This window comes from Cyprinodon tularosa, unplaced genomic scaffold (genome assembly GCF_016077235.1).
Source record: "Cyprinodon tularosa strain WSP-4 unplaced genomic scaffold, ASM1607723v1 ctg552, whole genome shotgun sequence".
In the NCBI taxonomy this organism is placed as follows: Eukaryota; Metazoa; Chordata; class Actinopteri; order Cyprinodontiformes; family Cyprinodontidae; genus Cyprinodon; species Cyprinodon tularosa.
This window is the reverse complement of record NW_024039288.1, coordinates 817,655-886,690: the sequence shown is the minus strand read 5'-3', so window position 1 is coordinate 886,690 and position 69,036 is coordinate 817,655. Positions and strand designations below refer to the sequence as shown.

General features: G+C 52.2%; 6 protein-coding genes and 3 pseudogenes across 6 annotated transcripts; 3 read left to right on the top strand and 6 right to left on the bottom strand.

The window, feature by feature from the left end:
* Window positions 1-30,524: 30,524 nt before the first annotated feature.
* Window positions 30,525-31,210, top strand: LOC119796590 (histone H1-like). The gene has a single exon (XM_038305216.1). The coding sequence runs from the start codon at window positions 30,546-30,548 to the stop codon at window positions 31,155-31,157; it is 612 nt and encodes a 203-aa protein (XP_038161144.1). The 5' UTR covers window positions 30,525-30,545; the 3' UTR covers window positions 31,158-31,210.
* An 863-nt stretch (window positions 31,211-32,073) lies between these two features.
* On the top strand, window positions 32,074-37,574 carry LOC119796566 (annotated as a pseudogene).
* Window positions 34,144-34,553, top strand: LOC119796563 (histone H2A-like). Its single transcript, XM_038305170.1, has one exon. It carries the CDS (start codon window positions 34,158-34,160, stop codon window positions 34,539-34,541), a length of 384 nt encoding a protein of 127 aa, XP_038161098.1. The 5' UTR covers window positions 34,144-34,157; the 3' UTR covers window positions 34,542-34,553.
* A 4,515-nt stretch (window positions 37,575-42,089) lies between the features above and the next one.
* On the bottom strand, window positions 42,090-43,941 carry LOC119796560 (histone H2B 1/2-like). The gene is made up of 2 exons (XM_038305166.1): window positions 43,557-43,941; window positions 42,090-42,295 (listed from the first exon to the last, which is right to left on the bottom strand). The coding sequence occupies exons 1-2, from the start codon at window positions 43,925-43,927 to the stop codon at window positions 42,268-42,270; spliced, it is 399 nt and encodes a 132-aa protein (XP_038161094.1). The 5' UTR covers window positions 43,928-43,941; the 3' UTR covers window positions 42,090-42,267.
* A 1,394-nt stretch (window positions 43,942-45,335) lies between these two features.
* LOC119796569 lies at window positions 45,336-52,041 on the bottom strand (annotated as a pseudogene).
* Window positions 46,424-46,979, bottom strand: LOC119796562 (histone H2A-like). The gene has a single exon (XM_038305168.1). It carries the CDS (start codon window positions 46,963-46,965, stop codon window positions 46,582-46,584), a length of 384 nt encoding a protein of 127 aa, XP_038161096.1. The 5' UTR covers window positions 46,966-46,979; the 3' UTR covers window positions 46,424-46,581.
* Window positions 52,042-52,810: 769 nt separating the features above from the next.
* LOC119796564 (histone H1-like) lies at window positions 52,811-53,571 on the bottom strand. The gene has a single exon (XM_038305171.1). The coding sequence runs from the start codon at window positions 53,534-53,536 to the stop codon at window positions 52,928-52,930; it is 609 nt and encodes a 202-aa protein (XP_038161099.1). The 5' UTR covers window positions 53,537-53,571; the 3' UTR covers window positions 52,811-52,927.
* Window positions 53,572-57,014: 3,443 nt separating this feature from the next.
* Window positions 57,015-65,800, bottom strand: LOC119796565 (annotated as a pseudogene).
* On the bottom strand, window positions 59,592-60,375 carry LOC119796561 (histone H2A). Its single transcript, XM_038305167.1, has one exon. The coding sequence runs from the start codon at window positions 60,325-60,327 to the stop codon at window positions 59,941-59,943; it is 387 nt and encodes a 128-aa protein (XP_038161095.1). The 5' UTR covers window positions 60,328-60,375; the 3' UTR covers window positions 59,592-59,940.
* Window positions 65,801-69,036: the final 3,236 nt, after the last annotated feature.

Below are 69,036 nucleotides of genomic sequence, written 5' to 3'. Positions count from 1 at the left end.
GGGGGGGGGGGGGGGGGGGGGGGGGGGGGGGGGGGGGGGGGGGGGGGGGGCGGGGGGGGGGGGGGGGGGGGGGGGGGGGGGGGGGGGGGGGGGGCGGGGGGGGGGGGGGGGGGGGGGGGGGGGGGGGGGGGGGGGGGGGGGGGGGGGCGGGGGGGGGGGGGGGGGGGGGGGGGGGGGGGGCGGGGGGGGGGGGGGGGGGGGGGGGGGGGGGGGGGGGGGGGGGGGGGGGGGGCGGGGGGGGGGGGGGGGGGGGGGGGGGGGGGGGGGGGGGGGGGGGGGGGGGGGGGGGCGGGGGGGGGGGGGGGGGGGGGGGGGGGGGGGGGGGGGGCGGGGGGGGGGGGGGGGGGGGGGGGGGGGGGGGGGGGGGGGGGGGGGGGGGGGGGGGGGGGGGGGGGGGGGGGGGGGGGGGGGGGGGGGGGGGGGGGGGGGGGGGGGGGGGGGGGGGGGGCGGGGGGGGGGGGGGGGGGGGGGGGGGGGGGGGGGGGGGGGGGGGGGGGGGGGGGGGGGGGGGGGGGGGGGGGGGGGGGGGGGGGGGGGGGCGGGGGGGGGGGGGGGGGGGGGGGGGGGGGGGGGGGGGGGGGGGGGGGGGGGGGGGGGGGGGGGGGGGGGGGGGGGGGGGGGGGGGGGGGGGGGGGGGGGGGGGGGGGGGGGGGGGGGGGGGGGGGGGGGGGGGGGGGGGGGGGGGGGGGGGGGGGGGGGGGGGGGGGGGGGGGGGGGGGGGGGGGGGCGGGGGGGGGGGGGGGGGGGGGGGGGGGGGGGGGGGGGGGGGGGGGGGGGGGGGCGGGGGGGGGGGGGGGGGGGGGGGGGGGGGGGGGGGGGGGGGGGGGGGGGGGGGGGGGGGGGGGGGGGGGGGGGGGGGGGGGGGGGGGGGGGGGGGGGGGGGGGGGGGGGGGGGGGGGGGGGGGGGGGGGGGGGGGGGGGGGGGGGGGGGGGGGGGGGGGGGGGGGGGGGGGGGGGGGGGGGGGGGGGGGGGGGGGGGGGGGGGGGGGGGGGGGCGGGGGGGGGGGGGGGGGGGGGGGGGGGGGGGGGGGGGGGGGGGGGGGGGGGGGGGGGGGGGGGGGGGGGGGGGGGGGGGGGGGGGGGGGGGGGGGGGGGGGGCGGGGGGGGGGGGGGGGGGGGGGGGGGGGGGGGGGGGGGGGGGGGGGGGGGGGGGGGGGGGGGGGGGGGGGGGGGGGCGGGGGGGGGGGGGGGGGGGGGGGGGGGGGGGGGGGGGGGGGGGGGGGGGGGGGGGGGGGGGGGGGCGGGGGGGGGGGGGGGGGGGGGGGGGGGGGGGGGGGGGGGGGGGGGGGGGGGGGGGGGGGGGGGGGGGGGGGGGGGGGGGGGCGGGGGGGGGGGGGGGGGGGGGGGGGGGGGGGGGGGGGGGGGGGGGGGGGGGGGGGGGGGGGGGGGGGGGGGGGGGGGGGGGGGGGGGGGGGGGGGGGGGGGGGGGGGGGGGGGGGGGGGGGGGGGGGGGGGGGGGGGGGGGGGGGGGGGGGGGGGGGGGGGGGGGGGGGGGGGGGGGGGGGGGGGGGGGGGGGGGGGGGGGGGGGGGGGGGGGGGCGGGGGGGGGGGGGGGGGGGGGGGGGGGGGGGGGGGGGGGGGGGGGGGGGGGGGGGGGGGGGGGGGGGGGGGGGGGGGGGGGGGGGGGGGGGGGGGGGGGGGGGGGGGGGGGGGGGGGGGGGGGGGGGGGGGGGGGGGGGGGGGGGGGGGGGGGGGGGGGGGGGGGGGGGGGGGGGGGGGGGGGGGGGGGGGGGGGGGGGGGGGGGGGGGGGGGGGGGGGGGGGGGGGGGGGGGGGGGGGGGGGGGGGGGGGGGGGGGGGGGGGGGGGGGGGGGGCGGGGGGGGGGGGGGGGGGGGGGGGGGGGGGGGGGGGGGGGGGGGGGGGGGGGGGGGGGGGGGGGGGGGGGGGGGGGGGGGGGGGGGCGGGGGGGGGGGGGGGGGGGGGGGGGGGGGGGGGGGGGGGGGGGGGGGGGGGGGGGGGGGGGGGGGGGGGGGGGGGGGGGCGGGGGGGGGGGGGGGGGGGGGGGGGGGGGGGGGGGGGGGGGGGGGGGGGGGGGGGGGGGGGGGGGGGGGGGGGGGGGGGGGGGGGGGGGGGGGGGGGGGGGGGGGGGGGGGGGGGGGGGGGGGGGGGGGGGGGGGGGGGGGGGGGGGGGGGGGGGGGGGGGGGGGGGGGGGGGGGGGGGGGGGGGGGGGGGGGGGGGGGGGGGGGGGGGGGGGGGGGGGGGGGGGGGGGGGGGGGGGGGGGGGGGGGGGGGGGGGGGGGGGGGGGGGGGGGGGGGGGGGGGGGCGGGGGGGGGGGGGGGGGGGGGGGGGGGGGGGGGGGGGGGGGGGGGGGGGGGGGGGGGGGGGGGGGGGGGGGGGGGCGGGGGGGGGGGGGGGGGGGGGGGGGGGGGGGGGGGGGGGGGGGGGGGGGGGGGGGGGGGGGGGGGGGGGGGGGGGGGGGGGGGGGGGGGGGGGGGGGGGGGGGGGGGGGGGGGGGGGGGGGGGGGGGGGGGGGGGGGGGGGGGGGGGGGGGGGGGGGGGGGGGGGGGGGGGGGGGGGGGGGGGGGGGGGGGGGGGGGGGGGGGGGGGGGGGGGGGGGGGGGGGGGGGGGGGGGGGGGGGGGGGGGGGGGGGGGGGGGGGGGGGGGGGGGGGGGGGGGGGGGGGGGGGGGGGGGGGGGGGGGGGGGGGGGGGGGGGGGGGGGGGGGGGGGGGGGGGGGGGGGGGGGGGGGGGGGGGGGGGGGGGGGGGGGGGGGGGGGGGGGGGGGGGGGGGGGGGGGGGGGGGGGGGGGGCGGGGGGGGGGGGGGGGGGGGGGGGGGGGGGGGGGGGGGGGGGGGGGGGGGGGGGGGGGGGGGGGGGGGGGGGGGGGGGGGGGGGGGGGGGGGGGGGGGGGGGGGGGGGGGGGGGGGGGGGGGGGGGGGGGGGGGGGGGGGGGGGGGGGGGGGGGGGGGGGGGGGGGGGGGGCGGGGGGGGGGGGGGGGGGGGGGGGGGGGGGGGGGGGGGGGGGGGGGGGGGGGGGGGGGGCGGGGGGGGGGGGGGGGGCGGGGGGGGGGGGGGGGGGGGGGGGGGGGGGGGGGGGGGGGGGGGGGGGGGGGGGGGGGGGGGGGGGGGGGGGGGGGGGGGGGGGGGGGGGGGGGGGGGGGGGGGGGGGGGGGGGGGGGGGGGGGGGGGGGGGGGGGGGGGGGGGGGGGGGGGGGGGGGGGGGGGGGGGGGGGGGGGGGGGGGGGGGGGGGGGGGGGGGGGGGGGGGGGGGGGGGGCGGGGGGGGGGGGGGGGGGGGGGGGGGGGGGGGGGGGGGGGGGGGGGGGGGGGCGGGGGGGGGGGGGGGGGGGGGGGGGGGGGGGGGGGGGGGGGGGGGGGGGGCGGGGGGGGGGGGGGGGGGGGGGGGGGGGGGGGGGGGGGGGGGGGGGGGGGGGGGGGGGGGGGGGGGGGGGGGGGGGGGGGGGGGGGGGGGGGGGGGGGGGGGGGGGGGGGGGGGGGGGGGGGGGGGGGCGGGGGGGGGGGGGGGGGGGGGGGGGGGGGGGGGGGGGGGGGGGGGGGGGGGGGGGGGGGGGGGGGGGGGGGGGGGGGGGGGGGGGGGGGGGGGGGGGGGGGGGGGGGGGGGGGGGGGGGGGGGGGGGGGGGGGGGGGGGGGGGGGGGGGGGGGGGGGGGGGGGGGGCGGGGGGGGGGGGGGGGGGGGGGGGGGGGGGGGGGGGGGGCGGGGGGGGGGGGGGGGGGGGGGGGGGGGGGGGGGGGGGGGGGGGGGGGGGGGGGGGGCGGGGGGGGGGGGGGGGGGGGGGGGGGGGGGGGGGGGGGGGGGGGGGGGGCGGGGGGGGGGGGGGGGGGGGGGGGGGGGGGGGGGGGGGGGGGGGGGGGGGGGGGGGGGCGGGGGGGGGGGGGGGGGGGGGGGGGGGGGGGGGGGGGGGGGGGGGGGGGGGGGGGGGGGGGGGGGGGGGGGGGGGGGGGGGGGGGGGGGGGGGGGGGGGGGGGGGGGGGGGGGGGGGGGGGGGGGGGGCGGGGGGGGGGGGGGGGGGGGGGGGGGGGGGGGGGGGGGGGGGGGGGGGGGGGGGGGGGGGGGGGGGGGGGGGGGGGGGGGGGGGGGGGGGGGGGGGGGGGGGGGGGGGGGGGGGGGGGGGGGGGGGGGGGGGGGGGGGGGGGGGGGGGGGGGGGGGGGGGGGGGGGGGGGGGGGGGGGGGGGGGGGGGGGGGGGGGGGGGGGGGGGGGGGGGGGGGGGGGGGGGGGGGGGGGGGGGGGGGGGGGGGCGGGGGGGGGGGGGGGGGGGGGGGGGGGGGGGGGGGGGGGGGGGGGGGGGGGGGGGGGGGGGGGGGGGGGGGGGGGGGGGGGGGGGGGGGGGGGGGCGGGGGGGGGGGGGGGGGGGGGGGGGGGGGGGGGGGGGGGGGGGGGGGGGCGGGGGGGGGGGGGGGGGGGGGGGGGGGGCGGGGGGGGGGGGGGGGGGGGGGGGGGGGGGGGGGGGGGGGGGGGGGGGGGGGGGGGGGGGGGGGGGGGGGGGGGGGGGGGGGGGGGGGGGGGGGGGGGGGGGGGGGGGGGGGGGGGGGGGGGGGGGGGGGGGGGGGGGGGGGGGGGGGGGGGGGGGGGGGGGGGGGGGGGGGGGGGGGGGGGGGGGGGGGGGGGGGGGGGGGGGGGGGGGGGGGGGGGGGGGGGGGGGGGGGGGGGGGGGGGGGGGCGGGGGGGGGGGGGGGGGGGGGGGGGGGGGGGGGGGGGGGGGGGGGGGGGGGGGGGGGGGGGCGGGGGGGGGGGGGGGGGGGGGGGGGGGGGGGGGGGGGGGGGGGGGGGGGGGGGGGGGGGGGGGGCGGGGGGGGGGGGGGGGGGGGGGGGGGGGGGGGGGGGGGGGGGGGGGGGGGGGGGGGGGGGGGGGGGGCGGGGGGGGGGGGGGGGGGGGGGGGGGGGGGGGGGGGGGGGGGGGGGGGGGGGGGGGGGGGGGGGGGGGGGGGGGGGGGGGGGGGGGGGGGGGGGGGGGGGGGGGGGGGGGGGGGGGGGGGGGGGGGGGGGGGGGGGGGGGGGGGGGGGGGGGGGGGGGGGGGGGGGGGGGGGGGGGGGGGGGGGGGGGGGGGGGGGGGGGGGGGGGGGGGGGGGGGGGGGGGGGGGGGGGGGGGGGGGGGGGGGGGGGGGGGGGGGGGGGGGGGGGGGGGGGCGGGGGGGGGGGGGGGGGGGGGGGGGGGGGGGGCGGGGGGGGGGGGGGGGGGGGGGGGGGGGGGGGGGGGGGGGGGGGGGGGGGGGGGGGGGGGGGGGGGGGGGGGGGGGGGGGGGGGGGGGGGGGGGGGGGGGGGGGGGGGGGGGGGGGGGGGGGGGGGGGGGGGGGGGGGGCGGGGGGGGGGGGGGGGGGGGGGGGGGGGGGGGGGGGGGGGGGGGGGGGGGGGGGGGGGGGGGGGGGCGGGGGGGGGGGGGGGGGGGGGGGGGGGGGGGGGGGGGGGGGGGGCGGGGGGGGGGGGGGGGGGGGGGGGGGGGGGGGGGGGGGGGGGGGGGGGGGGGGGGGGGGGGGGGGGGGGGGGGGGGGGGGGGGGGGGGGGGGGGGGGGGGGGGGGGGGGGGGGGGGGGGGGGGGGGGGGGGGGGGGGGGGGGGGGGGGGGGGGGGGGGGGGGCGGGGGGGGGGGGGGGGGGGGGGGGGGGGGGGGGGGGGGGGGGGGGGGGGGGGGGGGGGGGGGGGGGGGGGGGGGGGGGGGGGGGCGGGGGGGGGGGGGGGGGGGGGGGGGGGGGGGGGGGGGGGGGGGGGGGGGGGGGGGGGGGGGGGGGGGGGGGGGGGGGGGGGGGGGGGGGGGGGGGGGGGGGGGGGGGGGGGGGGGGGGGGGGGGGGGGGGGGGGGCGGGGGGGGGGGGGGGGGGGGGGGGGGGGGGGGGGGGGGGGGGGGGGGGGGGGGGCGGGGGGGGGGGGGGGGGGGGGGGGGGGGGGGGGGGGGGGGGCGGGGGGGGGGGGGGGGGGGGGGGGGGGGGGGGGGGGGGGGGGGGGGGGGGGGGGGGGGGGGGGGGGGGGGGGGGGGGGGGGGGGGGGGGGGGGGGGGGGGGGGGGGGGGGGGGGGGGGGGGGGGGGGGGGGGGGGGGGGGGGGGGGGGGGGGGGGGGCGGGGGGGGGGGGGGGGGGGGGGGGGGGGGGGGGGGGGGGGGGGGGGGGGGCGGGGGGGGGGGGGGGGGGGGGGGGGGGGGGGGGGGGGGGGGGGGGGGGGGCGGGGGGGGGGGGGGGGGGGGGGGGGGGGGGGGGGGGGGGGGGGGGGGGGGGGGGGGGGGGGGGGGGGGGGGGGGGGGCGGGGGGGGGGGGGGGGGGGGGGGGGGGGGGGGGGGGGGGGGGGGGGGGGGCGGGGGGGGGGGGGGGGGGGGGGGGGGGGGGGGGGCGGGGGGGGGGGGGGGGGGGGGGGGGGGGGGGGGGGGGCGGGGGGGGGGGGGGGGGGGGGGGGGGGGGGGGGGGGGGGGGGGGGGGGGGGGGGGGGGGGGGGGGGGGGGGGGGGGGGGGGGGGGGGGGGGGGGGGGGGGGGGGGGGGGGGGGGGGGGGGGGGGGGGGGGGGGGGGGGGGGGGGGGGGGGGGGGGGGGGGGGGGGGGGGGGGGGGGGGGCGGGGGGGGGGGGGGGGGGGGGGGGGGGGGGGGGGGGGGGGGGGGGGGGGGGGGGGGGGGGGGGGGGGGGGGGGGGGGGGGGGGGGGGGGGGGGGGGGGGGGGGGGGGGGGGGGGGGGGGGGGGGGGGGGGGGGGGGGGGGGGGGGCGGGGGGGGGGGGGGGGGGGGGGGGGGGGGGGGGGGGGGGGGGGGGGGGGGGGGGGGGGGGGGGGGGGGGGGGGGGGGGGGGGGGGGGGGGGGGGGGGGGGGGGGGGGGGGGGGGGGGGGGGGGGGGGGGGGGGGGGGGGGGGGGGGGGGGGGGGGGGGGGGGGGGGGGGGGGGGGGGGGGGGGGGGGGGGGGGGGGGGGGGGGGGGGGGGGGGGGGGGGGGGGGGGGGGGGGGGGGGGGGGGGGGGGGGGGGGGGGGGGGGGGGGGGGGGGGGGGGGGGGGGGGGGGGGGGGGGGGGGGGGGGGGGGGGGGGGGGGGGGGGGGGGGGGGGGGGGGGGGGGGGGGGGGGGGGGGGCGGGGGGGGGGGGGGGGGGGGGGGGGGGGGGGGGGGGGGGGGGGGGGGGGGGGGGGGGGCGGGGGGGGGGGGGGGGGGGGGGCGGGGGGGGGGGGGGGGGGGGGGGGGGGGGGGGGGGGGGGGGGGGGGCGGGGGGGGGGGGGGGGGGGGGGGGGGGGGGGGGGGGGGGGGGGGGGGGGGGGGGGGGGGGGGGGGGGGGGGGGGGGGGGGGGGGGGGCGGGGGGGGGGGGGGGGGGGGGGGGGGGCGGGGGGGGGGGGGGGGGGGGGGGGGGGGGGGGGGGGGGGGGGGGGGGGGGGGGGGGCGGGGGGGGGGGGGGGGGGGGGGGGGGGGGGGGGGGGGGGGGGGGGGGGGGGGGGGGGGGGGGGGGGGGGGGGGGGGGGGGGGGGGGGGGGGGGGGGGCGGGGGGGGGGGGGGGGGGGGGGGGGGGGGGGGGGGGGGGGGGGGGGGGGGGGGGGGGGGGGGGGGGGGCGGGGGGGGGGGGGGGGGGGGGGGGGGGGGGGGGGGGGGGGGGGGGGGGGGGGGGGGGGGGGGGGGGGGGGGGGGCGGGGGGGGGGGGGGGGGGGGGGGGGGGGGGGGGGGGGGGGGGGGGGGGGGGGGGGGGGGGGGGGGGGGGCGGGGGGGGGGGGGGGGGGGGGGCGGGGGGGGGGGGGGGGGGGGGGGGGGGGGGGGGGGGGGGGGGGGGGGGGGGGGGGGGGGGGGGGGGGGGGGCGGGGGGGGGGGGGGGGGGGGGGGGGGGGGGGGGGGGGGGGGGGGGGGGGGGGGGGGGGGGGGGGGGGGGGGGGGCGGGGGGGGGGGGGGGGGGGGGGGGGGGGGGGGGGGGGGGGGGGGGGGGGGGGGGGGGGGGGGGGGGGGGGGGGGGGGGGGGGGGGGGGGGGGGGGGGGGGGGGGGGGGGGGGGGGGGGGGGGGGGGGGGGGGGGGGGGGGGGGGGGGGGGGGGGGGGGGGGGGGGGGGGGGGGGGGGGGGGGGGGGGGGGGGGGGGGGGGGGGGGGGGGGGGGGGGGGGGGGGGGGGGGGGGGGGGGGGGGGGGGGGGGGGGGGGGGGGGGGGGGGGGGGGGGGGGGGGGGGGGGGCGGGGGGGGGGGGGGGGGGGGGGCGGGGGGGGGGGGGGGGGGGGGGGGGGGGGGGGGGGGGGGGGGGGGGGGGGGGGGGGGGGGGGGGGGGGGGGGGGGGGGGGGGGGGGGGGGGGGGGGGGGGGGGGGGGGGGGGGGGGGGGGGGGGGGGGGGGGGGGGGGGGGGGGGGGGGGGGGGGGGGGGGGGGGGGGGGGGGGGGGGGGGGGGGGGGGGGGGGGGGGGGGGGGGGGGGGGGGGGGGGGGGGGGGGGGGGGGGGGGGGGGGGGGGGGGGGGGGGGGGGGGGGGGGGGGGGGGGGGGGGGGGGGGGGGGGGGGGGGGGGGGGGGGGGGGGGGGGGGGGGGGGGGGGGGGGGGGGGGGGGGGGGGGGGGGGGGGGGCGGGGGGGGGGGGGGGGGGGGGGGGGGGGGGGGGGGGGGGGGGGGGGGGGGGGGGGGGGGGGGGGGGGGGGGGGGGGGGGGGGGGGGGGGGGCGGGGGGGGGGGGGGGGGGGGGGGGGGGGGGGGGGGGGGGGGGGGGGCGGGGGGGGGGGGGGGGGGGGGGGGGGGGGGGGGGGGGGGGGGGGGGGGGGGGGGGGGGGGGGGGGGGGGGGGGGGGGGGGGGGGGGGGGGGGGGGGGGGGGGGGGGGGGGGGGGGGGGGGGGGGGGGGGGGGGGGGGGCGGGGGGGGGGGGGGGGGGGGCGGGGGGGGGGGGGGGGGGGGGGGGGGGGGGGGGGGGGGGGGGGGGGGGGGGGGGGGGGGGGGGGGGGGGGGGGGGGGGGGGGGGGGGGGGGGGGGGGGGGGGGGGGGGGGGGGGGGGGGGGGGGGGGGGGGGGGGGGGGGGGGGGGGCGGGGGGGGGGGGGGGGGGGGGGGGGGGGGGGGGGGGGGGGGGGGGGGGGGGGGCGGGGGGGGGGGGGGGGGGGGGGGGGGGGGGGGGGGGGGGGGGGGGGGGGGGGGGGGGGGGGGGGGGGGGGGGGGGGGGGGGGGGGGGGGGGGGGGGGGGGGGGGGGGGGGGGGGGGGGGGGGGGGGGGGCGGGGGGGGGGGGGGGGGGGGGGGGGGGGGGGGGGGCGGGGGGGGGGGGGGGGGGGGGGGGGGGGGGGGGGGGGGGGGGGGGGGGGGGGGGGGGGGGGGGGGGGGCGGGGGGGGGGGGGGGGGGGGGGGGGGGGGGGGGGGGGGGGGGGGGGGGGGGGGGGGGGGGGGGGGGGGGGGGGGGGGGGGGGGGGGGGGGCGGGGGGGGGGGGGGGGGGGGGGGGGGGGGGGGGGGGGGGGGCGGGGGGGGGGGGGGGGGGGGGGGGGGGGGGGGGGGGGGGGGGGGGGGGGGGGGGGGCGGGGGGGGGGGGGGGGGGGGGGGGGGGGGGGGGGGGGGCGGGGGGGGGGGGGGGGGGGGGGGGGCGGGGGGGGGGGGGGGGGGGGGGGGGGGGGGGGGGGGGGGGGGGGGGGGGGGGGGGGGGGGGGGGGGGGGGGGGGGGGGGGGGGGCGGGGGGGGGGGGGGGGGGGGGGCGGGGGGGGGGGGGGGGGGGGGGGGGGGGGGGGGGGGGGGGGGGGGGGGGCGGGGGGGGGGGGGGGGGGGGGGGGGGGGGGGGGGGGGGGGGGGGCGGGGGGGGGGGGGGGGGCGGGGGGGGGGGGGGGGGGGGGGGGGGGGGGGGGGGGGGGGGGGGGGGGGGGGGGGGGGGGGGGGGGGCGGGGGGGGGGGGGGGGGGGGGGGGGGGGGGGGGGGGGGGGGGGGGGGGGGGGGGGGGGGGGGGGGGGGGGGGGGGGGGGGGGGGGGGGGGGGGGGGGGGGGGGGGGGGGGGGGGGGGGGGGGGGGGGGGGGGGGGGGGGGGGGGGGGGGGGGGGGGGGGGGGGGGGGGGGGGGGGGGGGGGGGGGGGCGGGGGGGGGGGGGGGGGGGGGGCGGGGGGGGGGGGGGGGGGGGGGGGGGGGGGGGGGGGGGGGCGGGGGGGGGGGGGGGGGGCGGGGGGGGGGGGGGGGGGGGGGGGGGGGGGGGGGGGGGGGGGGGGGGGGGCGGGGGGGGGGGGGGGGGGGGGGGGGGGGGGGGCGGGGGGGGGGGGGGGGGGGGGGGGGGGGGGGGGGGGGGGGGGGGGGGGGGGGGGGGGGGGGGGGGGGGGGGGGGGGGGGGGGGGGGGGGGCGGGGGGGGGGGGGGGGGGGGGGGGGGGGGGGGGGGGGGGGGGGGGGGGGGGGGGGGGGGGGCGGGGGGGGGGGGGGGGGGGGGGGGGGGGGGGGGGGGGGGGGGGGGGGGGGGGGGGGGGGGGGGGGGGGGGGGGGGGGGGGGGGGGGGGGGGGGGGGGGGGGGGGGGGGGGGGGGGGGGGGGGGGGGGGGGCGGGGGGGGGGGGGGGGGGGGGGGGGGGGGGGGGGCGGGGGGGGGGGGGGGGGGGGGGGGGGGGGGGGGGGGGGGGGCGGGGGGGGGGGGGGGGGGGGGGGGGGGGGGGGGGGGGGGGGGGGGGGGGGGGGGGGGGGGGCGGGGGGGGGGGGGGGGGGGGGGGGGGGGGGGGGGGGGGGCGGGGGGGGGGGGGGGGGGGGGGGGGGGGGGGGGGGGGGGGGGGGGGGGGGGGGGGGGGGGGGGGGGGGGGGGGGGGGGGGGGGGGGGGGGGGGGGGGGGGGGGGGGGGGGGGGGGGGGGGGGGGGGGGGGGGGGGGGGGGGGGGGGGGGGGGGGGGGGGGGGGGGGGGGGGGGGGGGGGGGGGGGGGGGGGGGGGGGGGGGGGGGGGGGGGGGGGGGGGGGGGGCGGGGGGGGGGGGGGGGGGGGGGGGGGGGGGGGGGGCGGGGGGGGGGGGGGGGGGGGGGGGGGGGGGGGGGGGGGGGGGGGGGGGGGGGGGGGGGGGGGGGCGGGGGGGGGGGGGGGGGGGGGGGGGGGGGGGGGGGGGGGGGGGGGGGGGGGGGGGGGGGGGGGGGGGGGGGGGGGCGGGGGGGGGGGGGGGGGGGGGGGGGGGGGCGGGGGGGGGGGGGGGGGGGGGGGGGGGGGGGGGGGGGGGGGGGGGGGGGGGGGGGGCGGGGGGGGGGGGGGGGGGGGGGGGGGGGGGGGGGGGGGGGGGGGGGGGGGGGGGGGGGGGGGGGGGGGGGGGGGGGGGGGGGGGGGGGGGGGGGGGGGGGGGGGGGGGGGGGGGGGGGGGGGGGGGGGGGGGGGGGGGGGGGGGGGGGGGGGGGGGGGGGGGGGGGGGGGGGGGGGGGCGGGGGGGGGGGGGGGGGGGGGGGGGGGGGGGGGGGGGGGGGGGCGGGGGGGGGGGGGGGGGGGGGGGGGGGGGGGGGGGGGGGGGGGGGGGGGGGGGGGGGGGGGGGGGGGGGGGGGGGGGGGGGGGGGGGGGGGGGGGGGGGCGGGGGGGGGGGGGGGGGGGGGGGGGGGGGGGGGGGGGGGGGGGGGGGGGGGGGGGGGGGGGGGGGGGGGGGGGGGGGCGGGGGGGGGGGGGGGGGGGGGGGGGGGGGGGGGGGGGGGGGGGGGGGGGGGGGGGGGGGCGGGGGGGGGGGGGGGGGGGGGGGGGGGGGGGGGGGGGGGGGGGGGGGGGGGGGGGGGGGGGGGGGGGGGGGGGGGGGGGGGGGGGGGGGGGGGGGGCGGGGGGGGGGGGGGGGGGGGGGGGGGGGGGGGGGGGGGGGGGGGGGGGGGGGGGGGGGGGGGGGGGGGGGGGGGGGGGGGGGGGGGGGGGGGGGGGGGGGGGGGGGGGGGGGGGGGGGGGGGGGGGGGGGCGGGGGGGGGGGGGGGGGGGGGGGGGGGGGGGGGGGGGGGGGGGGGGGCGGGGGGGGGGGGGGGGGGGGGGGGGGGGGGGGGGGGGGGGGGGGGGGGGGGGGGGGGGGGGGGGGGGGGGGGGGGGGGGGGGGGGGGGGGGGGGGGGGGGGGGGGGGGGGGGGGGGGGGGGGGGGGGGGGGGGGGGCGGGGGGGGGGGGGGGGGGGGGGGGGGGGGGGGCGGGGGGGGGGGGGGGGGGGGGGGGGGGGGGGGGGGGGGGGGGGGGGGGGGGGGGGGGGGGGGGGGGGGGGGGGGGGGGGGGGGGGGGGGGGGGGGGGGGGGGGGGGGGGGGGGGGGCGGGGGGGGGGGGGGGGGGGGGGGGGGGGGGGGGGGGGGGGGGGGGGGGGGGGGGGGGGGGGGGGGGGGGGGGGGGGGGGGGGGGGGGGGGGGGGGGGGGGGGGGGGGGGGGGGGGGGGGGGGGGGGGGGGGGCGGGGGGGGGGGGGGGGGGGGGGGGGGGGGGGGGGGGGGGGGGGGGGGGGGGGGGGGGGGGGGGGGGGGGGGGGGGGGGCGGGGGGGGGGGGGGGGGGGGGGGGGGGGGGGGGGGGGGGGGGGGGGGGGGGGGGGGGGGGGGGGGGGGGGGGGGGGGGGGGGGGGGGGGGGGGGGGGGGGGGGGGGGGGGGGGGGGGGGGGGGGGGGGGGGGGGCGGGGGGGGGGGGGGGGGGGGGGGGGGGGGGGGGGGGGGGGGGGGGGGGGGGGGGGGGCGGGGGGGGGGGGGGGGGGGGGGGGGGGGGGGGGGGGGGGGGGGGGGGGGGGGGGGGGGGGGGGGGGGGGGGGGGGGGGGGGGGGGGGGGGGGGGGGGGGGGGGGGGGGGGGGGGGGGGGGGGGGGGGGGGGGGGGGGGGGGGGGGGGGGGGGGGGGGGGGGGGGGGGGGGCGGGGGGGGGGGGGGGGGGGGGGGGGGGGGGGGGGGGGGGGGGGGGGGGGGGGGGGGGGGGGGGGCGGGGGGGGGGGGGGGGGGGGGGGGGGGGGGGGGGGGGGGGGGGGGGGGGGGGGGGGGGGGGGGGGGGGGGGGGGGGGGCGGGGGGGGGGGGGGGGGGGGGGGGGGGGGGGGGGGGGGGGGCGGGGGGGGGGGGGGGGGGGGGGGGGGGGGGGGGGGGGGGGGGGGGGGGGGGGGGGGGGGGCGGGGGGGGGGGGGGGGGGGGGGGGGGGGGGGGGGGGGGGGGGGGGGGGGGGGGGGGGGGGGGGGGGGGGGGGGGGGGGGGGGGGGGGGGGGGGGGGGGGGGGGGGGGGGGGGGGGGGGGGGGGGGGGGGGGGGGGGGGCGGGGGGGGGGGGGGGGGGGGGGGGGGGGGGGGGGGGGGGGGGGGGGGGGGGGGGGGGGGGGGGGGGGGGGGGGGGGGGGGGGGGGGGGGGGGGGGGGGGGGGGGGGGGGGGGGGGGGGGGGGGGGGGGGGGGGGGGGGGGGGGGGGGCGGGGGGGGGGGGGGGGGGGGGGGGGGGGGGGGGGGGGGGGGGGGGGGGGGGGGGGGGGGGGGGGGGGGGGCGGGGGGGGGGGGGGGGGGGGGGGGGGGGGGGGGGGGGGGGGGGGGGGGGGGCGGGGGGGGGGGGGGGGGGGGGGGGGGGGGGGGGGGGGCGGGGGGGGGGGGGGGGGGGGGGGGGGGGGGGGGGGGGGGGGGGGGGGGGGGGGGGGGGGGGGGGGGGGGGGGGGGGGGGGGGGGGGGGGGGGGGGGGGGGGGGGGGGGGGGGGGGGGGGGGCGGGGGGGGGGGGGGGGGGGGGGGGGGGGGGGGGGGGGGGGGGGGGGGGGGGGGGGGGGGGGGGGGGGCGGGGGGGGGGGGGGGGGGGGGGGGGGGGGGGGGGGGGGGGGGGGGGGGGGGGGGGGGGGGGGGGGGGGGGGGGGGGGGGGGGGGGGGGGGGGGGGGGGCGGGGGGGGGGGGGGGGGGGGGGGGGGGGGGGGGGGGGGGGGGGGCGGGGGGGGGGGGGGGGGGGGGGGGGGGGGGGGGGGGGGGGGGGGGGGGGGGGGGGGGGGGGGGGGGGGGGGGGGGGGGGGGGGGGGGGGGGGGGGGGGGGGGGGGGGGGGGGGGGGGGGGGGGGGGGGGGGGGGGGGGGGGGGGGGGGGGGGGGGGGGGGGGGGGGGGGGGGGGGGGGGGGGGGGGGGGGGGGGGGGGGGGGGGGGGGGGGGGGGGGGGGGCGGGGGGGGGGGGGGGGGGGGGGGGGGGGGGGGGGGGGGGGGGGGGGGGGGGGGGGGGGGGGGGGGGGGGGGGGGGGGGGGGGCGGGGGGGGGGGGGGGGGGGGGGGGGGGGGGGGGGGGGGGGGGGGGGGGGGGGGGGGGGCGGGGGGGGGGGGGGGGGGGGGGGGGGGGGGGGGGGGGGGGGGGGGGGGGGGGGGGGGGGGGGGGGGGGGGGGGGGGGGGGGGGGGGGGGGGGGGGGGGGGGGGGGGGGGGGGGGGGGGGGGGGGGGGCGGGGGGGGGGGGGGGGGGGGGGGGGGGGGGGGGGGGGGGGGGGGGGGGGGGGGGGGGGGGGGGGGGGGGGGGGGGGGGGGGGGGGGGGGGGGGGGGGGGGGGGGGGGGGGGGGGGGGGGGGGGGGGGGGGGGGGGGGGGGGGGGGGGGGGGGGGGGGGGGGGGGGCGGGGGGGGGGGGGGGGGGGGGGGGGGGGGGGGGGGGGGGGGGGGGGGGGGGGGGGGGGGGGGGGGGGGGGGGCGGGGGGGGGGGGGGGGGGGGGGGGGGGGGGCGGGGGGGGGGGGGGGGGGGGGGGGGGGGGGGGGGGGGGGGGGGGGGGGGGGGGGGGGGGGGGGGGGGGGGGCGGGGGGGGGGGGGGGGGGGGGGGGGGGGGGGGGGGGGGGGGGCGGGGGGGGGGGGGGGGGGGGGGGGGGGGGGGGGGGGGGGGGGGGGGGGGGGGGGGGGGGGGGGGGGGGGGGGGGGGGGGGGGGGGGGGGGGGGGGGGGGGGGGGGGGGGGGGGGGGGGGGGGGGGGGGGGGGGGGGGGGGGGGGGGGGGGCGGGGGGGGGGGGGGGGGGGGGGGGGGGGGGGGGGGGGGGGGGGCGGGGGGGGGGGGGGGGGGGGGGGGGGGGGGGGGGGGGGGGGGGGGGGGGGGGGGGGGGGGGGGGGGGGGGGGGGGGGGGGGGGGGGGGGGGGGGGGGGGGGGGGGGGGGGGGGGCGGGGGGGGGGGGGGGGGGGGGGGGGGGGGGGGGGGGGGGGGGGGGCGGGGGGGGGGGGGGGGGGGGGGGGGGGGGGGGGGGGGGGGGGGGGGCGGGGGGGGGGGGGGGGGGGGGGGGGGGGGGGGGGGGGGGGGGGGGCGGGGGGGGGGGGGGGGGGGGGGGGGGGGGGGGGGGGGGGGGGGGGGGGGGGGGGGGGGGGGGGGGGGGGGGGGGGGGGGGGGGGGGGGGGGGGGGGGGGGGGGGGGGGGGGGGGGGGGGGGGGGGGGGGGGGGGGGGGGGGGGGGGGGGGGGGGGGGGGGGGGGGGGGGGGGGGGGGGGGGGGGGGGGGGGGGGGGGGGGGGGGGGGGGGGGGGGGGGGGGGGGGGCGGGGGGGGGGGGGGGGGGGGGGGGGGGGGGGGGGGGGGGGCGGGGGGGGGGGGGGGGGGGGGGGGGGGGGGGGGGGGGGGGGCGGGGGGGGGGGGGGGGGGGGGGGGGGGGGGGGGGGGGGGGGGGGGCGGGGGGGGGGGGGGGGGGGGGGGGGGGGGGGGGGGGGGGGGGGGGGGGGGGGGGGGGGGGGCGGGGGGGGGGGGGGGGGGGGGGGGGGGGGGGGGGGGGGGGGGGGGGGGGGGGGGGGGCGGGGGGGGGGGGGGGGGGGGGGGGGGGGGGGGGGGGGGGGGGGGGGGGGGGGGGGGGGGGGGCGGGGGGGGGGGGGGGGGGGGGGGGGGGGGGGGGGGGGGGGGGGGGCGGGGGGGGGGGGGGGGGGGGGGGGGGGGGGGGGGGGGGGGGGGGGGGGGGCGGGGGGGGGGGGGGGGGGGGGGGGGGGGGGGGGGGGGGGGGGGGGGGGGGGGGGGGGGGGGGGGGGGGGGGGGGGGGGGGGGGGGGGGGGGGGGGGGGGGGGGGGGGGGGGGGGGGGGGGGGGGGGGGGGGGGGGGGGGGGCGGGGGGGGGGGGGGGGGGGGGGGGGGGGGGGGGGGGGGGGGGGGGGGGGGGGGGGGGGCGGGGGGGGGGGGGGGGGGGGGGGGGGGGGGGGGGGGGGGGGGGGGGGGGGGCGGGGGGGGGGGGGGGGGGGGGGGGGGGGGGGGGGGGGGCGGGGGGGGGGGGGGGGGGGGGGGGGGGGGGGGGGGGGGGGGGGGGGGGGGCGGGGGGGGGGGGGGGGGGGGGGGGGGGGGGGGGGGGGGGGGGGGGGGGGGGGGGGGGGGGGGGGGGGGGGGGGGGGGGGGGTGGGCGGGGGGGGCGGGGGGGGGGGCGGGGGGGGGGGGGGCGGGGGGGGTGGCGCGGCGGGGCGCGGGGGCTGGGGGAGGCGGCGGGGAGGGGGGGGGGGGCGCGGCGGGGGGGGGGGGGGGGGGGGGGTGGCCCCCCGGGGGGGGGAGCGGGGGCCGGAGGGCGGGGGGGGCTGGCGGCGGCGGGGACGGCGGGGGGGGGGCGCCGGGGGCCCGGCCGGGGGGGGCTGGCCCGGACAAGGCTTTTTTTTCTTTTTAGAAAATCTTTTGATGCAGGGGGGGAAAATTCCAGTGGGAATCAGGGGAAAAGTGGGCCTTGTTTTTTTTTTTCCTGTCAAAAAAGTATATGGTGGCTTTTGGGTTTTATTAAAAAACTACCAAAGAAAATTAACTGAAACCATGGGAGCAAAAAAAAAGAAGATTACAGCATGCCAACCACTGAATTTTTGTATTTGTTTACCATTAAAATATTTATTCGTTCCCCCACTTAAAAAAATTGGGGTTTTACAATTTTAAATACCACAAAATACTAATTTTATCATTTTCCCAAGAAAATTCTTCACCCTTTTGGCCCACAATAAAATTTTTTATTATGTATGGGCAAGGAAAAAAGGGGAAATATTAAAAACATTATCTTTTCCCACCAATCCAAAGGGCACCAAAACCCCTTCTAGATAAAAGGAAGGTGATGGGGAGGTGGGGGGGGGAGGAGGGATTCCCACCTTGGTCAGGTTTTTATTTTTTAGGGGCCGGAAGAGGATTGGAAGGCTCAAAAAAAGAGGGTGGGACAATTCTGGGGGATAAGTTTGATTGTTTTCAAAAGGGGAAATTTTCCATTAGTTGGTTAGGGCATTTCACTGGTCCAAAAATTTGGGGATTTTGGCTGGAATTAGATTTTATTGTTGGGGGGGGACCCAAAAACTTGCCCAAGTCTTATGTAAGGGGTGGGGACCCCTTGGTTATCGGTGGATGTTAAAGGGCTTAAAGGTAGAGGTGGTAAAAAAAAATAAAAAAATATACAAACTTAGGCAATTTTTTTTTTGTGGGAATAAATAAAAAATGTTCATTTTTTTTACTGGGAAAAGGAAAAATAAAAAAATGAGTAATTTCTTTGCACCCCACGCTGTATTCTTCTATTTTCTTTCCATTGGTTTCCCAGGGGTTTTCGGGGGCTTTCCGTTTACCTTTTATGTTTTTTATTTATAGATTTCTTTCATGATTTTTATTTTTTTTTTATGTTTTAAAACTTTCACCACTACTATTTTTTTTTTTTTTGGTTTAACAGGATTTTAAAATGTTTCACAAAATGTTCTTTCCTTTTCAGCTATAGTCTTAAGGGGAAATTTGGAGGGGTTTTTTCCTAAATTTAGCGTGTCCAACAAGGGAACCCCCCATTCTCCTTTTCACTTACTGTAAGGGGGAAATCCAAATAAAACTAAAAGCCTTTTCCGAGGGGGGGGGGAAAAATCTGGGGGCTTGTTACCTGGAATTCTTCAAGGCTGTGTGATAACTGAACCCCAACCATTTTTGTTCAAAAAAAAAATTTTTTTCAAAAAACATGGGGGACAACGGTTTTCGTAAAAAACAGAAAAAAATTTTAGTGATTTTTTTCTCTGCAAAACCAAAAAAACTTTTTTGTTTTCCTGTGTTAACAAGGAAATTCGCTTCCTAGATCGGGGGGGAACAGACGTTGGGTTATAAAAATCCCCAGAAAAAAAAAAAGTCTCCACTGTGATTTTGGATTTTATGACAAAAACCTTTAGGGGCCTGTCAAAAAAAAAACTCATTTAAAGGGCAAAACATTTGGGGGAGGGGGGGGGTGGGTGGGGGTGGGACCCTGCTCTCATAAAAGTTTTATTAAATTTCCAAGGAAGAGGGTAACCCAGTTAATTGCCAAAAATAGTTAATATTTTTAGGGGAAACCAAAAAAAAAACGTTGCCAGCGTTGTTATATTTTAATATAATTAACATTAAGGGGACAGGTGTTTGAGAAAAAAGAAAAAAAAAAATTCTGTGTTATTTCCTTTAATTTTTCAATTTTGTTTTTGAATTTAATTGGAAGTTGCCATTAAAATTTGGGGTTTTCAAAACGGTTAAATTTACTTTTTTCCTCCTTAAAAAAATTGGTAAATAAAACCTTATTTGGGGCCTTGGTTTTGGCCAAGAGCTTTTTTTCTAAAAGCAAAATTCTTTTGGTTGGAATTGGCCCAGGGGGAATCAGTTGGGGATTTTTTTTTGGGGAAAAAAATAGGTTGTCTTTTTTTTTTTTTTTCCTTTCCAACAAAAGTTAATTTGGGGTGGCTTTTGTTTTATAAAAAAATACAAAAGGAAAGCGGGTTTTTTAGAAATGTTTCACCCAGTTTCAAAGGGGGGCATCCTCTGTTTAGGTGGGTTCTTTAAATAGTTCTTGCTTATCGAAAAGTAAAAAAAAAAACACCATTTGTTGCAATGGGAAAACTTCCTTTTTTTAAGGAGCGTTTTGGAATTCTAAAATCGGCAGGGAAAAAAGAAAAAAAAAAGGTTAAATTTGATGTTCACAAAAGTTGGGACTACAAGAGCTTTCAACCGGTGGGGGAAGAATGGGAAAATTAGACGTGTTTGAGAAACAATCAGTTATTCCATCATTCTCTTGTGATTTGATTAACGTTCATTAAATTGTACCTAAATACATCACAGACTTGCTATCAGTTTATCAATCCTCCAGACCACTCAGGTCTTCTGGATCCAGCCTGCTCTGCATACCTAGAACCAGAACTAAACATGGAGAAGCAGCATTTAGTTCCTATGCTCCACTTATCTGGAACAAACTTCCAGAAAACTGTAAAAGTGCGGAAAGCCTGAGTTCCTTTAAATCAAGACTAAAAACAAATTTCTTTAGGATTGCCTTCGACTGTTCTAGTTAAACAGTTCAACTAAAACATATTTTCTTTAGTCCAACTGTTTTTAATATTCTTTTTTGTTTCTGCATTTTTTATTTTATTTTTTTCCTACTTGCTTTGATTCTGTTTTATCTTCCTGTATTTTAATCATGTAAAGCACTTTGCATTGTCTTTGTACTGAATTGTGCTCTACAAATAAATTTGCCTTGCCTTGCATTGTAAAATAAATAAAACAGGTTAAACTGCATTTACTGAAAAAACATGAAATGCGCTGACAATAAAAGGTTTGTAGTTAAAGATCATTTTCCTCCTAAAATTGCCAAACCTTATTCCTTGGTGCCAAGCTTTTTTCTAGCAAATCTCTGGTGATGCAGGGATCAGTGGATTCTGGGAAAACTGTCTTTTTTTTCCTGTTAAAGTATTTGATGGCTTTTGTTTTATAAATACAAAGAGCGGTTTTAGATTTCACCCAGTCAGCATCCTCTTTTAGTGCTTCCTAAATAGATCTGCTATAGAGTGTCAACATTTGTCCAATGAACTCTTTCAGAGCCGTTTGGATTCACTCGGCAGGAAAAGAAAGGTTAATGATGTCACCAAGTTGGACAACAAAGAGTTGTGCAAAAAACTTTCCAGCAGCCTCACTGCTGGAAAAGATCAGTCTGTGTCCTTAGATTTTGTCAGAGAGAACCCTGAGAGAAAGAGGAGCTCTGCTAGAAAAGCACCAGAAGAGAGAGCAGGCAGCACCGACACCAATAGAGAGTTGGTCAGCATGATTGTGACTAGCAGCACCAGTATCAGCCTCAGCGAGTCAGAGGAAGAGCTGGGACACAGTAGGGTGAAGAAGAGTGAGGCCGGTGTTATAGCAGAGTCCTCTGAGAAGAAAGAGAGTCTCTGAGCCAGAAGGCACCAGCAGCTCAGTCTGTGACCTGCACACAAGCAAATGTGAGCCCAACGCTGAAACAATGTACCTCAGCTGGAGTGGGAAGATCAACATCCTTCCTGTTTCTACTGGGGCTAAAGAAAAACTACTTTACTCTTTGACTGTTTTATTGTTAAGAGATAAAATGTTAGAATTTTGTGCTTATAAATTTAATTCAAAGCCAAACAGCTTTTATTAGCAAAGCTAGAGGTAACAAATAGTACACAAAACCCTGAATAAACCATTTCCACTATGAAACAGGATGGTGGCAGCATCATGCTGTGGGAATGCTCCTCTATAGCAGGCACAGGGAAGCTGGTCAGAGGGAATTAAAAGAGACGACCCTGAAGGTAAACATGTCAGAGGCTGAGAAAAAGGTTTGAAACTGAAAGGAGGTTCATCTTCCAGCAGGAAAACAACCAAAACAACCAGAGCTACAGAGAAATGGTTTAGATAAAACATGTTGCTCTGCCAGAAGGACTCAACGCCCACACCTAAAGCTACGGAGGGAATTTAGTTCCATACTTGTTTAAAAACAAAGAACAAGATTTGTAAACAAAGGAATCCAGAAATACTATGAACCCCTCCCCCCATCCCCCGAACCCCCCCCCCCCCCCCCCCCCCCCCCAAAAAAAAAAGATTTTTACAAATATATTAATTTCAACTTTTAATTTTCGGGTTTTTTTTTACACATTTTATATTTTCAAATGTGTCTTTCTTAGACTGAGTTTTTAAGAATTTCATTCTTTAACAAATCACATTCTCTTCAATTTCAGCCAAACACAAACGCTTGCTCTTGATGCACAGATTAACCAATAAATTGTTGTTAAAGGGGAACGCTGTCTTTTTTTTTTACATTGAGCCCTTTATTTTACGTTGTTACATCATGTTTTACTCACCAATATGAGTTTTGTGTCATTTGGAGTTGTTCTGAAGGTATTCCGTTAGGTTATATCCAAGTAATGTCTTCCTATGGGCAACGACTTGAAGGCTCCAACTAAAGAGTTCATAATTAATTGTTTATAGTACGCCACTATTCATAACATGTAGGCGAATCACTGTCCCCCAGACATCTGCGGTTATATTTTTTACATTTATATCTTAAAAGAAAAGATAAAAAAAAAAAAAATGCCATTCCCCTTTAAAAACGTCCAGCAGACCAATAGAAATGTCTCGTTGCTCATCACCCGCCCGCCAGAAATATAGAAAATGTGATCCATAAAACACAATTTGCATATAAAGAAATTCATTAAATTATTTTTTTTTAATGAGAAAGTAAAATAATTACAAAAAAATTTAACTTCAAACACAAAATATGAAAAAAGTGACAAATGAGATATAGAAAAATTTAAAGAAAAATGTGTTCAAAAAGTTGGGAAAGAAAAAATATTCCATCACTTCATTTGTCATGAGTTTACAACAATAATGGAACAAAATTCTCTCCATAGATTCCAAGTAGGAACCTCTCTCCAGATTTGAAAATCTCTGTTCACTGACTTCCACCGGATTGGCTGAGCCTGAGGTGTTTTGTAAATCAGAATGGACATCATGGTATGTGGTGTGTAAACCGGTAAACAAGTTTACTAAAAGACAAAAGAGACCAACCTATCTTCTCCCCTTAATCAATGAAAAATACATTTTGTTTACAAATCAATTTTTTTTTTCTAATAATACATTTTGTTTAATGATCTGATTAATTAATGTAAAAAGAAACACGAAAACCAAAGACATCTTTAAAGAGAGAATAACTCTCACTGTTTTATTTTGTGTCAACAAATTAAGATGAGATGTTTTAATGATAAAGACACATTTTTATTGTTTTATTCTAGATTTTTATGAAACGGTTTGTGGATGTTGCCATGGAGCTGCACAGTAAAGGGGTATTCCGCCGGGACTTAAAGTTTGAAAAACTAAAGACAGTCTACTGAAGCATTAGTGGTGAATTTTCACTTCTTTACTTTACTTGCTTTACTTCATTAATTTCAGCAGCAATCTCTCTCTGAGGTAGGAAACATAACCAGCAATTGCCTTACTAGTTACCTCCACCTGTGATTCTGACCATGATCCTCTTGGCTTCTCTTTCCAGAAGGCCTGGATTTCCTCCATTAGTGTTTGGAGGAGAACTATGAGAGACGTGCCTCCCTAGAGGACCTCCGCTCTCATTCCTGTCTCCTGTTACTGAGCCCCGTCCCTCAGGGATCCACCGGGCCTTTTTATTTCCTTCAGCTCATCCTTGTTTTTCTGTTTTTGTTTTTTCCTTGTAAATATAATACAACATTATTGAAATTGCTCTCTGACTGTTGTGTGCGTGTGTGTAGACTAGAAGAAAAGCTCAATCTAGCACCCTGACTACCACATCCTTCATTTTTTTTCTGGAAGTCGACTTTATTGTGTTTGAGGAAATCCCACTTTCACCTTTTACCAAACTGGGCGCATTTTGTTGTTCTTTTAGCACCTAGAAGATTTTGTTCACAAGTTTCTAAGATAAAGCTGGTTATACAGTTTAAAACCAGGTTATTTTGGAGGATCTCAGCATTCCACTAAGCAGCCTTCCTGTACATAACCATCATATTATAATCCTAAAACTATGTAATGAGAAACTAAAAGGTTTATAGATATCAAGTGTGGTTTCTCTGGATTTATAATTGATGATAAACTCAATTGAAAACCTCACAGCAACTTTGTTCAAAGTGAAATGTCTAAAAGTATTTCTATATTGCACAAAACAATGTTTTGACTGAATAAATATGAACTATATGGTGGTTAAAGCTATAAGCTGCACCAGCCCTAATGAGAAAACTATGCCCCAGCTTTTCAATAAAACAAAATCAAATAATATTTAGTTTTAAAGTCCTTAAGAAATAAAACTACTAAATATTTCTCTATAAAGTGGCCTGAGATGTTCTGAATTAGCGCTATAAAAAAAGAATTCAATAAATGTACAGATTAAAAGAAAAAAAAGAAAAAACTGAATAGACCTTGAAATAAATCAATGAATAAATAAATGAAAGAAATACATAAATATAAATACAATAAATGAAAACAAAATATTTCCATAAATACATAAATAAATTTGTTACAAAGTATAGCGATACGTAGGTGGAAAAAGATGTTCCTCATGTTTGATAAAAAAAAAAAAAAAAGAAAATGGTCAAAGAAAAATAACTTGAATCTGACAAAAATAATAATAAATAAATATTCTATGAAAAATAGATAAATGAAAATCAGATATAAGTTAACTTTCCCCCCGTATTTCAATATAAAAACATCAAGAAATATTTTGTTTAAAATTCCTGAAAAAAGAAACGGTTAAGAAATAAAACTATAATAATAATTAAATAATTTTCTTTGTAAAGTGTCTTGAGATAAAGTGTGTTCTTAATTACCGCTATAAAATAATACGGAATAAAAGACATAAAATAAAAACAAGTATAGATCTTGAAATATATCCATGAATGAATAAATAAACAAATACATGAATATATCTTAAAGTAAATGAAAAATTAAAACATAAAGTTAAAAAAATTATATTCCCCCATGTGTGATGAAAGAAAAACAAAAAAATTGTCAAAAAAATAATAATTTGAATCTGAAAGAAATAACAGAAAATAAAAATTCTATGAAAAATAAATATATGGAAATCCAACTGCCAGGGCCGCTGGAAGTACTTTTAAACGGGGGTGTTGTTAATTTTTTTTTTGGAGGGGGGGTTTTGACAAAAGACCCATGTGCCTATAGGCCTTTTTTTAGATATAATAAAAATAAATAAGTAAATAGATTGAGATTCACTACTTTATTGTCATATACACTTCAGTGCACACAACCAGGGTCTGTAACACACAGACATTATCAGATCTCAGGTGAATATATGTGTCATTAATTAAACTTCACATTAACACTATAGCAACGTAGATTTGGTCGGCTGGCATGAACCTGAGTCACTGTGTTTATGTCACAAGTGACTCTATCAGCTCCAAAATCCTTTTATGCAAACCACAAGGAAGCAATTATATTATTATACTATTTAAACGTTACTGAACAGTTCTCCAGATGCATTACAGAAAGAACACAACATCAAATTAACCCTCTAAAATCCTATGGTTACGTTAAACTGAACGAATAGATATGAAAGTGCATGGCAGCACCATGTTCTTACTCTGAGCTACAGGCAGGATGCCCTGCATGGTTACAGGTGTCCAAATGTTCAGGTGCTCTGAGGTCTTAGAGATAAAGTCTGTCATGAGCCGACGAATCTGAAAAGCATTTCTGTTTAATATTTCCTCCTCGGTTCCCATGACTATGTGAATTTACTAGTCTGCTGCCACTAGCATGCTTGTCGTTGCCATTACAACGTAACTTCTGTGAACTTGTGTTGATTAGGCCTCAAAATAATTTCATGAAAATCCAAACACACTTAACAATAAAATAAAAAAATCAAAATAATTTCCCAAAATATTCATAAGAAATATATAAATTGTGCAAAGTATTTTTAAATACTTTTTTTCTATCTCCCTCTCACCACTAGGGGGTGCTGCAGAACCCCCATTGCGTCCATGACTACTGTTGCTATGTTTTGTTGCAATCATGGAAAACCGGTCACAGATCTAACGGGTAGCACTCTTATGAAGGTATGTGAGACGTCATGAAACATTTGCTCCAGAATAAACATTTAATCATAAATTATTATATATTGAAGCTCATGTAGTCCTTTTTTATAATGGGCTAATACACTTAGATTTTTCAATATGGGAACATGGGCTCTAATCAAATCAAGCAGTTGGTGGCGGTAATGCACCAAAAGTTGTTTGCCAACCGCCATAAAACACAAGAAGAAGAAGACGAAGAAGGAGGGAATCAAGCAAATCAAAATGGCTTGATTATTATTGCTGTACTTCGGTGTTATTATTTAAAATGCCATTATTTAAAATGTTGCGTGGAGAAGATTTCGATTGTTGTGTATAGTTGAAGAAGTAGTTGTTCTTCTTCTTCTGTTTCTGGAGGGGCATTACCGCCAACTACTGGAATGGAGTGTGAAACGCGATGTGCAGCCAGACGGAGATGACGCGTTCTGCTCATGTGCTCTTGTTATTAGAGAACCGAGCCAAGGAAAAACGAGCCCACCTCTGGAACTGGTCTGCAGTTATCTCGGTTCGGTTTGTTTGGCTTTGGTCATTATGGACATCTACCTGGATTAAACCTTCACCCCCCTTTCCCGTTGTGCGTCCAACATTATAATAATACCACAGTATGGCCCCTGATATAGTGAAGCTTGATTGCTCCAATCCAGATTCAATGCATTTATATTGTAAAAACACTGTACCATACAGTATTTTATTAGTTTATTTTCTTAACTCTGTCACTTATTTATATGGGAGTGGCGGCCTAGGGCTTGGAGCTTGGAATCCTGAGGTCCTGAATTCGAGCTCCACTTTCACAGACTGCCACTCTGGGTCTCTGAGCAAGACCCTTAACCCCTGATTGCTCCCTGGTTGCTCCCACGATGGGAGCCCACTGCTCTCCAAGGGGATGGTTTAAATGAAGAGGTAAATTTCTCCAATGTGAGATAAATAAAGTTTAATTATTAGAAATTATCATTATTCTGTTATTTTATACACTTTTCTAAGGTCCACATTGTGTGACCAAAAAACTAAAATGTAAAAAATATTATAATGAAACCAAGAGTATATGTTTATGAAAATACAATATTTGACTAAATAGAAATAGATAAACTATAAAAAGAAAAACGCATGTCTATTTCTATCTTTCATCAACATTGTATCCATAACTCTATCATAAAATAATAAAATATTTATTATAGTATATCCTGACAGCAGAGAAAGTTGCTACCTCTTGATGGCTGGAAGAAAAAGAAAAGTAACCCAAAGCTACTTAAACAAATAACCATCCTGTGTACACAGCTCTGTCACTGCATGAAAAGTGGGATTTTCGTCAATATACGGCACTGTAGATTGTCGTGGAACTTCAGGTTAGCGGCAGTTTACGGCAATTTGCAGGCTTCGACGAAAACTCCCGTAAATTGTCAGAAATTGACGTGGAATTTCTTAGGCAGTGTTCTCCCCATGCCTCCCCCCCATGGAATTCTAGGGGAGGCTTTAACATGTAAATGAACATGCTGTGAGCTATACAAATGCAAACCAGGGTTGCAGGGGGGGGGGGGTAAAACCCCCCCTGCAACCCTGGCCTCTTACATTTTAGCTTGAATTGATTTATTTAATTAAAGTATAGAGACCAAAACAGATCTTTAGCTGACAGAGCAATACATTTAGAGCAGTAATTATTTTTTTTTTAATTTGCATTTAAGATAAAAAATAAAATGTTGTCTGTCAATATGCTCAATTCACAATTACTTAAGTGGAAAAGTTTCAAGAAATGATTCTGAGATGATTCACTTTATAACATGGCGCATTATCCTGTTGGAAGTAGCCATCAGAAGATTGGTACACTGTGGTCATAAGGACATAGGTCAGCATGCTAAATTGGTTTTAAGTGGCCCAAAGTGTGGCAATAAATATCCCCCAAATAGATGGTAGAAATAGATCAGGCTCAGTATAGCCTAATTATAGACTCTTACATTTTAGCTTGAATTGATTTATTTAATTAAAGTACGCTAGATTACTGTGTATGCAAATGTTATGTAAAAAAAATACACAAAATAATTTACTTCAAAAAGTAGTTTTAATCAGAATCAGTTGGCTGTAATGGTTAATTTTTTTTTTAGATTTCCACTTTTTTTTTTTTTGTTATTGAATATATAAGAAAACAATAACAATCTCAAATAACAAGTCAATAACAAATATTTCAATACAAGAAGAAATATCACAACTCCTGCTTTTGAAAAATAAAATTAAATGCACAGGCTGGAACAAAGTATAAAATAAAATTAAATAAATAAAAATAAATAAAATAATAATAGTAGTTAAAGTAAATTAATCAGTGGGGACTACCAACTGAAATTCTTCAATTAACTCAAACAATTTAATTGCATTTAAATTCTGCATCTTTCTCAGACATCTTTTGAAAAGGGAAAGTTCATTTTTGAGAGCAGAGATTGAGAGGGAGCATTTTGCATAGCGACATTTATGGATATAATACTTTGTTACAATTATTAGAATATTGATTAAAAATTCCAATTTTTTTTTCTTTAATGGATAAACCGAATTGAATGTTTTGCCAGGAAATAAAATCTAAATTTATTGTTTTAGAAGACAGAAAGGTTCGAAGTTGATCCCATAAGTTTAATACTTCTTTACATTCATAAAAAAAATGTTTAGTTGTTTCCAATTGAGTTGTACAAAAGCCACAATTCTCAACATTAAACTTAAATCTCTCTCTTAAAAACTCATTTGAAGGATATATGTTATTTATTATTTTAAATTGTAATTCTTTATATTTAGGAGGAATTGGGAATTTCAAATAATTTGTCCTAATTTTGACTATCATAGATTTCTTAAAATTTTGTAAGAGAGCTGTGCTTTTTGTTCTTCCTGGGTACATATTATTTATAGAATATTGATTCAAAAACTTGTTGTTGCATTTATTATCTCTAATGTCCACCTGCTCAAATTCAATCTTATGGAGACAAACAATTGCAATTGCAAACAGTTTATAGGTGCATTACCGCCACCTTCCAGAATGGAGCGACGCGAGCTCTTCTCGCGAGTCCTTGCGTATAACAATGACGTCGTATGTGATTGGAGGAGCCTGATGAGCCTTCGGCCCCATCGTCCAATCACGTGTGAGCTTTTGTGCACTACGACTTCTCGCGAGACCAGCATATTAGCAGACATGTTTGTGTTACTATACTCAGAAGAGCTTCATCTCCAGTTACCGTGTTTGTATTTTGTTGTTACGTGAACAATGGCTGCACGACGTCTCGCGTTCAACTCGCCTCCAACTGCTCTTAGTCCACAACTTTCGGCCAGCCCGCAGACTGACGAGAAGAAACTGCTGATTGCTATCAGCGGACTGTCTCGTCAGCTTGCCCAACATACTGCCGACATGAATGAGCGCCTCACTCAGCTGGAGAATTCGATGCACTCCAGGTTGTAGTCCATAGAGGACAAGATGGCGACTCTGCAGTTAGGGTGGCCATTTCTATAGCACCAAAAAGGAGGACATTGTGTGGCATATCAATAAATTACTAAGGTGTACATAAGAATCGGGTAAAGTCACATTTATAGCACAATTCTTAGTAGTTTAAAGAGGATGCTTGTCTAGCTGAATAGAACAAAATATTAAAGAAATGTAAAAAAGAATTGGTTCCCAGCATTTGTATTTATTTAATACATTGTGGTGTTTAAAAAGTGACCATTTTTTAACACAATTAATTTGCGCAGAACTGCTGCAATTGATCATAAAGCAGGTGTGTGTGTTTTAATAAAGCTCTTTCTTTGCATAAACAGCTTCCTGGCAAATCTTCATTTCCTGTATAAATTCATTCATGTCCTTGATGGTAGCATAATAATTGTGTAGTAGTGTAGGATAACATAAATACACAGCATATGAATGAATAAATATATGAATATATATATATATATATATATATATATATATATATATATATATATATATATATATATATGAATGAATAAATATATATATGAATAAATATATATATATATGCCAACCAATCACGAGCGACTTTACTTGTTTAAAAAGAAATGGTTCCGTCCAATACTCAGTAAGAAAATTAAAGCCTGGCGTGGCCACGTGTGGTTTTGCTGCCAATCACGAGCGATTTCATTTGTTTGAGAATAGCGGTTTCAGCCAATACTGAGAAGGTTATTCAAGCCAGACCTGGCCAGCCGCGCGGGTTTGCTGCATTCATATGCTAATTAGGGCCATTAGTACAGCTGATCGCTCTCCACATACGTCACGGTACGTTTTCGACAATTTGTGGCACGACAAACGCGGACAAGCACGGGTTGCAAATTGTCGGAAACTGACGAAAATCAGGCAGATCTGCGGGAGTTTACGGGGGTTTACGGGGACGAAAATCTCACTTTTCATGCAGTGTGTACCACTACTTATCATTACATGAATGCTGGACTGTATAATAAAGTGACATGTTTTCATGTCTAAAGGTTATAGCAAAAATGCATTGATTAGTGAATAAAAGTAGTACCATGTCTCATAATTGAGCAAATATGAATGGGACAATATTACCAATTCTAAAATGTGACATAAGAAACACTAATATCTGTGTTAAATATATACAAAAACAAATTAATTGTAAATGACAAATATATTCTTATTTCTACTGAGTTTTTAATTAACTTTTTTTTAAAATAGAAAGCCAAAAATCTATGTATTCTTGTTGCCAGGTTGTGTTAAATTTCTCTTTTTTGATAATCAATATATAAATCTCTTCAACAAGCCATGACATTCTAATCAAAGCACATATAGGATCAATTATCTTTAGTATAATTTTCCAGCACCACAGACAAGATATATTCTTTTATCTAGACAAAAAAACATATTGTGTGTTTTAACACCAGTAATTACGAATAAATCAAAAACACACTATTCAAAATAGTACCGAGGATACTTCCTCTGGAGCTGGCCTATTAAATAAAATTAATGTAGCTTTTTAAAAGCAAATATTCTATAATGACTTGGTTCTCTTTCTTGACATTGTTGAAGATATATTTATATTCTTTTAAGCACATAACTTATTATTCTGCAAAATCTATTAGTCTAATATATTGTAGGAAAAAATACTACATATGTTCTAGGGCTTTAATTTGATATTAAGTTGCTGATTGATTTATCTGTACCCGTTTTTCATTGTCCACAGGTCAGAAGGCACAAGGAGCTTCATTAATTTGTCCTTCTTTGATGTCATTATGTACACTTGTAACACATTCATTTGTATGTAATAAATCCTAAATGTTTTATTGGCTCATTGCAATGAAAATAGGATTTGTGTAAAAATGTATGTAGGCCCTTGGGTTTATTTAAAGGAGACAAAAGGAATTTAGCGCCTGATTCAGTGAGATTACAGACAAGAGGGATCTAATTAATGAATAAATGTCAAGCCTTCGTCTTTTCTTAAGTAAACTACAACACCAGCATGTACTTTGTGTGTCTGAGTGTGTTAAGTAGATTATTTGATAGAAAAGTGTTAATTTCCAACCCTTTTATCCAACAGAGAATCCTGACCGACCGATTCATTGACAGTTTCCGTGTGTTTACTGCTGGGAGAATCTTCCTCATTTCTAAGTGAATTAATGACACAAACGAAACCATTTCATTTGTATTCTTTTCATTACTTTGTTTTTTAGCGAGGGTCTCGTCTTAATGTTATGTGAACAATTGTTTTAGATGTTTTAAAGGAAGAAATGTGGAGAAAATCCGCCTCTTGATGCTGCGAAACAAGGAGCTTCAGACACTTTTGAGCGTTCCTGGGTTAATAAGAGAAAGTCCTGGAAACCAAATCGGACCTCAGTGATTAGATTAGACAATTTCCTTTCCGATAAAATAAGTTATATGATATAAAAGTTTAACTTAGCGAAGATTTAGAGCTTTAAAACCGGGAAGAAAACACAATTGCGGAGCGATTTGAGGCGGGAGCAGAGCAGCAGGCTGAGTTGTTTCTTCAGGGTTCTCATCCATATTATAAATCCCGCCTCCTGCTCTGAGCTGGAGACGTTCAGAGGAACATTAAGAGAGAAACATGGCAGAAGAAGCTCCAGCAGCTGCACCGGCTAAGGCCCCGGCAAAAGCCCCGAGGAAGAAGTCCGCTCCTAAGGCCAAGAAGGATGGACCCAGCCTGTCCAAGCAGATCGTGGACGCCGTGACCGAGTCCAAGGAGCGCAAAGGAGTGTCTCTGTCGGCGGTGAAGAAGGTCCTGGCTGCTAAAGGGGTGGATGTAGCTAAAGCCAACAAGCGCATCAATACGGCCGTCAGCAAGCTGGTGGCCTCAGGCACCCTGTCTCAGACCAAAGGGACCGGGGCCACCGGCTCCTTCAAGCTCGCCAAGGAGTCCGCTAAACCAGCCAAGAAGGTGGTGAAGAAGAAGGCTCCCGCCAAAGCCAAGAAGCCCGCCGCCAAGAAGGCCAGCACCCCGAAAAAAGCCACCGCTGCTAAGAAAGCGTCAGCAGCCAAGAAGTCTCCGAAGAAGGCAGCAGCGGCCAAGAAAAGCGTGAAAAAGGTGGTGAAGAAGAGCCCCAAAAAGGCCGCCCCTGCTGCCAAGAAGCCAAAGGCTGCTAAGAAGCCTGCAGCTAAGAAGCCTGCAGCCAAGAAACCTGCAGCTAAAAAGGCCCCAGCTAAGAAGGCCAAGAAGTAGACTGCTGCTTCAACCAGCACTCAGTGCAACAAAGGCTCTTTTCAGAGCCACCACAGCTTCATTTCAAGAGCTCATTCTTTATAAGCACAAAATTAATTACTCAATTAAATAGATAAAATAATCAAACTTAAAAGTAGTGATCAGAGTGGTTGATCAATGTAATGATTAAAATCTGTTTATCTGCTCCATGGGGACAGCTTCGTACATATGATTGACAGATTAACCCTCAAATAACGAGATCATTTCTAAAAGTGATCAAAGGTGACCACAGTAACAGGAATAAATGGCAGTAAAACAACAAAAAAAAAAATCAGTAAATGAATTGAAGAATTAAAGCACTATATTTTATTGAATGTTGCTATTATAAATGCAGATAAAAATCTAAATAATTACATGTGTACTCTCCATTGTGATTGGCAAGAATGTACAGTTTAATGTTTAAAAACGTATTATTTATTTCTTTTACCTTAGTTTTTAGTTTCATTTTTCAAAGTAGAAAGGAGATTGATTCGATTTAGGGAAAAGATAATTGTAATCCATATTTATTTCAAACTCCAACCTGCATAGTGAGCTATTCCAAAACAAATAAGATGTGACACATGAATAAATGGGGTTTCTTGAAAGTATTTCCGTTTAACTCTAACTATACATAAAGTAACATTTTTTGCATATTGTTTGATATAATATTGAAAATTTCTTCCGATTATCCTCTTAGAAACTCCCCGCATTTTTCTTTCTTTGTTAAACATCTCGCGCTTTATTTTCAAATGTCAAACTCAACCAATTGCTGAGTTGGACGGGCTGTAGCACGTGTTTAAATTGGTCCAATCAGAGGCCACCTCACGCAGCGCCTCTCTTTATAAAGCCGCTGTTTCCTCTGTGCGCTTATGATCAGAAGGTTAACTTCTAGTCCGCCATGGCAAGAACCAAGCAGACCGCCCGTAAATCCACCGGAGGAAAGGCTCCCAGGAAGCAGCTGGCTACCAAAGCTGCCCGTAAGAGCGCCCCGGCTACCGGTGGAGTGAAGAAGCCCCACCGTTACAGGCCCGGTACCGTGGCTCTCCGAGAGATCCGCCGTTACCAGAAGTCCACTGAGCTGCTCATCCGCAAGCTGCCCTTCCAGCGTCTGGTCAGAGAGATCGCTCAGGATTTCAAGACCGACCTGCGCTTCCAGAGCTCCGCCGTCATGGCTCTGCAGGAGGCCAGCGAGGCTTACCTGGTTGGTCTGTTCGAGGACACCAACCTGTGCGCCATCCACGCCAAGAGGGTCACCATCATGCCCAAAGACATCCAGCTGGCCCGCCGCATCCGTGGAGAGAGAGCATAAGTCAAGCTCATACAACAAAACCCAACGGCTCTTTTAAGAGCCACACAAATCTCTCCTCAGAGCTTTGATCCTGTATCATATGATAAAAAGCACCTCTTATATAGATCTTCTGCAAAATGGATACCAGCCTCACCAGATTAGCCTATAAACTTCCTCCTGTATAACTTTTCAATATTTATCTGGTAAGGATTCCATGAGCAACAAGTGATTGGTTACTGCAGGATGAAACAGAATCTCTAAAAAAAAGAAAAAACAGGATATTTAGATGTAGGTTTTGTCATTTTAATATATACATTTCCTATACATTTTAACTGTCAGTCATATAATTATTTCTGCAAAATGCTAAATGTAGATTTGCTAAATACCTCCCTAATTTTTCTATGCTTAAAGATCAGTTATCCTTATTCAAGGGTTAAGAAATACAGAATAATAATGCAAAAAAAAAAGTTATTTACTTAAGTTTTTTTCTTATATTTATCAGTGTTGGTTATTTGTTAGTATTTATTAGTATAATAACTAATTTTGATATTTATGTGCGTGCGTGTTGCTTTTTTTTTTCTTTTTGTAAAGTGTAGTGTCGGATTGTTTTTTTTTTAATAATATGTCAGATTATTTTTAAAGAGCTAAAGTTGTCTTACTCATAATTGTCTTTGTCCAATTAAAAAGAACCTCGACAACATGTGGAAACTCAAAATTTTATTAAAAAGCTAAATATTAAAATGTTTATCATAAAACAGGGTACTATTGTCTTACAGTCATAAAAAAATTGCTCATCAGTCTTTTTTTCCCATCCCTTCTATTGTTATTGTGATTTTTTCGTATCTAGAGAAAGATGACTCAATATCTGCTATGGGCTTGTCTGTTTTCTACCTACTCTGACCGTACTTTATTTGACAGATATCACTGATATTTCACAAGCATCCATCAAAGTTTTAAAAGTGGGTTGTCACTTTGTTGTGCAGTAATCTCAGATCTATGCTGTGTGTTGTAGCCTGCTTTCCATGCCTGATGTCCCTTTTGTTCTCTCTGGGTTTAGTTTACCAGTAAAAATTAAAAAAAGATTTTTTTACTGAACTCTTTAACAGTGTTTATATTTGGGAACAGTTAACAATTTTTGAAATGTACGTAGTTCTTGAGATACAGAAATTCTCTGGTACAACCATGTGTAAATATTTTCTATAAAGAAATGGCTTATTGTGTCTGTTCTGGGGGAAAAGCAATAAAAAGGTCATTTCAATATAGTTTTATATATGTGTTTATGTATAGGTAGAATGGATAAAAGGTTTGACAGGAAGAAAGGGGATGGATCTAATATATATTAAATCATTATTTATCACATTTTATTATCTATCAAAAACGTATGACAATTTTTTATACATGGAATCATGAGCCGTATACAATTATGATTCCTTACTTTAGACAACAATGGCCGTATATTCTGTAATGCTGTGTCTGAATAGGTAAAAAAATTTCTATCTTTAGCCATGCCTCAATCTGCAGGCTGCGGTAATTGGCAGAAACAGACGGCGGAAAACGGACGCCTGCTTTGATTGGACGACAGGATTTGTTGTAATAAGTGACCAATCAGAGAGCATATGATCCACCACCGGCTTTATATATACTCCCAATGCGCGTCTTACAGTCACTTGTTATAGTAAACCTTTACAGAAATCATGTCTGGACGTGGAAAGACCGGAGGCAAAGCCAGGGCTAAGGCCAAGACCCGCTCCTCTCGTGCTGGGCTGCAGTTCCCAGTCGGCCGTGTTCACAGGCTGTTGAGGAAGGGCAACTACGCTGAGCGCGTGGGCGCTGGAGCTCCCGTGTATCTGGCTGCAGTGCTGGAATACCTGACTGCTGAGATCCTGGAGTTGGCTGGAAACGCTGCTCGTGATAACAAGAAGACCAGGATCATCCCCCGCCATCTGCAGCTGGCTGTCCGCAACGACGAGGAACTCAACAAACTGCTTGGCGGAGTTACCATCGCTCAGGGCGGTGTTCTTCCTAACATCCAGGCCGTGTTGCTGCCCAAGAAAACCGAGAAACCAGCAAAGAAGTAAAACTGCAGGCTCTCTGAAACAAACCAACGGCTCTTATAAGAGCCACCCAAATCTCACTAATGAGCGGGATTTACTGTTAGTATTTTAACATCAGACATACATATCATGTATGCGTACTAGATAAGAGAGATCAGATTGAGAACATGAGAGGAAACGTCAGCATACATTCCCCTACATAAAAGACGTTCAATGTATTCACGTCCTACAAATTTCAATGAATGGACATGATTTTGTAGCAAAGCACTACGTACATAAATGCAGGGTTGTTAAATACCTGCCTTATTTTCAGGGGGCGTTTGAGAAAGATATAGAATAATGCCAAAAAAAATAAAAAAAAACTGCACCATGTCCTTTTATTGATTCCCTTAGGGTTTTCTTTTTTAATATTTCATAATTTTACTGATGTGCTTTTTTTTACTGTTTTGTCCCATTTTCTTGTAGTAAATTGTGAAGATTGTTTTTTGTCCTTGTTTACTTAGATTATTTCACAAGAGCTCTAGTTGTTTCACTCCTAATTGTATATTTTCCATTAAAAAGAACCGCAGCAGCAAGTGGAAAGTCAATATGTTATTTAAAAATAGAACTTGTTTATCTCATCAAAGATCTACACCATATAAAATTACCAAAGTCGGAATTTAGCTACACTCCCTACATAAAGCAGAGTATATTTACTAAACATCTAAGTTATTTAAAAATCCATCTGAGCCCCAAACCTTTTTTATGAAATGCAGCTTCTTTATTAATCAAAAGGTTCAATTGAAGCATTCTCTCAGAACAATATTCATCTAATCCATCCATTAATATTTCCTGTGTTTGTACACACGTAGATTCATTCATCCTAAGCAGTTGTTTCCTTTCAGTTTGATGCTATATTTTTGTTTTATTTATTTGTTCAGAGTCTCTTAATATTCAAACTTGTCTCCTAAAAACTGAAACGTGGTTACAAGCGTAGAGGCGGGAAAAGCAGGGTTGCTTATCCTCACTTAGGTCCGTAGGGTGTAGTTACAGGTGCTGGTCATAAAATTAGAATATCATGAAAAAGTAGATTGATTTCAGTAATTCCATTTAAAAAGTGAAACTTGTATATTATATTCATACATTACATACAAACTCATATATTTCAGATGTTTATTTTGTTTAATTTTGATGATTACAAATGACAACAAATGAAAATCTCAAATTCATCATATCAGAAAATTAGAATATTACTGAAGACCAATAAAAACAAAGGATTTATAGAAATGTTGGCCAACTGAAAAGTATGAACATGAAAAGTATGAGCATGTACAGCACTCAGTATTTAGTTGGGCCTCCTTTGGCCTGTATTACTGCAGCAATGCGGCGTGGCATGGAGTCGATCAGTCTGTGGCACTGCTCAGGTGTTATGATAGCCCAGGTTGCTCTAATAGTGGCTTTTAGCTCTTCTGAATTGTTGGGTCTGGTGTATTGCATCTTCTTCTTCACAATACCCCATAGATTTTCTATGGGGTTAAGGTCAGGAGAGTTTGCTGGCCAATTAAGAACAGGGATACCATGGTCCTTCAACCAGGTACTGGTAGCTTTGGCACTGTGTGCAGGTGCCAAGCCCTGTTGGAAAATGAAATCTGCATCTCCAAAAAGTTGGTCAGCTGCAGGAAGCATGAAGTGCTCTAAAACTTCCTGGTATGTGGCTGCGTTGACCCTGGACCTCAGAAAACACAATGGACCAACACCAGCAGATGACATGGCACCCCAAACCATCACTGACTGTGGAAACTTTACACTGGACTTCAAGCAACGTGGATGAAGTGCCTCTCTTCTTTTCCTCCAGACTCTGGGACCTTGATTTCCAAAGGAAATGCAAAATTTACTTTCATCAGAGAACATGACTTTGGACCACTCACCAGCAGTCCAGTCCTGTTTCTCTTTAGCCCAGGCAAGACGCTTCTGACGCTGTCTGTGGTTCAAGAGTGGCTTGACACAAGGAATGCGACAGCAGAAACCCATGTCTTTCATACGTCTGTGTGTGGTGGTTCTTGAAGCACTCACTCCAGCTGCAGTCCACTCTTTGTGAATCTCCCCCACATTTTTGAATGGGTTTTGTTTCACAATCCTCTCCAGGGTGCGGTTATCTCTCTTGCTTGTACACTTTTTTCGACCACATCTTTTCCTTCCCTTCGCCTCTCTATTAATGTGCTTGGACACTGAGCTCTGTGAACAGCCAGCCTCTTTAGCGATGACCTTTTGTGTCTTGCCCTCCTTGTGCAAGGTGTCGATGGTCGTCTTTTGGACAACTGTCAAGTCAGCAGTCTTCCCCATGATTGTGTAGCCTATAGAACTAGACTGAAAGACCATTTAAAGGCTTTTGCAGGTGGTTTGAGTTAATTAGCTGATTAGAGTGTGGCACCAGGGGCCATCAATTTTGAACCTTTTCACAATATTCTAATTTTCTGATATGATGAATTTGAGATTTTCATTTGTTGTCATTTGTAATCATCAAAATTAAACAAAATAAACATCTGAAATATATGAGTTTGTATGTAATGTATGAATATAATATACAAGTTTCACTTTTTAAATGGAATTACTGAAATCAATCTACTTTTTCATGATATTCTAATTTTATGACCAGCACCTGTATATCTAGCTCCTCAGCGATCTAGCGCTATTCTCTCTGTCAGTTAGACTTTAGACAACATGAGCGGCCGAGGCAAAGGAGGAAAAGGACTCGGTAAAGGAGGCGCTAAGCGTCATCGCAAAGTCCTCCGTGATAACATCCAGGGCATTACCAAACCCGCTATCCGCCGTTTGGCCCGCCGTGGTGGAGTCAAGCGCATCTCCGGTCTCATCTACGAGGAGACCCGCGGTGTCCTGAAGGTTTTCTTGGAGAACGTCATCCGTGATGCCGTCACCTACACCGAGCACGCCAAGAGGAAGACTGTGACCGCCATGGATGTGGTCTATGCTCTCAAGAGGCAGGGCCGCACTCTCTACGGCTTTGGAGGTTAAATTCCAACTCAATCCCACAAAACAACGGCTCTTTTAAGAGCCACCCACATTTCTTAAGATGATTCCTGCAGATTTATTTACTGAACTTTGGAAGTGAAATTGAGTTATTGACGTATTTTGACTGGATAGTCTAATTATATTCTGAGCTCCGGATTTATGAAGTGGAGCCGATTTAATGTAATAGGGCAAAGAGTTTTTCTTTGTAACTTTGTTTTATCACAATACGAAATGCTTATCCATAAAAGATCACATCTGTTCATAAATTACATGGTCTTTGAAAATAAGCGGTAGGTATGGAGGACAAATCCTGCCATAATGTGAAAGTGATCAAAATTAAAGATATATTTAAAAGGCTATAAATCTTTATTGTTATACATTTTATTCTGTGAGACATTTGAATTAGTTATGCTGTATTTTTCCTTTACTTATTACAATGTCCTGCTGTGTTATATTTTAGTTTTCATTGTTAAACCACCCAAATATATTTAAGTTTCTGTCCTTGTAGATTTTATTTTCATAATTTGTGATCAAAGATATTCATGGTGTTTTTATCAGCGAACAGATTATTTTCGCCTCTCATTTTCCTGCCACTTGTTTCTCCACCTCCACAGTGGCTACCTTCTGTCAAGTTCATGCTAGTGAAATGAGCAGCTTTTGTTTTCTGTTAATTCTTCATATAAAAATGACAAACTTTGTCTAAATTAGTCCTCCAAAGCCCTCATGCTCCAGGTTTACCTGTGGAGTACCACAGGGATCAGTGCTACAACCAAAGCTTTCCATTGTTCTGTGTGCTAGGGTTCAAACATCTACGATATTCTCTGTGTGTGTTGCTAATTATGTATTAGGCCTTGAAATATGTTTACACAGTGTGAAAATTATATAGCACCAATAACTCCCTCTGACCAGCTTCCCTGTGCCTGCTAAAGAGGAGCATTCCCACAGCATGATGCTGCCACCATCCTGTTTCATAGTGGAAATGGTTTGTTCAGGTGGTTGTGTACTATTTGTTACCTCTAGCGTTGCTAATAAAACCTGTTTGGCTTTAAGTTAAATTTATAAGCACAAAATTCTAACATTTTATCTCTTAACAATAAAACAGTCAAAGAGTAAAATAGCATGTCTTTAGCCTCAGTAAAAAACAGGAAGGATGTTTATCTTCCCACTCCAGCTGAGGTACATTGTTTCAGTGTTGGGCTCACATTTGCTTGTGTGCAGGTCACAGACTGAGCTGCTGGTGCCTTGTTCTGGCTCAGAGACTCTGTCTCTTCTCAGAGGACTCTGCTATAACACCGGCCTCACTCTTCTTCACCCTACTGTGTCCCAGCTCTTCCTCTGACTCTCTGAGGCTGATACTGGTGCTGCTAGTCACAATCATGCTGACCAACTCTCTATTGGTGTCTTTGCTGCCTGCTCTCTCTTTTGGTGCTTTTCTAGTAGAGCTCCTCTTTCTCTCAGGGTTCTCTCTGACAAAATCTAAGGACACAGACTGATCTTCTCCAGCGGTGAGCTCTTTGTTGTCCAACTTGGTGACATCATTAACCTTTCTTTTCCTGCCGAGTGAATTCAAACGGCTCTGAAAGAGTTCATTGCACAAATGTTTACATTCGATAGCAGATCTATTTAGGAAGCACTAAAAGAGGATGCTGACTGGGTGAAATCTAAAACCGCTCTTTGTAGTTATAAAACAAAAGCCACCAAATACTTTGACAGGAAAAAAAAAAGACACTTTTCCCAGAATCCACTGATCCCTGCATCACCAAAGATTTGCTAGAAAAAAGCTTGGCACCAAGGCATAAGGTTTTACAATTTTAGGAGGAAAAGTTAATTAACGTTTAACAATTTAATGAACTTCATTAAATCACAAGTGAATAATGGAATAACTGATTGTTTCTCAAACACGTCTAATGTTATTATATTAATATAACACTGCTGCAACGTTTGGTTCCCTAAATTTAACTATTTGCATTACTGTCTCTTCTTGATATAACTTGAGAGCAGGTGTCTCCATGTTGCTAAATGAGTTTAAAGGCCTCAGTTGTCAAAAAATCAAATCACAGTGAGACTTTCTGGGGATTTATACCAACGTCTGTCGATCTAGGAGCGATCTGTACTCAGGAACAAAGAAGTTGTTGCAGTGAAATCACTAAATTTTCTGTTTACGAAACCGTTGTCATGTTGAAATTTGAAAATGTGTCAGTTATCACAGCTGAGATTCCAGGTAACAGCCAGATTCTCGGAGGCTTTAGTATTGGATTCTACAGTAAGTGAAGAGAATGGGGTCTGTGACACGCGATTAGGAAAGACTCCAATTCTTAAGACTATAGCTGAAAAGGAGACATTTGGACATTTAAAATCTGTAAACAAAAAAAAATAGTGTGAAAGTATAAAATAAAAAAAATTAAAAATCATAAAGAAATCTGAGAAAACATAAAGGGTACGGAGCCCCAGAACTGACATGGAAGAAAATAGAGATACAGCGTGTGCAAGAAATACTCATTTTTTCCCAGTAAATGAACATTTATTCCCACAAAATGCTAGTTTGTTAGTTTTACGCACTTAGCTTACATCCACCGATAACCAAGGTCCTTTCAGAGACTTGCAGTTGGTCAACAATAAAATCTATCCCAGCATCCAAATTGTACGTGAAATGCCTATCACTAATGAGAATTCCTTGAAACATCAAACTTCCCAGAATGTCTTTGTAGCTCATCTCCGGCCTAAAATAAAACCTGACCAAGTGATCTCTCTCCATCACCTTCCTTTGAGAAGGTGTGCTGCGTGTGGGAAGATAATGTTTTAATATTTCTTGCATACATAATATAAATTTTGTGGCCAAAAGTGAGAATTTCTTGGGAATAAATTAGTATTTTGTGGTATTAAATGTACCATTTAGTGGGAACGAATAAATATTTTATGGGAACAAATTCATATTCAGTGTGCATGCTGTATCTCTTTTTTGCTCCCATGTCAGTTCTTTGTAGTTATAAAACAAAAGCCACCAAATACTTTGACAGGAAAAAAACAAGGCCACTTTTCCCTGAATTCACTGATCCCTGCATCAAAGATTTGCTAGAAAAAAGCTTGGCACCATGGAATTGGGTTTTGCAATTTTAGGAGGAAAATATGCAAAATAATCCGATTTTATGCATATAAGCTGTTATTATCAACGCATTTCATGTTTTTCCAGTAAATGCAGTTTAACCTGTTTCCATCCTGTTTCTTCTTCATATAGCTTGAACATTACCTTGTTTTCCAGAGAGCAGGTGTCTCCATGTTGCTGACCGAATTTAAAGGCCTCAGTTGTAAAAACCTCAAATCACTGTGAGACTTTCTGGGGATTTATACCAACCTCTGTCGATCTAGGAGTGCTCTGTACTCAGGAACAAAATCTTCCAGTGAAACCACAACATTTTATTTGTTTACAAAACTGACGTCATGGCGATCAACTGTTCAACACTGAAGATGTTGATATTTGAAAATTTAGCAGTTATCACAGCTGAGATTCCAGGTAACAGCCAATCAGTAACAAGAAGACTGATGCGAAAGAAATGGATCTGGGATCAGGTGTGTTGGCCTACAGGTTAAATATGGGGAGGAATATTAACACATCCCCCTGAATAAGTAATTTCAATTCTTTTTATGGAATTTTGTTTTATTTTGTTAATTATGTATAAATATATATACTTCAGACTTTAGACAGATTTTATTTGTCATTTGGTTTACACATGTGTAAAACAAAAAGAAATTTAGTTTGGAAAAAGCTCACTGGACAATTTCATCTTTTTAAAAGTGCAGCTTTGAAAAATAGTAAAAATGACTGTAATTTTACTGTTCTAATATTTATATTTGTATTTTATTTTATATATGGGAACACATTTAATGAAATGGCAGTGGAGCTTTATTTAGCAAACCTGGTTTTCGCTCTAAAATACAAACGTTTTTTTCATGGATTAATGGGATATTTATTGATCACTGGGCGGTATAATGTTTCTCTTTTGTCTAACATGTTTCTGGATGTGTTTGGCTTGTTTAGCTGATACAGATCTTCCTACTTTGTATCCATGTTGCTGTTAACTGTGTGACATAACGTGAGTTCAGTTTGTAAAATCATGCCAAAAATACATCTTTGTAATATGGATGGAATGAAACCTAAAGTCTCAGATAGAGCTTTAGAAATATTTGAACTTATTTGACAAACGTCTGTTCCCAGTGTGGATATTAGTCAGACAGCCAATCGCCTCTATATGCCGACAAATTAAAAACAATAAAGAAAAAGCTCAATCTTTGCATTTATCAAAAAGGTGTTCAACACTGACATCTTGTGGTCTAACAGATGTTTTAACACAGGATGGCGCTCCTGAAAATAAATGTTTCTTGGTTTTCTACTTTGTATTTTCATGGTAAATAAAAGGTTAGAAGGTTCTGTTTATCATGTGTTGAGCGACTAAAATACTGGATAAATGTTGATAAAACATTTCATATATTTCAGTAGCTCAATTCAATGAAACAGTGAAAAACATTAAACAATTTAGTAAAGACAGCCATTTATTTTTAATTATTAACTTTATTAATCTCACATTGGAGAAATTAACTCTCTGCATCTAACCCATCCTTTTAGGGGACAGTGAGCTGCCAGTGTGCAGCATCCAGGGAGCAGTGAGTACACACAGTTTATTAGTAATAAATTCAGGCTGACTGCACCCCCCAGCCCTGTTATCCTATTAAAAGGCTGCTTGTTCTAGTTTGCCTCCATAAAAATGCACGCCCTGTAATCACACAAAAAATCAATTCAAAGTATATCAGGTGTTTAGATCAGCATCCATTTACATCAATGGAATGGAAAGGTTAATGTACTGTCTGAAAGCTGTACTAAATGAAATTTATTTTTTTATACATGTATACAAAATGACAAATGTCCTAGTCTGAGCAGATGCAGAGTTTTCTCTGTTAGTTTAGGGAAACAAATGTAATTTCGGACATATAGATGGACTAGATGTGGTTGTGTGTTATACTGTACAGTGTTTCGTAATTACACTAGATTTGGCAGTATGTGCATTTTATGATAGTGACTAGAGGTGGGCGGATCGATCCCAGGATCGATACTATCGATACCAACGCTGGTATTTATATTGAACAATATTCGTTTAACAAGATCGATACTTTTTATCCTCTCTCGCGCGCGCTGACTGCTGCGGAGTCACCAGTTTCCCCATATGTGTAACAGCACTTTGCTCCCCCTCCCCTCTCCTACAGTCACATGGCTCAGCGGCGCCAGCCAATCAGCGCGCAGGCTTAGCTTGGCCTGCCCACTCAGCACTACGTCACACAGACAACCGCGCTGCCGGTTGCTGGGTGAGTGCTCACTCAGACTTGGATGGAGAGAGAGACCAAAGACCCGCCTCCAGCCTCAGACAGACATCTTTGACCCAAGCGTTTCAGTCCTCCAGAGAATATCCAGGTAGATAACAGTGGTCATCGTCTGCAGCACTTCATTATACATCATATATTACTCAGAAAGTGTAGTTAAGACCTTGAAAAAACCCAGTACATTTATCCCATTAAAAATTGTTAGCTAAAATAAGCTAACATTAGATAATCTCTTATTTATTCCACGATTGAGAACTTTATAGAAAAAAAGCAACAGGCAAGTGCAGATTAAATGTAAAAAGTATCGGTATCGGCGATACTGACCCAGTATTTACTTGGTATCGGATCAATTAAAAAATCCCGGTATCGCCCACCTCTAATAGTGACAGTTTGAAGTAGAGTTGGACATTTTTTCCCTCTAAATTCTTCACCTCAGAAAACTGCACAACATAGTTTATGAAATCAAGAGTTTCTTTTCAACTGAGGTATCAGGTAAATGACAAAACATACCTTACAGATTTAAAGGCTGTCAATACAAACATTAACCAGAATGCCAACCTCCCCACCTCGATTTAAAAGTTAAAGGAAACAATTGCTCTTGTTGATATTTGCGTGGCCCTTAAAAGGGCCTTTGTTGAGTTTGCGGCAGTGAGAGTTTACTTGGAGCTGGTGTACTTGGTGACAGCCTTGGTTCCCTCAGACACAGCGTGCTTGGCCAGCTCACCGGGCAGCAGGAGGCGCACAGCGGTCTGGATCTCCCTGGAGGTGATGGTGGAGCGCTTGTTGTAGTGAGCCAGGCGGGAAGCCTCGGAGGCGATGCGCTCGAAGATGTCGTTGACGAACGAGTTCATGATGCTCATGGCTTTGGAGGAGATGCCGGTGTCGGGGTGCACCTGCTTCAGCACCTTGTACACATAAATGGCGTAGCTCTCCTTCCTGGTCTTTCTCTTCTTCTTGCCTCCTTTGCCGGCGGTCTTGGTCACGGCTTTCTTGGAGCCCTTCTTGGGCGCAGACTTGGCGGGTTCAGGCATCCTGATGTGTTCCTAGAAACAACAACGAATGAGATACAAGAGGAGGAGACCGGTGATTATATACAGGGTGTATGTAAAAGAGTCTGTGCTGTACCCTGTCTCTGATTGGTTTACATGCTCGGAAGGTTTAGAGCAGCTACTGGTGTGTGTGAGAGGGGGGGATGGGTTGGGAGCTTGTTGTAGCTTCACAGCAAGAAACATTTTGAGCTTTATGTTCTATTTAATAAAGGGCTACACCTATATTCATAGAATCTGGTGTTAAAATAGGTAACCAACGTTTTTATCTATTAGCCCCCTGCCTCTGTCAACAAGGAATATAAATGTTCAAAAACAGCCCATGAACAACAGAAAGCTCCAACAATCCAGAAGAACAAAGAACATCTGACTTGGAATGAAGCTCCATGCTGCTTAAATATAAGATTCCTAGATAAGTGTTGAAACATAAACAACTGAGAGAAACTGTTTGTGGTTACTAGAGAACATGGTACTGCAATAAAGGGTTTATTTTTTAATGGATTGATACATCTGCCTTTGTTGACTCAATTTTTATACTGATTCTGAATGCAATAATCTAAAGAAGAGCTAAAATGACAGCTGCAGTGGACAGAAAAAGCATAGCATAGTGTATGGAGGATATGGAGGACCAATCCTGCCACAATTAAAAATAAACTAATACAAACACCAAAAATCTGTACTTAAATAAGAATTTGTCATTTATGAGAAGGATGTAGACCTACTACTTAAGTTTCAGACAGCTTGAACAGAGCAACGAATCCAGCAGTGCGCCCAACCATAGACGGAGCCCCATTAGTTGTGATAGATGTCTCATATCTTCAGATTCCTATTCGCGTTTTAGAGTCCCTGGTAACAACCTAGCAACCGTGGCAAAAACTCTAACTGTATTGCCAAAGCTATAACCCTTCTATGTTCTATGTTGTTCTAGCTAAAATAGAATAAAACAGCAGTACAGTTACTAGAAATAAGGAAACAGAGCAGTAATACTAGTCTGAATAATTTTATAAAGGATAAAAGTAGAAATAAACAGGCTTAAGCGAAAGATAGTTATTTTTGAAGACCATGTCACTAGTGCACAATGTTACTTTGCATATGTGATCCTTCTATATTTCTGGTTACATTGAATTAAATTTATACCATTTATACAAATTCATATACACCATGGTGCACATTTGTGTCCACTTTAGCTATATTATTTCTGCTGCCATAAAAGAATTTCCTCATTATGGGACAAAGACGGGATTTTTTTCCCCTTCAAATGTCAGTGAAAAGCTTTTTTTTAAAGCCGTTGAGTACGCACAAACCAAATATTTCTAATAACACTTCAAATAGCAGGAACAATCTCAAGAAATGTGGGTGGCTCTTAAAAGAGCCGTTGTTTTGTGGGATTGAGTTTCCAGATCAGTCAGTAGATTTAACCTCCAAAGCCGTAGAGAGTGCGGCCCTGCCTCTTGAGAGCATAGACCACATCCATGGCGGTCACAGTCTTCCTCTTGGCGTGCTCGGTGTAGGTGACGGCATCACGGATGACGTTCTCCAGGAAAACCTTGAGGACACCGCGGGTCTCCTCGTAGATGAGGCCGGAGATGCGCTTGACTCCACCACGGCGGGCCAAACGGCGGATAGCGGGTTTGGTAATGCCCTGGATGTTATCACGGAGGACTTTGCGATGACGCTTAGCGCCTCCTTTTCCAAGTCCTTTTCCTCCTTTGCCTCGGCCGCTCATGTTGTCTTTGTCTAACTGACAGAGAGAATAGTGCTGGATCGCTGAGCAGCTAGATATATCTGCACCCTACGGACCTAAGTGAGGACAAGCATTCATCTTTTTCCCGCCTCTAAGCTTGTAACCAGATTTCTGCTTTTAAGATATAAGTTTGAATATTGAGAGACGCTTAATGAATAAAGAATAAATTCCAGCTGATATAGGATCAAACCGAATGGTAATAACTGATTTATAAAGCAGCTGCAGTTCATATAAAAGCTTTTAGCCCATATGGAGTTTCCAATCACTTAATATATTAGATGTCTCGTCAGTTTTAGTAAATATACTCAGCTTCATGTAGGGAGTGTAGATTAGTTCCAACTTTATACTCATTTTTGTTAGGTGTTTGGAATGTACGTTGTCTTGTAAATTAAGTTTTCACATGTTGAGATTCTTTTTAATTGAACAATTAGAAGTGAAACGACTTCAACTCTTGTAAAATAATCTATAACAGCATCTTCTTCACTACAAATTCACAAATATATATTCTTAAAAAAACGTAAGGAAATCAATAGGACATCATTACACATTTTTCTTATATCTTTCTCAAACGCCCATTGAAAATGAGGCATGTATTTAACAAATCTGAATTTACGTATGTAGTGCTTTGCTACAAAAGAACGTTGGCCATTTATTAAAATTTTATTCGAAGTTTGAACATTTTATGTAGGGGATGTATGCTGACGTTTCATTTTGTGTTCTTAGATTGACTTGACATATTTTATAACCTGGACACCTCCATCTCTATATTTCTAGTACCCATCTGATGGCCCACAGAATAAATGTGAATATATATGATAACAGTAAATCCCGCTCATTAGTGAGATTTGGGTGGCTCTTAAAAGAGCCGTTGGTTTGTTTTAGAGAGCCTGCAGTTTTACTTCTTCGCTGGTTTCTCGGTTTTCTTGGGCAGCAACACAGCCTGGATGTTAGGAAGAACACCGCCCTGAGCGATGGTAACTCCGCCAAGCAGTTTGTTGAGCTCCTCGTCGTTGCGGACAGCCAGCTGCAGATGGCGGGGGATGATCCTGGTCTTCTTGTTATCACGAGCAGCGTTTCCAGCCAACTCCAGGATCTCAGCAGTCAGGTATTCCAGCACTGCAGCCAGATAGACGGGAGCTCCAGCGCCCACGCGCTCAGCGTAGTTGCCCTTCCTCAACAGCCTGTGAACACGGCCGACTGGGAACTGCAGCCCAGCACGAGAGGAGCGGGTCTTGGCCTTAGCCCTGGCTTTGCCTCCGGTCTTTCCACGTCCAGACATGATTTCTGTAAAGGTTTACTATAACAAGTGACTGTAAGACGCGCATTGGGAGTATATATAAAGCCTGCCGTGGATCATATGCTCTCTGATTGGTCACATACAACAACAAATCCTGTCGTCCAATCAAAGCAGGCGGAAATTTCTGCCGTCTGCTTCTGCCAATTATCGCTAATCGCAGCCTCCAGATCGGGGCGTGGCTAAAGGTGGAGGGCCTGGCTTCCAGGCCGCCAGCTGGTGGCAGAAACTATTCAACCCATTCACAGACAGCATTAGACAAGAAGATTTCATATTAACAAGATGGTGCTTTAATAAAGCTAATTGGCAAAAATTTTAAATTAAGTGTGAGGAAACCAGTCATATGGTTTCATTAAAAGGCAACATTGAAGAATGTACAAGGGATATAACAGAACATAATTTAAATGCAGCAAGTTATAGCATACTGAGAATAAAAATAAAAGGTAAGAAAAAGGTAGTTCCTTGGTGGAATGATGAATGTAATAAAGTCGTTAAGGAGCGTAACAAGGCATTTAAAATATTACAGAAAAATTTAACAACCCTATTGAATATAAAAGGAAAAGAGCAATGTTTCGTAAAACTATTAAGGAAGCACAAAAGAAAACATGGAGAGAATATTGTTCCTCAATGTTTGAAAAATACAATTACAGAATGTTTGGTCAATGTTTAGGAAAATGACGGGGAAAAGGAATGATGTTAAAATACCAGCCTTAGTTAGAGATCAGGAGATAGTAGTTTTAAATAAAGATAAAGCAGATTTATTAGGCGAGAAATTTGCTGCAGTTCATATTGGCGATCATTTTACAGACATTCATAGAAGGCAGAAGATACAAAAACTTGGAAATCATAAAAATATATTGGGAAAATGTAAAAAATGTATATCAACATTCGACATGAATATAACTATGAAAGAAATTAAAACAGTATTAAAAGGGTCAGGATACTCAGCTCCAGGGGAGGATCAATTATGCTATGCTATGTTTCGACAGATACCGGAAGTAACATTGAAATTAATATTTAAATTATGCAATAAAATATGGAAAGAAGGTTCAATACCAAATAGTTGGAAAAGGGCAAAAATGTACCTTTTAATAAACCAGGGAAAGATCCTATCAGTCCAAATAATTATAGACCAATAGCTTTAACATCTCATTTAAGTAAATGGAAGGAGAAAGTAGTGGTTAGTAGATTAGGGTTTGTTCTTGAACATAAGAAATTAATTAATAGATACCAGTGTGGATTTAGAACAGGGAGATCAACAATGGATGCATTAACTAGAGTCAGTAATGACATAGAGAAAGCGTTAAAAATGAAGGAGATAATGATTGTATTATTTTTTGATATAGAAAAAGCATATGATTCATTATGGAGAGAAAGGTTACTTATAAAAATAAAGCAGATGGGAATAGCTGGGAAGATGTATAATTGGATAGCAAATGTTTTGATGGATAGAAAAATAAGGGTGAAGATTGGGAATGATTATTCAAAAGAATTTAATGTGGAAAATGGAATTCCTGTAATAAGTCCAATTTTATTTAATATCATGATTAGTGATATTTTTCAGATACTGATAAATGTATTAAATCTGCATTATATGCAGATGATGGATGAGAGGAAACAATATAAAACATGTAGTAGGAAATATTAAGAAAGCAATTAATAAAGTAGAAAAATTGTCCTATCAATGGGGTTTTAAATGATCAGCAAACAAGTCTTGTTGCATGGTATTCAAAAATAAGAGAAATATTGATATAGGAACAATAACATTATATGGACAGCCACTGGAAAGGGTTGCAGAATTTAAATACCTAGGACTATGGTTAGATGGCTCTTATACATGGAAAATACATATAGATAACTTGGAAACTAAATGTAAGAAAATTATAAATCTCCTAAAGGCTGTGGCTGGAAATAACTGGGGTGCAGATAGACAGTCATTATTAAACATATATAGGGCTCTCATGAGATCAATAATAGATTAATGCAGTTTATTTATGGAGCAGCAGCTGAAACAACATTAGAAAGGATAGATAGATTACAGAGTAGAGCTTTACGTATATGTACAGGAGCAGTGAAAACAACACCTATCAACGCTCTTTTAGTCGAGACTAGAGAAACTCCACTGGAAATGAGAAGAATGAAATTAGGTCTAGTATACTGGATGAAAATTAAAAGTAGTATGGATGAAAATGTAACTTCAACAATTCTACAAACTGGTTGGATTTGGATGGGTTATAAGCAAATTGATTAAAGAGTTTGGATTAGAGGATAAGGAAATAGCACAGTTTAATCCAATTAGTGTTATTCCTCCATGGCTATTTCCTGAGATAAATGTAGACATGAGACTTATTAAAATGAAAAATGATTGGAATTTAAACGAAATAGGGATACAGACTGATATATATTTAAGAAACTCATATTATAATTACCTTAAAATATATTCTGATGGTTCTAAGAATTTAAAAGGGTGTGTGGGAATAGGAATATATATACCAGAGTTCAAAATACACATTTCTAAAAGAATTTCAGATCAACTATCTGTTTTCACAGCAGAGATGGTGGCAGTTATACTGAGTTTACAATGGGTGGAGGAGGTCAGACCAGACAGGTTGGTGGTCTGCACGGATTCCAAAGCAGTTTTAGAAAGTATTCAGGGAGAAGGAAATAATAGGAAAGATTTAGTATTAGAAATTCAGCACAGTTTATTGAGATTATACAGGGGTGGCATTGATATTTGGTTTTGTTGGGTTCCAGCACATGAAGGGGTAAAAGGAAATGAAAAGGCAGACAAATTAGCAAAAAGGGCTTTAGAGGAGGCAATAACAATTACGATTCCTTTTGGGAAAGGGGAAGGAAAATCATTTATTAAGATGAAAGAAATTGAAAAATGGCACGAAAAAAAAGGTGGAATGAAGATAAAAAAGGAAGAAGGTTATATAAAGTACAAAAATCAGTATTAAATAGAAATATTAATGAGAGAAACCGAAGGGAAGAAATAATGATCAAATTAAAAGTAGGTCATACTTATTTAAATGACAATTTATATTTAATAGGTAGGAAAAATAATGATAAATGTAAAGGAAGGGGGAGAGATAGAAAATGATGTTATTGTATTGATAAACTGTAAAACATATGAACCTGAAAGGGAGAAATTGAGAAGAGTAGTTGAAAGGACAGGCCAAGAATGGAGTCTTAAAGGATTATTGGGAAATAAAGGAAATATAACTGATATTTATAGATTAAGGAAAGCATTATTTATTTATCTTCAGAATACAAAATTAAAAAATAGAATTTAATAGATGTAAAACAATGTTGCTACACACTCATGAACAGTAGGTGGCGGTATGCACCTTAAAGGTGCTTGATATCCGCCATGATAGAAAAGAACAACAGACAGCAATATAATAGAACGATATATGTTTCTATGTATAAAAAATCCCATTTCATGAATTTGACTGATAATAAAATATGAGAATGATTTAATATATTAGATCCATCCCCTTTCCTCCTGACAATACTTTTATCCATTCAACCTATACATACACACATATAAAACATATCTTTATAGAAAACATTTACACATGGTTGTAGCAGAGAATTTCTGTATCTCAAGAACTATGCACATGTCAGGAATTGCAGAGAACTGAACACAAATGTAAACACGGTTAAAGAAAGTCTGAACAATCATTTTTATTTTCACTGGTAATCATGTCTTGGCAAATTCCCTTATAATCCTTGGTATGAGGTAAAAAGGAACAATAATGGTACCCTTATCTTTTCCATCTGGAGACGACCACTTTAATGCTGTGGTACCACGCCCCATTGCTGCCTCTATGGTGTCTTGCAGCAGAGCATACTTATCAAAGAGAGAATAAAGAGTCAGAGTAGGTAGAAAACAGACAAGAACATAACATACACTGTCTAATCGTTCTTTTCATACCAATACAATAACAAGTGTAAGAAAATAGAACTTAACTTGTTTAATGATAAACATCTTTTTTAAATAACACGCTGTTGAGGTTCTGTTTGAACAGAGTAAAATGACCTGAACTCTAGTCAAAATAATCTATAAAAAGCAGAAAAAAAAAAATTCTCCTACACTTTACAAAAAAGTAACAGAGCAAAACAGCAAAATGCACATACATATAAAGTTATATTTATAAAACAAAAAAGTAAATTAAGACATCGCTAAACATTTTTTGCATTGTTGTGTATTTTTCTCAAATACCCCTTGATCAGTGATTACTATTCTTTAATTATTCATAGGAAGTGCATATATTGAAATGACCAAAAAAATAAATAGGTTTAGGCATTAGGTTTTTATGATTTAAATTCTATACACCATACAAATACTTAGTTTCCAGAGGTACAATTCATTCTGTAGTAATCAAATGCTTCCTCTTCATGGATTCCTTTCCAAATAAACATTGCACATTTATACAGGAGGAAGCTTGAAAATCTGGTGAGGCTGGTATCCATTTTGTAGAAAAGATTGTGTTCTTTTCATTAAATTTAAGGGTTGATAAAAATCATGAAATCCTATATTAATTCCATCTATATAAGGTCATTTGGTACAGGATCAAAGCTCTGAAGAGAGAATTATGTGGCTCTTAAAAGAGCCGTTGGGTTTTGTTGGATGAGCTTGACTTATGCTCGCTCTCCACGGATGCGGCGGGCCAGCTGGATGTCTTTGGGCATGATGGTGACCCTCTTGGCGTGGATGGCGCACAGGTTGGTGTCCTCGAACAGACCAACCAGGTAAGCCTCGCTGGCCTCCTGCAGAGCCATGACGGCGGAGCTCTGGAAGCGCAGGTCGGTTTTGAAATCCTGAGCGATCTCTCTGACCAGACGCTGGAAGGGCAGCTTGCGGATGAGCAGCTCAGTGGACTTCTGGTAACGGCGGATCTCTCGGAGAGCCACGGTACCGGGCCTGTAACGGTGGGGCTTCTTCACTCCACCGGTAGCCGGGGCGCTCTTACGGGCAGCTTTGGTAGCCAGCTGCTTCCTGGGAGCCTTTCCTCCGGTGGATTTACGGGCGGTCTGCTTGGTTCTGGCCATGGCGGACTAGAAGTTAACCTTCTGACCAACTGCAAAGTTATAAGCGCACAGAGGAAACAGCGGCTTTATAAAGAGAGGCGCTGCGTGAGGTGGCTTCTGATTGGACCAATTTAAACGAGTGCTACAGCCCGTCCAACTCAGCAATTGGTTGAGTTTGACATTTGAAAATAAAGCGCGAGATGTTTAACAAAGAAAGAAAAATGCAGGGAGTTTCCAAGAGGATAATCGGAAGAAATTTTCAATATTATATCAAACAATATGCAAAAAATGTTACTTTATGTATAGTTAGAGTTAAACGGAAATACTTTCAAGAAACCCCAACACAACATTTATTCATGTGTCACATCTTATTTGTTTTGGAATAGCTCACTATGCAGGTTGGAGTTTGAAATAAATATGGATTACAATTATCTTTTCCCTAAATCGAATCAATCTCCTTTCTACCTTGAAAAATTAAACTAAAAACTAAGGTAAAAGAAGAAATAAATAATACGTTTTTAAACATTAAACTTTACATTCTTGCCAATCACAATGGAGCGTACACATGTAATTATTTAGATTTTTATCTGCATTCATAATAGCAATATTCAATAAAATCTAGTGCTTTAATTCTTCAATTCATTTACTGATTTTTTTTTTTTTTACTGCTATTTATTCCTTTATCTGGTTATTTGAGGGTGAATCTGTCAATCACATGTACGAAGCTGTCCCCATGGAGCAGATAAACTGATTTTAATCATTACTTCTATCAGCCACTATTCACTACTAAGTGTGATGACTTTATTGAATTATTTTCATTTTGTGCTTCTAGGGAATCGGATCTTAAGATGAAGCTGTGGTGGCTCTGAAAAGAGCCTTTGTTGCACTGAGTGCTGGTTGAAGCAGCAGTCTACTTCTTGGCCTTCTTAGCTGGGGCCTTTTTAGCAGCAGGTTTCTTGGCTGCAGGCTTCTTAGCTGCAGGCTTCTTAGCAGCCTTTGGCTTCTTGGCAGCAGGGGCGGCCTTTTTGGGGCTCTTCTTCACCACCTTTTTCACGCTTTTCTTGGCCGCTGCTGCCTTCTTCGGAGACTTCTTGGCTGCTGTCGCCTTCTTAGCAGCGGTGGCTTTTTTCGGGGTGCTGGCCTTCTTGGCGGCGGGCTTCTTGGCTTTTGCGGGAGCCTTCTTCTTCACCACCTTGGCTGGTTTAGCGGACTCCTTGGCGAGCTTGAATGAACCGGAGGCGCCGGTTCCTTTGGTCTGAGCCAGGGTGCCTGAGGCCACCAGCTTGCTGACGGCCGTATTGATGCGCTTGTTGGCTTTAGCTACATCCACCCCTTTAGTAGCCAGGACCTTCTTCAGCGCTGCCACAGACACTCCTTTGCGCTCCTTGGACTCCGCCACGGCGGCCACGATCAGCTTGGACAGGCTGGGTCCATCCTTCTTGGCCTTAGGAGCGGACTTCTTCCTCGGGGCTTTTGCCGGGGCTTTAGCCGGTGCAGCTGCTGGAGCTTCTTCTGCCATGTTTCTCTCTTAATGTTCCTCTGAACGTCTCCAGCTCAGAGCAGGAGGCGGGATTTATAATATGGATGAGAACCCTGAAGAAACAACTCAGCCTGCTGCTCTGCTCCCGCCTCAAATCGCTCCGCAATTGTGTTTTCTTCCCGGCTTTAAAGCTCTAAATCTTCGCTAAGTTAAAATTTTATATCATATAACTTATTTTAACGGAAAGGAAATTGTCTAATCTCTACACTGAGGTCCCATTTGGTTTCCAGGACTTTCTCTTTTTAACCCAGGAACGCTCAAAAGTGTCTGAAGCTCCTTGTTTCGCAGCATCAAGAGGCGGGTTTTCTCCACATTTCTTCCTTTAAAACATCTAAAACAATTGTTCACATAACATTAAGACGAGACCCTCGCTAAAAAACAAAGTAATGAAAAGAATACAAATGAAATGGTTTCGTTGGTGACATTATTTCACTTAGAAATCAGGAAGATTCTCCCAGCAGTAAACACACAGAGACTGTCAATTGGTCAGGATTCTCTGTTGGATAAAAGGGTTGGAAATTAACACTTTTTTAATCAAATAGCCTACTTAACACACTCAGACACACAAAGTACATGCTGGTGTTGTAGTTTACTCAAAAAGGGAAGAAGATTTGACATTTATTCATTAATTAGACCCTTCTTGTCTGTAATCTCAATGAATCAGGAACTAAATTCTTTTTGTCTCCTTTAAATAAACCCAAGGGCCTAAATACATTTTTACACAAATCCTATTTTCATTACAATGAGCTAATAAAACATTTAGGATTTATTACATACCAATGAATGTGTTACAAGTGTACCTAACGAAATACAAGAAGGACAAATTAATTAAGCTCCATGTTCCTTCTGACCTGTGGGCAATGAAAAATGGTTACAGATAAATCAATCAGCAACTTCAAATTAAATTACAGCCCTAGAACATAATTTTGCCAACAAGATTTTAGACTAATATATTTTCATAATAAAAAGTTATGTAATTAAAAATATATAAATATGTCTTAAATTGTCAAGGAAGAGGAGCAAGGCATTACGGAACATTTGCTTTTAAAAAGTACATTAATTATAATCAATAGGCTCATCATTACTATTTTGATGAGTTTTGTTTTTGATTTATTCATTATTACTGCTGTTACAACAAATAATATGTTTCATGTCTAGATAAGCAAACATATCTTGTCTGTGGTGGTTGGGAAAATATAGTAAAGGTAAATTTGTGCTTTGTATAGAATGTTAGTTCATGGTTTGTTAAAAGGATTTATATAATGGTTATCAATAAAAGAGAAATGTGCAAAAATATATAGATTTTTGCATTTCTACTTTCAAAAAAAGTAAATGAAAAAAGATAAATATTAAAAGATAAGAGGTAATTAGATATAAGGAGGTTTGTCATTTACAATTATTTTGTTTATAGTATATTTAACACAGATATTAGGGCTTCTTATGTCACATTTTATTTTTGGTAATATTATCCCATTCTGTGAGAAACACATTCTACTTTTTATTTTATTTTTTTTTAAATCAGACCTATTTTATTCACTAATCAATAAATTATGTGTATCCTTGATAGAGTATTAATATTTAGACATGAAATTCACTCTTTGTATTAGATAGTTCTGCACTCATGTACTGATGTTAGGCAGTGGTTCGGAGCTATGTACACAGTCAGGATGCTTATTTGTTAATGTTACTTTTGGTTACTTGTCTGTAATATTTATTTTCTTTCTGATACAGATTTTTCGCTAATATCAGGACATACTTTAATAAATATTTTATTATTTTATGATAGAGTTTTGGATACAATGCTGATGAAAAAACAAATTTCCTAGACTTTTCTAGATATTTTCCATTGTTTATCTATTTTTATTTACTCATATATGTAGTATATATTTTTTTACATTTTAGCTTAAATTTTTTTAATGAAGCTTGTTGTTAAATATTTTGTTCTTTTAATGGATAAAAATGTGAGAAATGCTGAAACTATTATACATATATAAAGATGAAGAGCATATATATTTAAAGGAAATGATAAAAAAAAATGTGGGTGTTGTATAGCTGTGGTTTTAGCTCTCTGTCTCCCTCTTGTGCTTTAATGCTGAAATGACAAAAATTAGACAGCACCACCAAAGACAGCAGCTACATTTAGAGTAGAATAAAATAGAACAGAATAGAATATCCCATTATTGTCCCACAATGGGGAAATTGTGGTGTTTAGGCAGCAGCAAAAGGTTATAGCAAAAGTGGTCACACAATGTGAACCTTTGAAAAGTGTGCTAGATTGTGGCTAGATTTCACAGTCCTTGACAGGACTGCTTCTTTCAACTTCAGTCAAATTCCATGTAAACATGTGCTTTTGGATTTTTCTGTGCTTTCAAATAAAATCTGTTGTTCCTTTTGAGACAGCATGAAAAGTCATCTGAGTACAAAAGAGAGAAGAAAACAACAAGAAACAGGACAATAAGAGAGGGACAAAACTTAGAAAAAATAACGTATGTCTGTTCTATTAAAATTTTTTGTATCTGTATCAGGGGTCTGTTTTATTTGTGGTCTTCTCAATTCAGATGGCCCCCTGCCTGTCTTTGCCTAGGGCCCCAAATTTTCAAAATCCGCCCCTGGGTCTGAATGAAAATTGGCCCCACGCTCGTGCATGAATCGATTGTGTGTTTGTGTGCACTATAGATATATTCTCTAAACCAACCAGTGTTTTAAATAATAAAATGCATCTATCACCGTCACATTTTATATGAAATGTTTATTTTCATTTTACTCAATAGATACAGCTTTTTGAGTAAATCGTTGGCTTTTCTGTTGATCAGCTGTGATCTGACGGTGAAAAAGTTTGAGTGAAGCAGTAGCTTTACTTCATGTTAGGGTGTTACATCTTGGGTGTAAAGCGTTAATGATTAACTTATTGGATTTTTTATCAGCATGATATTTTCATATATAAATAAGTGGAATGGAGTTAAGTTTTAATGTCTGTGTTTTTTAGAGAAACATTGCGGATATGGAGTGTGAGCGCGTGAGGACGAGATGCGAGTCTCACACCCAATGGGTGAGGGTTGACAGTCCTGCGACAGTTGTCACCCATCTGTTTCTTGCTACGCAGGAGTGGGAAAAAACAATGGGGGCGATAAAGCAGAGTAGTATTTATGTTTAATTATCTTGAAAATATATATATATTTTTTTTTTATGGTCGATTATGTTCGCTAGATGTTCTCCAGCGCTACCTTCCATGTTTATTTCCGTAAAGCAAGCTGGCCTGTGACGTCATTGCGTCCTCTACTGCGCATGCGGGACACTTGGGTTGTAGGAATGCACAAACTCGCATATATTTAGAAATCGGAACGGCAACGCAAAAAGAAAAAAAAATCTTAATTGAGAATTAGGATCTGCAGTGTGAACGTAGCCATAAACATGACCTTTAGTTTGGCAATATGCATTCCATTAATCAAACGTGTAATCATGTTATTTTAGTTTAATAAGAGACTTAACAGAAATTAAATATTGCACTACTTGATTTTGAAACGGGTAATATACTGTTAAGTTAAGAAGCCAGCTCGTAGGAGATGTGGGTGGCTCTTAAAAGAGCCGTTGTTTTTCCAGATCAGTCAATAGATTTATCCTCCAAAGCCGTAGAGAGTGCGGCCCTGCCTCTTAAGAGCATAGACCACATCCATGGCGGTCACAGTCTTCCTCTTGGCGTGCTCGGTGTAGGTGACGGCATCACGGATGACGTTCTCCAGGAAAACCTTCAGGACACCGCGGGTCTCCTCGTAGATAAGACCGGAGATGCGCTTGACTCCACCACGGCGGGCCAAACGGCGGATAGCGGGTTTGGTAATGCCCTGGATGTTATCACGGAGGACTTTGCGATGACGCTTAGCGCCTCCTTTACCCAGTCCTTTTCCTCCCTTTCCACGTCCACTCATGATGATTCGTATGCAGCTTTAACTCCAACAGTAACAATTGGATGCAAGAGCGCAAGGATTTATACAAGTATGGCGGACGTAAGTGAAAGCTGTTTGATGTCAATTTTCAACTTCCGCTTGTCAGAACATACCGAGGATAGGAGCCATTTCCGGTTAATGTCAGTAACACCAGAAATAATGTCAATGAGGACGCGTGTTTCTAATTCGCTTGTGGAGAAATGAAGCGAGGAAACAGGAAGCGATTATTGTGGGATAGAGGAGGGAAATAATTCAAAAGAAGAAGAATACGAAGAATAACAATAAAGTAGACTAAAAAAATGTGAAAAAGCGGAAAAGCACCGAGTCCAACTGAGGAGGAGTCCAGCACAGAAGTGATGAACAACCCATACATTCCACACAAAAAAACGATCACAAAGTAATATTCAAACTAGTTAATCAGGGAGACTCTTTGCAGATTGGACTGTGGTTCAGATAACAAAAAAATAAACACATTTGCAGAAGATTCATTGATTGTTAAATCGAAATATTTTGTACTTTTCCTGGTATAAGTGATCAATTGTAGTGCTCAGATGACAAATAAAACCAAAAAAATCATAATAATTGTGAAAAGAAACTGGTAGAGTGACAGCAACATAAAGATAAATTAGAAATTATCAAGACGAATTTGATTATTTATTATGTTGGGTTAAATTAAACAGTTCAGAAAAATCGTACTTGATTTATTTTTATTTATTTTATTTTTTCTGGGGGTGAGTTTCCTGTTTCCTTGTTTAACTGCTTGTTAGTTGGTGGCAGTAATGCACTTTTAAGTAGTTTGCCAACCGCCATAAAACAATGCAAGAAGAAGAACAATGACAATAAAACAGTAAATTCAAAATAAAAAGGAAAGTTAAATATTGTTAGAAAAACATATTAATACAATGCATATATGCTACTATGATTGCATGTAAGTTAGTCCAGAGGTCAATTATTGCTGTGAGAGAGAAAATAAAAATGGTTTTTTACATTGCCTCCATTTTTCAAGGATTTATTTAATGGAAAGAGATCCTCCCTGCTCTATGAAAGCGCTTTACTTTAGTCTTTATGTCTGTAGGTTCAGATCAACATGTTAAGTCCTGCATTACATTTCAAACTGTAGGTTTGTTTCTGCTTTTGCTCCAATATTAAAGGCAGAAATACTGGTCATTTTGACTTTAGAGAAAGGTATTTCTGATATAAACCACTCAGTCTATCTGATAAATGTCAAATGGGCCATACTTAATACCTTCTATGACTGTAGGGTCATCAGCCCTCCTCTGTCATCTGCTGGGCCCCTGGCAGCTTAGAGCTGGACAGAAAGAGACCGGACAAACTGGTGAGAAGGGTTGTTTCTGTCATGGGGTGCACTCTGGACTCAGTGGAGGAAGTGGCTGAGAGGAGGATGCTGTCCAAGCTTACATCCATCATGGACAACACCTTCCACCCTCTTCACCAGACTGCAGAGGAGCTGAACAGCTCCTTTAGTGAAAGGCTCTTACACCCTGCTTATAATAAATAGTGCTACCGCAGGTCATTCACCTCATCAGACTTTAAAATGTGGCACTATAAGAGCAATAATTTGTGCAACATCTAATGTGCAATTACTATTTAATACCCTGTTCATATACAGTTCAAATACCCTGTGCAATAACACTGTATAATAATACTGTTGAATAAAAGACTTCAGCTGTTATAAATATACATGGATGCACTGAGTATAGTGTATATGCCCCTCCATTTTTGCTCCTCTACATTCTGAAATTCAGCTTGTGCTGCAATGATGTAAATATATTAGTTCCAACTAGGAATGTGAATTTCTAGATCACTTTAGTGATCTACATTTGAAACAAGAGAGAGGTGTCCTCTTCCTGTCCTTTGCAGCTGTAATGCTGTTGCTCGCCATTTTAAATACTTGTTTTTTAAGTCATACACAAAAATCTCAAGTTTCTGTGGCGTTAAATTGTCACTTCCTGTTGGCCCGTTGTCAGAGCTGGTTAAACTCAAAGCAGCTTTTATTAAACTAAGAACTCACAGTTCCCAACCTTAAACTAGATCAATTAGGAGTTGAGGATTTGACTCTTTTAAACAGACCATTTTCAGATTTTTAATAATTCACTATTTAGACACGTTTTAAAACGGTTCCTGACACCAGAAGCTGCTGCATAACAAGCCTTCCATCTGAAGAGATGTTGAACATTGCCTGCCGGCTCTAAACACACACATATACACACTTTTATACATATATATCTAATTCTGGAGAGGCAGAACACAATTAGAAAATACAGTAGATCAGATCAGAAAAGTGAAATCATTTGTATTTAACCCATTAGGGACAATTGGACCACGTTCAGCAGTCAAATATTAAAGGAATTTTTCTCTTTAGATGGTGTGGGTGGCTCTTAAAAGAGCCGTTTGGTTTATTGGTTCAGGGGAGCAGCTTTACTTGGTCTTGGTAGCCTTCTCGGTTTTCTTGGGCAGCAACACAGCCTGGATGTTAGGAAGAACACCGCCCTGAGCGATGGTAACTCCGCCAAGCAGTTTGTTGAGCTCCTCGTCGTTGCGGACAGCCAGCTGCAGATGGCGGGGGATGATCCTGGTCTTCTTGTTATCACGAGCAGCGTTTCCAGCCAACTCCAGGATCTCAGCAGTCAGGTATTCCAGCACTGCAGCCAGATAGACGGGAGCTCCAGCGCCCACGCGCTCAGCGTAGTTGCCCTTCCTCAACAGCCTGTGAACACGGCCGACTGGGAACTGCAGCCCAGCACGAGAGGAGCGGGTCTTGGCCTTAGCCCTGGCTTTGCCTCCGGTCTTTCCACGTCCAGACATGTTTAGTGATACAGCTAACTCTTTCCGAAAAATGAAAGAAGTGACGAATCAGCCTGCGTAAATCCTTTATAGATCCTGTCTGTTCAGTGATTGGCCAGGTCTGAACAGAAACGCAACCGCCCAATCAAAATGGTCTGTGTCAAGTTTACGTCCGTGGGAGGATACTTCCGCTTTGCATTGGCTAGGATTTACAAAATAAAAGCCCACACCAGAAGTTAACAGTTGTTTCATTGTAGATTTAAATAGCAGTTAATTACTTTGCAGTGATATACTACATTTTTGTTATGCCACAACAAAATATCAATTAATTGTTATGACTCTAAACTCTAGCTATTAGTCCCTCTAAATTGTAGTGTTTTCGGTTAAGAGAAATGTTTATTTCCGGTTTTAATAGAATTTAGTGGTTCTATTGTTTTCTAAATCTTCAAATCTGTGATTGGTCACAAAGAAAGATGTAGACCTGCCTGTGTCTAAGTTGCTTGTGGAGAAATGTCCTGGGTTGTAAGTAGTGTGGAAACAGGAAGCGATTCTTGTGGAATAGAGGACGAAATAGTGAAAACAAAGAAGATTGGAATGGTCAAAAAAATAGAACAAGCGGAAAAAGCAGAGACCAGTTGAAGGGTAGTCCAGCACAGAACAATAAGTGGTGAACAATCTAGAAAAACTAAAGGATTATAAAGTAATATTTCAAACTAGTTAATCAGTGAGACTCTTTTGCAGATGGGAATCTGGTCAGTTAACAAAATCAATAAACAAATTTGTAGGAGAAGTCAGAAGTGCACAAAAAATATTTTATAGTGGAGACAGGTTATCCTGAGCTATCTCTATAGCTATGCTGCTATAGGCTTAGACTTCTGGAAGACATAGGGACCACTTTTTCTTCTTTTTGCTTTATTCTATCTCTATTCACCTACTCTGCAGAATTTCTTAGTTCAATCAAAAAAAATAATACTATGCTCTCTCTGCTTTTGCTCATAGTAATTCCATCTGGTCTGTTCCTTTTTCGCTGTGACACTGGCTTGGTGAGAGGGACTGCCTTCGATGAGTCGATGAGTTAATGTAATCAACTGGTTTTTCTTATATAGAAAACTGAATCAATTTGACTGCTTGAGCTGATAAAATTGTAAAGTTCCTTAAGATGCCATGTTGTGAAATGGAGCCTAGGCAAAAGTTCAACTGAAGAAACTGATTGCTCTCTTACATCCACCTGCAACACAGTCAATCAGCTTTCAAACACACCTCCACGAAAACCAATCAGCATCCAAAGTTCTTCTTAAAAGGCCTCCAATCCACTTGTGTGCTCTTGTGCGCCGGCTGTGGTTGCACTGTGTGATTTCATTCAGATGACACCGTTTCAACCCACCTCCAGCATCTACTAAAACTTAGTGTGTCGTTCCTCCTGGACACTTACTGCGTTCCCCGTCTCATCTTAACAGATCTGGTGGAAGACCGCCATGTTGAGCCTAGTTTTGCCAGAGGTTTCTTCCCAGCGGGGAGTTTTTCCTCTCCACTGTCGCCTCATGCTCATGATGGACAGGTTCTCTCAGCCTGTGTTATTCAACAGGACTTTCATCTTCCAGGTCCCTGAGTGAAGCTCCAGTGTCAGCTTACTCAGTCCAGTGGATCTCTCCATAAAGCTCAGCATACCGTCTCGCTAACCAGCAGTCTACAGACTGACCAACTTCATCCATCTCCACTCCACAGGCCTGGGGGAAAAAAGCCCTATTCTTTGCTCCTGTTCATGCTTGTCTATCAAAATTAAGTGCTATGTCTCCTGCCGAGGTCTGAGCACAAAAGACAAAGTAACTGTACAAATAAATTTAAACCTAATTGTCTCTTCTCTTTGTGTGAGTTTTTCAGAAGGAATTGGTGCATATAAATAAACTGAATTTAATTGTTAATCAACTGCACACACTGCGTTCAACAAGGCAAAGCTATATGCATTAACAATATTGAGGGGAAAGGAGTTAGGATAGCTTAGTGTCAGTCAAATTCGAAGAGGAGCATTTACTAAATAAGGTTTTTATGGATGAGCTACAAAGTGAAAATCTACAATCCTCAACCTCTGAGATATTTTAAATGCCAAAAACTTGGTCATAAAGCAGGTATATGTAAAGGAAAACAACAATGTGGAAGGTTTGATGGATATGGAAAATGCAGTAAAGAAGTAAAAATGAGCTGTACCTGTTAAGAACACACAACACAATTTCCCCATTAAAGGACAATAAAGGGATTTTTTTATTCTCTTCTATACTGCTGCATATTGTGGCTGTGAAGTGAACAAAAAATCGCAAGAGATCAGAAAAGTTAAATTAGAGCTTACAACTTATGCTGAAGCTGCAAAAAGAACCTCATTCAAATAAAAAAGACCCAAATCAACAGTGGTGCAAATGACAAGTTCAAAGCCTTGGTCCCAAAATTACAGAAGATTCATTGATTGTTAAAAATAAGGATTTAGTATTTTTCATTGTAGAAGTGAACAATTGTACTGCTCAGATGACAAAGGAAAAAAAAAAAAATAAACAAAATATCAAAATGATAGTGAAAGCCGCAGATATGTATCTTGCAGTGAGAGATTTAAACTGGGAAACGTTTGAAGTATGGTAGAAAAAAAGAATGGGACCACTAGAAACTGATAGAGTGACGATAACAAAGATAAATTTGAAATTATGAGGATAATTTTAAGTATTTGTTACTCATTATGTTGGGTTTAATTAAATAGTTCTGAAATTGAGTCTTGTTTCACTCCATATCTGTTGGTGGCGGTAATGCACTACTATTAGTTTGCAAACTGCCATAAAACACTACAGGAATACCTGCCTGTGGTTTGATTACTCACACCTGGTTTCAGGTAGTCTCATTTCTGGAGTCAAATTTGGCCTTTTTTGGAGCAGATGAAGCAGGAAGCTCTGTTCAGAAAGGTCAAACCTGACTTTAGATCTTGACTAGATCTAAAACATTTAAACAAGTTTGATTCTTCATATGAAGTTATTTTATCTCTAACACACATTCCATAACCTTCTGTGCACAATATTAATCATTCCTTCACATGTTGTGCGCATAAAAATTGTTTCTTCAATTGCACCCTAGCATCTGAGGCTGTGGAGCTAAAGGCCTTAAAGTTTTTTTTTTTTTCTAAAAACCTGAAATTCACTAAGTTTGAATTGCATAGACATCCCAAGACATAATAGTCTGAAGAAGGGTTTAAACAAAACTTGAAATGTATAAATTTTACCCCAGAGAAATCCAGCCTTTCAAACCTTCCATGTTTGAGTTGGGCAACAACTAGAAATGTTTCTAAAAAAATAAAAAAATTCATTTGCTGAAAACAAAATTAGCCAACGCATAACTTTCACTCTGCATGGCACAAAAAAGTACAAATTTTTGAATATTTTTCCATAAAAAAAACACCTTACATAATCAACCCACAATAATAATTCAATGTGTCGTCAGTGTTCAGTTTTACATGAAGCCTCGTTATTAATTATATAATACAAGTATTAAGAATTGAAAGAATTGGAATATCTGCTCTTAAAAATATGTGTGTGGCTCTTAAAAGAGCCGTTGGGTTTTGTTGGATGAGCTTGACTTATGCTCTCTCTCCACGGATGCGGCGGGCCAGCTGGATGTCTTTGGGCATGATGGTGACCCTCTTGGCGTGGATGGCGCACAGGTTGGTGTCCTCGAACAGACCAACCAGGTAAGCCTCGCTGGCCTCCTGCAGAGCCATGACGGCGGAGCTCTGGAAGCGCAGGTCGGTCTTGAAATCCTGAGCGATCTCTCTGACCAGACGCTGGAAGGGCAGCTTGCGGATGAGCAGCTCAGTGGACTTCTGGTAACGGCGGATCTCTCGGAGAGCCACGGTACCGGGCCTGTAACGGTGGGGCTTCTTCACTCCACCGGTAGCCGGGGCGCTCTTACGGGCAGCTTTGGTAGCCAGCTGCTTCCTGGGAGCCTTTCCTCCGGTGGATTTACGGGCGGTCTGTTTGGTTCTGGCCATCGCTTCTTTGCTATTTCTATCAAGCTAAAGAAATACGTGGACCGCCGTGGGGACGTGGGCTTTATAAAGGGAACAGCGGCTCAAAGTAAGCTCTGATTGGCTCACATTTTGATGGGTGGGAACATGTTTCCATCTCAGCTATTGGTTGGATTTTGAATTTTAAATAAAGGCGCAATATAAATCTTTTGGCGGCCGGAACATCTGTGTGGGGGCGGTGAGGTACTTCAAATGAGTAATAAGATTTTAAAAAGTACCTAGTTAAATGAAAAATAAATCATTCACAGTACTTTGTTCTTTGTATTCAAATTCAGGGCATGTAGCTACTGTGTAAAGCAGGTACATGTATCCTAATGGCAAATATAAGTAAACAAATTACATTAATTCACTGAAATTATGTTTGATCAGTGTTTGAAAATCAAATCTGCTTTTTTATTAGGTTGAAATAAAAACATATGTACTCAGTGTTTTATTTGATTGGATCTGTAATTCATCAATTGATAATCAGCAAATGTTACCTCACAAGTGAAAACAAACCGTTAGAAGAAAATAACTAAAATAGAACAGACTGTACCGACTTTCAAGGTCATTTGGAGAAATGCAATGTGCAGTTTAATTAAAATAGAGAAAAGGCATAAAAATAAAAACAGTGAAGTAAAAAAAAGCTCTACTGCAAGTCATGCATTTCCAACTAGTTTTTATGTTTAGAGGCAAGTCAGTTGCACATTTGTTTTACTTCACCTGTATTGGTATTTTCCAGTGTTTTTAACCAACTTTTCAAGCACATAGGACGAAACATTGATAGGTTGTCGCCTCCACAGACAATTGAACAAGTCTCAATTTTTTCCACCTATTGAATGATGCACAACAAAGACACGTACTCAAGCACAGCATAGTAAATAAATTCTAAATATAATAAATTTCCATTCGTGCAGCAGTTATCAATGACAGTGGTAGATAATGGGTAAACATTTGATTGGTGCTTAACGGTAAATTTTTGATTCTGCTCAATTTTGAATTCCAGCAGAAAAACTGGAACAGCCCATTCTAAAGCATTTCCCAACGTTACAAGTATTTCAGGATCAGCTCTTAGAGATGTGGGTGGCTCTTAAAAGAGCCGTTGTTTTTCCAGATCAGTCAATAGATTTATCCTCCAAAGCCGTAGAGAGTGCGGCCCTGCCTCTTGAGAGCATAGACCACATCCATGGCGGTCACAGTCTTCCTCTTGGCGTGCTCGGTGTAGGTGACGGCATCACGGATGACGTTCTCCAGGAAAACCTTCAGGACACCGCGGGTCTCCTCGTAGATAAGACCGGAGATGCGCTTGACTCCACCACGGCGGGCCAAACGGCGGATAGCGGGTTTGGTAATGCCCTGGATGTTATCACGGAGAACTTTGCGATGACGCTTAGCGCCTCCTTTGCCGAGTCCTTTTCCTCCCTTTCCGCGTCCGCTCATGTTGTCAGCTCAACTTTACAGCTCAAAGATGTGAAAAGACAGCGGAAAAGGTCCCTATTTATGTATGAGTTGCGGACCTGAGAGAAGACCACCACCGGCATGGGCGGAGTCAAAACATTGTTACGAATGAAATGATTTATCAGCTTGAGAATAAATAAATAAATAAATAAATAAATAAATAAATAAATAAATAAATAAATAAATAAATAAATAAATAAATAAATAAAACTATCCATGTTGGTTATTAAGTGGGTTGGGTTTTTATTTTTATTTTTTTTGGCTTGATTATGACCTGGATGGCTGAGAATCTTCACCATCATGCTCCATGAGGTAGAACAATAGTGTGTAGCTGCAAGCACTCAAAAAGATGTATTTCAAAATAAACCGTACCAGGGGTGTTAAGGAAATTGCAAAACAAAAAAATTTAAAATTCTGAGTATTTAACTAGGTCATCTGAAGCTGAAATTTCCTTCTAAAACATGAGACAAAGTTGTACATCCTTTCCAGGATACTTTTTTCTTGTGAGGTTAATAATTGTTTCATTGTTAAAGAAGTTTATTAACTCATGAGCCCAACTGCTCTCTCTCTCTCTCTGTTTCCACCATTTTGTCAATTATACACATTGTTTCTGTTTCATCATTTTTTCCAGCTCTGACCTGTTGGCCTGATAGCAGACATCACTACCACCATCTAGTGCTCCCATGAGAACATTTCACTAATTTCAGTGAAAATAAGATGGTGGGGCCCCTGAAAAAACCTTTAACAACTGCTTTTGACAATGTAGGTGCAGGAGAGACACTGAAAAAGAAAAATATCCATTTTAATTTAACATCTAAATAGTTAATTTAGAAACCTTAAAAAAGCGCTTTCTAATTGTGCATTTTCTGATTTCCATTTGCAGTACTCAATAAATACAATTTATAATTGCTCTTTAATAATTCAATTACAAATCTAAAATTAGAAAAGTATTTTCAAACAGGATTTCTGATTATGTGATATAAATGTTAGATTAAAATTGTTGTTTTTCTTTTTTTAATGTACTCTCCTCCTCCTCCATACTTGACTCTTGAAAACCTGGGGCACATATCCACAGTTGACCAATGTTAAATTATGTTTTAAAAAAAGATATCGTAATGACAAGAAAATTTTAGGTTTAGGGCTTACACTATTCCAGGGGTAACCAGTTAAAAATCAGCAGGGTCTGAATAAAGAAAATCAAAAATCAGTAAAGGTCCGGAGACATTTTTAATTATAATCTGTTACTTAAAACAGAATTTAACACTGAAAAAAAATTAGGTTTTTATGCATCAATGTCACAAGTTGACTTAAAAAACATATATATATTAGCCAGAAAGTGGGTCCAGATCCAGACCGCGGTCCGCTAATCTGTGACCTCAGGTCCATTCAATTCAATTCAGTTTTTTCCTACAGCTCCAAATTGGTTCAGTTTTATGTCTGAGGAAAATAAGCTGAGTGCATCAACTCATTGACTCGAAGGCATTCTTTCACACCAAGCATGCTTGTAGTGACAGTGGAAAGGAAAACTCCCTTTTTTCCCTCTTCAGTGATGATATTTTGTCTGTGAGTTCTGATTGTGATTACGGGGGAGTGTTGGCCTAGTGGTTAGAGCATTGCGCTTGTGCCTCTGAGCAAGACTCTAAACCCCACACTGCTCCCCGGGCGCCGCACAGTGGCAGCCCACCGCTCCCCAAGGGGATGGGTTAAATGCAGAGAATTTCTCCATTGTGAGATCAATGAAGTTCTATTTCTATTTTTTATATTTTCTACTTTAGATCCATTAATGCTACATCATATGGGGGACAGTTTACTGTTTATTCCATGATTCTATGAAGTTGAGAAAAATCGAGCTTCTTCAGAGCAGGTTTTTTCTTTTTTCTTCTATTTTAATGTAATATCCTTGTCATGAAGAGGCATTTTTTTTTGTATGAGACATACGAGTGTTTGTTTAAAGGTGACTTTAAAAACGTCACCTTCTCACGGGGAATAGGCAGAGTAATTATCGTTGATGATGTGTGAGTCTATTACAACTTTTAGCCCCATTTACACTACCCTTTTAAAACAGTCTGAGCATGGTAACCTAGTTGAGAGTAAATAGAATGCAATCTAGTACTAGTTCAACAGTATGGCTCGGTGCGGTCTAGTTTGGCCTTGGTTCTCTGATAACAAAGAGCGCATGAACAGATCGCATCCACTTCCATTTAGAGTCAGCTGACTTTAAGCGGGTTTTCCGCCATGTCCTGTGTTGTAATTCACAGATCTCTTCAACTGTTCCCAACATGAACTTCTTCTCAGCCTATAAACAATAAATGGTATCAAAAGAGCGTGGTGCGACCTGGGATTATGCTGAGACCGAGGCTCTCATTGAAATCTGGGCGTAGGACGATATCCAGGCATATAAGTTCCTGAATGTTATGGGCCCGCCATTTTTGTTTGCATAATTCCTGCCATGAGAGCTGTAGTATCATGGACCCCCAGTAGGAGGCGAGGAACCGTTGATGTGTAAATGTTCGTAAGGAACCAAGCTCGGCACGATTAACTGATGGATCGATTTCAGAAGGGTAGTGTGAATGGGGCATAATATTACCTGCCTGTTGTGTTTCAGAACTATTATTTTCCAAAGTAGTGTATCTATTTAGGACAAGTTTTTATGTCAGAATAAAAAGTCCTCTTCAGTATCAAATGGCAAAGGTTTGTAAATAAATGAGAGTGGTGTCCTTGATCTAAGGACCATGTGTAATATTTTGATAAAGCTGGAGCAGTTGATAAGCACTGCTTTCTGTTACTGTCATGATCTTGGCACTAATGACTGGATTCTTGGTTTATTCCATCCACCTGCCTAGCTACACCAAGTTCTCATTATCAATCATCAGATCCACCTGTTCCAGTTCCTATCTTAACTGCTTGGTCCCAGCCATCAGTGCCAGATTATTCGAGCCGTAGGTGAGAGTTCTCTACCGTATCCCAGTGAGTTTATCCTGACGAGTTTCTAGACAATTTCATTTTTTAAAGTGCAGCCTTGAAAAAGAGTAATAAATACATAAAAAATAGTAATATAAACATATGTCTGTATATTTACAGTTCTAACATTAATTATTTATACATTTTTTTCTATAAATAAAATAGCCCATTTTACACAACATTCAGCAGTCTAATGGCAGTGGGGAAGAAACTGTTATGGAATCTGCTGGACCTGCATCGGATGCTTCAAAGCCTCTTCCCAGAGGGCAGCAGGG

What these genes read in the sequence shown, in the direction of transcription:
- LOC119796590 (XM_038305216.1), top strand. Translation starts at nt 30,546, where the DNA reads ATGGCAGAAGAAGCTCCAGCAGCTGCACCGGCTAAGGCCCCGGCAAAA.
- LOC119796563 (XM_038305170.1), top strand. Translation starts at nt 34,158, where the DNA reads ATGTCTGGACGTGGAAAGACCGGAGGCAAAGCCAGGGCTAAGGCCAAG.
- LOC119796560 (XM_038305166.1), bottom strand. Translation starts at nt 43,927, where the DNA reads ATGCCTGAACCCGCCAAGTCTGCGCCCAAGAAGGGCTCCAAGAAAGCC. An exon ending in ACCAAGTACACCAGCTCCAA is followed by an intron (nt 42,296 to 43,556) that starts GTAAACTCTCAC and finishes GTGTGATTACAG; the next exon opens with GGCGTGCATTTTTATGGAGG.
- LOC119796562 (XM_038305168.1), bottom strand. Translation starts at nt 46,965, where the DNA reads ATGTCTGGACGTGGAAAGACCGGAGGCAAAGCCAGGGCTAAGGCCAAG.
- LOC119796564 (XM_038305171.1), bottom strand. Translation starts at nt 53,536, where the DNA reads ATGGCAGAAGAAGCTCCAGCAGCTGCACCGGCTAAAGCCCCGGCAAAA.
- LOC119796561 (XM_038305167.1), bottom strand. Translation starts at nt 60,327, where the DNA reads ATGTCTGGACGTGGAAAGACCGGAGGCAAAGCCAGGGCTAAGGCCAAG.